General features: G+C 40.2%; 8 protein-coding genes across 17 annotated transcripts in view; 3 read left to right on the top strand and 5 right to left on the bottom strand.

Moving 5' to 3' along the window:
- reps1 (RALBP1 associated Eps domain containing 1) overlaps nt 1-3,208 on the top strand; it is a 12,580-nt gene extending 9,372 nt beyond the window's left edge. For 3 of the 4 annotated variants that reach the window (XM_035524158.2, XM_035524159.2, XM_035524157.2), the window contains 5 exons: nt 1-39; nt 676-765; nt 1,019-1,167; nt 1,272-1,377; nt 1,680-3,208. The exon at nt 1-39 is cut by the window's left edge and continues 135 nt beyond it. In XM_035524158.2, the coding sequence (XP_035380051.1) occupies nt 1-39; nt 676-765; nt 1,019-1,167; nt 1,272-1,377; nt 1,680-1,748 (453 nt within the window). In that variant the 3' untranslated portion in view covers nt 1,749-3,208. Of the gene's footprint in view, nt 40-675; nt 845-1,018; nt 1,168-1,271; nt 1,378-1,679 lie in introns of those variants that run through there. The other variant, XR_014124556.1, reaches the window with a different exon arrangement.
- Nucleotides 3,209-3,678: 470 nt separating this feature from the next.
- clu (clusterin) lies at nt 3,679-9,102 on the bottom strand. The gene is made up of 9 exons (XM_026998321.3): nt 8,945-9,102; nt 7,327-7,456; nt 6,304-6,452; nt 6,019-6,189; nt 5,374-5,746; nt 5,061-5,201; nt 4,643-4,869; nt 4,061-4,236; nt 3,679-3,952 (listed from the first exon to the last, which is right to left on the bottom strand). Exons 2-9 carry the CDS (start codon nt 7,412-7,414, stop codon nt 3,949-3,951), a joined length of 1,329 nt encoding a protein of 442 aa, XP_026854122.2. The 5' UTR covers nt 7,415-7,456; nt 8,945-9,102; the 3' UTR covers nt 3,679-3,948.
- Nucleotides 9,103-17,293: 8,191 nt separating this feature from the next.
- On the top strand, nt 17,294-27,561 carry scara3 (scavenger receptor class A, member 3). 3 transcript variants are annotated; one of them, XM_081718299.1, is made up of 8 exons: nt 17,294-17,630; nt 17,737-18,316; nt 21,898-21,933; nt 22,258-22,302; nt 22,841-22,960; nt 24,421-24,501; nt 24,799-25,842; nt 25,944-27,561. In XM_081718299.1, exons 4-8 carry the CDS (start codon nt 22,287-22,289, stop codon nt 26,372-26,374), a joined length of 1,692 nt encoding a protein of 563 aa, XP_081574425.1. In that variant the 5' UTR covers nt 17,294-17,630; nt 17,737-18,316; nt 21,898-21,933; nt 22,258-22,286; the 3' UTR covers nt 26,375-27,561. The 3 variants fall into 3 exon arrangements, with proteins under 3 accessions (XP_081574425.1, XP_026855562.2, XP_081574426.1); XM_026999761.3 differs by lacking the exon at nt 17,737-18,316; XM_081718300.1 differs by lacking the exons at nt 17,737-18,316; nt 24,421-24,501.
- Nucleotides 27,562-37,636: 10,075 nt separating this feature from the next.
- Nucleotides 37,637-41,366, bottom strand: ccdc25 (coiled-coil domain containing 25). Its single transcript, XM_026998094.3, has 9 exons — nt 41,157-41,366; nt 40,368-40,415; nt 40,243-40,282; nt 39,751-39,802; nt 39,589-39,664; nt 39,398-39,501; nt 39,027-39,229; nt 38,822-38,867; nt 37,637-38,686 (listed from the first exon to the last, which is right to left on the bottom strand). Exons 1-9 carry the CDS (start codon nt 41,206-41,208, stop codon nt 38,657-38,659), a joined length of 651 nt encoding a protein of 216 aa, XP_026853895.2. The 5' UTR covers nt 41,209-41,366; the 3' UTR covers nt 37,637-38,656.
- A 2,171-nt stretch (nt 41,367-43,537) lies between these two features.
- esco2 (establishment of sister chromatid cohesion N-acetyltransferase 2) lies at nt 43,538-49,561 on the top strand. The gene is made up of 11 exons (XM_026999357.3): nt 43,538-43,675; nt 44,297-44,360; nt 44,443-45,352; nt 45,435-45,519; nt 47,140-47,176; nt 47,319-47,463; nt 47,552-47,683; nt 47,779-47,868; nt 47,978-48,121; nt 48,363-48,547; nt 48,929-49,561. The coding sequence occupies exons 2-11, from the start codon at nt 44,308-44,310 to the stop codon at nt 49,059-49,061; spliced, it is 1,914 nt and encodes a 637-aa protein (XP_026855158.2). The 5' UTR covers nt 43,538-43,675; nt 44,297-44,307; the 3' UTR covers nt 49,062-49,561.
- A 94-nt stretch (nt 49,562-49,655) lies between these two features.
- pbk (PDZ binding kinase) lies at nt 49,656-52,323 on the bottom strand. The gene is made up of 7 exons (XM_026999417.3): nt 51,963-52,323; nt 51,490-51,583; nt 51,238-51,371; nt 50,947-51,116; nt 50,635-50,764; nt 50,372-50,545; nt 49,656-50,151 (listed from the first exon to the last, which is right to left on the bottom strand). The coding sequence occupies exons 1-7, from the start codon at nt 52,030-52,032 to the stop codon at nt 49,916-49,918; spliced, it is 1,008 nt and encodes a 335-aa protein (XP_026855218.1). The 5' UTR covers nt 52,033-52,323; the 3' UTR covers nt 49,656-49,915.
- Nucleotides 52,324-58,024: 5,701 nt separating this feature from the next.
- On the bottom strand, nt 58,025-60,700 carry slc35d3 (solute carrier family 35 member D3). The gene is made up of 2 exons (XM_026998225.3): nt 59,790-60,700; nt 58,025-59,335 (listed from the first exon to the last, which is right to left on the bottom strand). The coding sequence occupies exons 1-2, from the start codon at nt 60,223-60,225 to the stop codon at nt 58,521-58,523; spliced, it is 1,251 nt and encodes a 416-aa protein (XP_026854026.2). The 5' UTR covers nt 60,226-60,700; the 3' UTR covers nt 58,025-58,520.
- Nucleotides 60,701-61,228: 528 nt separating this feature from the next.
- The window catches only part of pex7 (peroxisomal biogenesis factor 7), a 21,188-nt gene continuing 13,273 nt past the window's right edge, over nt 61,229-69,143 (bottom strand). For 2 of the 5 annotated variants that reach the window (XM_035524594.1, XM_035524598.1), the window contains exons 9-11: nt 66,321-66,420; nt 62,471-62,575; nt 61,229-61,744 (exon numbers count right to left, since the gene is read on the bottom strand). In XM_035524594.1, coding sequence (XP_035380487.1) covers nt 62,495-62,575; nt 66,321-66,420 — 181 coding nt within the window. In that variant the 3' untranslated portion in view covers nt 61,229-61,744; nt 62,471-62,494. Of the gene's footprint in view, nt 61,745-62,464; nt 62,576-66,320; nt 66,421-69,143 lie in introns of all 5 variants that reach the window. The other 3 variants (XM_035524595.1, XM_035524597.1, XM_035524596.1) reach the window with 3 other exon arrangements.

Here is a 69,143-nt window from a genome sequence, read left to right as displayed (position 1 = left end):
CCGGTAGACGATGGAGACACACAGCAGGATGGCGGGCAGGTGGGCCCAACATTCTTCTACCGGAGAAAACCATTTAAAAAATAAATAAATAAATGAAAACTTAAGGGAAGGTTTCCTGGACAAGTATCAAGCCTTCCTTGGAATTAATTACGTTGTCAATGGTGAATCACGTTTGGAATCTATCTAGGCTTGGATTTAATCCAGATTGAGGAAACAAGCTTTACATTTTTATACCTGTGGGGTTGTAAACCTAAATCTGAATTCCAGTACATCACATGAATTATAACAAATTTTAGGAATGAACAGGTTACACTCTGTTGACACAGACCAAATGTGGTTTTGGTTTGGTACTAACTAGGTACAAACTAGATTTCATTAGAGCCATATGTCCATGTGATGTCATTGTAAAATATAATGAAACTCCACATTTTGGCTCACAAGAGAAAGCCTGGTGTGTGTGTGTGTGTGTGTGTGTGTGTGTGTGTGTGTGTGTGTGTGTGTGTGTGTGTGTGTGTGTGTGTGTGTGTGTGTGTGTGTGTGTGTGTGTGTGTGTGTGTGTGTGTGTGTGTGTGTGTGTGTGTGTGTGTGTGTTGGTTGGGGGGTACCAGCCAGAGGATGGGAGAGAGCCGCCTTGCTATTTGCAGTGCCTCAAGCGGCCCCTTGTGTTCTGTGCAGGTGGAGAAAGGTGTGGACGCTGCCGGGGCTGTCAGAGCGACGAAGAATGACACACAGGCTGAGGAGCGCACTCCAGCCACTGTGAACTCTGTACGCTCTCTCTCCCTCCACACCTGCTACACACTCAGTGTAGGGCTGCAGCTAACTCTAACTCACGTTTCTTCTCTGTGTAAGATGAACCTTACAAATAAAATGTATTTCTCACCATATGTTTCAGCAATGAGACCAGTAATTCTGGACGCTCTTGTACGAGTCCACACCCACATGCATGGCCAAGCCAGCGTCTTGATTAAGCAGTGCTAACGCTTTGCAATGACCAGGCGACCACTGTGTTTCCATGCAGGCCAAAGGCTCCACTCCTCTCGCCCCGCCTCCCAAACCTGTCCGGCGGAGGCTCAAGTCGGAGGATGAACTCCGACCCGACGTGGAGGACCACCCGCAGAAATCTAGCGTTGTCCCCGGTGTCCTAGCAACCCAGGCCTCTATTCCGCGGTACGTGTGCCCACAGAGTATGCTCTCACTGCTTCACACCTCTGGATTTTATGACCGTGGCGGTGTCCCATGCACTGACATGTTCTCGGTTTCATTCAAAACAGGTCTATTGGGAAAGATAAAAAGGCTATTCAGGCTTCCATCAGAAGGAACAAAGAGACAAACACCGTTCTGGCCAGACTCAATAGTGAATTACAGCAGCAGTTGAAGGTGTGTAAAGACAGGTTTTTAAACCAGTTCTCCACACCCTGAGCTCCCAGCACACCTACATCAGCTACATAAGCCTCAGCAGGCCTCGGTTACCTGACCCTGGTGTGCTTCGCCCTAGAACGTGACAGAAATGTGGAGCCTCTGGAGTTCCACTAGGACTGAATTGAACGTTTAAAGACATCCTTGAGTGTAGACACTTTTTAGCTCCCTCTTTTTGAAGTAATCTCAAGAATCAGTGACTTGTAGAACAGAATCTTGCAAATAATAATTAACTCCCTTTTTTTTCCCCCTTTCTTTTTCAGGACTTGCTAGAAGAGAGAATATCCTTGGAAGTTCAGCTGGAACAGCTGAGACCGTTTTCCCATCTTTAAGGTGTAAAGAAAGCTGTGATGGGAATGGTCCAGTAGATCCTGTGGGAGGACACACATTTCAGCCCCTTCTCCCCTGCTCCTCCAGCTGCAATCCCCATTTTGCGTGAAGGAGGAGTCTGCTGCCACCGTCTCCTCCTCTTCGAACTCCTCCTCGCTGCTCTCACACATCCCATCCTGGTCTTAGAGTGGGATGTGCTGAGAGACGGGGGATAGGGATGTAGTACGTTTTGGCACTTTTGAAGAAACCGAGTGTTTGCCGTTATTAATGTCAGTCCTCTTGTCTTGTGCAGAATGGAGTTGGCTGGTGCCCACTGCTGAATGTGGGAAGTAGGGGGTGCTGTTTAAGACCCCCTGCTCACAGTGATGTTTCTGGGGGCACAGTGGTACCCCAGCATGCTCTGATAATCGTGTTAGCCAATGGGCCAGATGATCAGAGGAGGGGACTGACTTTGGGAAGATTATGCTCCGTTTCAGAAGTACGTTCATGAATGATTGTGCTAGGCACGCAATCATAGTTCTTGTAACCTCCCTAATCTGCTAGTGGAGGTCACGTCTATGCGTGTGTGTGCGCGCGCGTGTGTGTTTGTGTGTGTGTGCGCACGCACGTGCGCGTGTGAGCAACGGTTACAAATATAAGGCATAATGCAACAAAGACTGCTCTATTTTCTTCTTTTAACATCTGTGGTATAACAAAATGATTTTTTTTAAAACCTTGTACAGTCATTGACCTAGTGTAACAACAGATATTTTATTAGTGGGCCTCCACCCGACTCCCTCATAAGGACGCTGCCTATAGTGTACCTCACATGTCTGAACAGTCTGAATGCTTCATGCTTCAGGATCCTGCTTCCCTGTGATGTCACCTATAAATGTGAGACCTGAGATGGAATGACTGCTATTGTCTCCTTGCCATTCTTTTGTCTGTCCTTTTACTCCGTAACACAATTTTTGCATGTTGTTTGTGTTCATAGTTTATATAAAACTGCTCTTACAATTGAACCACTTAATTTGTGTCCATTATCTCAACTAGTATGACTTTTACGTTGTTATGCTGATTTAAATTCTTGTTTGGTTTTTACTTGGTCGGTTGGTCGGTCATTTGGTGTCTTTTCCGTTTTCTCATAATTCCATTTCTACCCACCTGTCTTTGAAGCCTTATTCTAGTCATTCAGGTTTTCACACCAGTGCTCCCCCAAACTGTGGAATCAAGGTGAGCCTTCCTTTCCTGCTGTTCAGGTCGATGTACTGTATAAGGGGTTGTTGTATATTGTATGATATACATCTTTTGATCTCGTATGTAAATTTGCATTAATTGCTGACTAACAGCAACTATTCTATTTAATTGCTTATATTATGGCTGTGGGATCATAGATGTTTAACTGCATGGATGTATCTCTGCAGAATGAACTAGCAGCTGTGTGATTTTTACACAAAATAAAGATGGCACAATATTTTAATAACTTATCCTTTATTGTCCATTTGCATTGGAAGATTTTTGTTGATAGGAGGTCCAGAGTTGCTGTAGGTAAATACAACATTAAATATTTAAAGGGAGCATCTTTTCACAGAGCCTTTTGTGAAGTACTCCTGCAGTTTACCTTTGTTACCAGCTGAATGCGAGATTGCAGTTTGAGGTGTGTATTATAACATCGACATGTCTCGTTAAGAGTTGTGCCTGCTGCCGCGGCCCAGTGTAATTTCGCTGTGAAGTGGCAAGAGTCTGCACTCTACAGGCAAAGACGGGGGCAGTAGAGCCCTTCTCATCTCTGATTCTCTGATTTGCCAGAGGAAAATGACTGGGTACAATGGCAGGCTGTTTTCCAAATTCCACTACAGCGTGTTTGACTTGACAATCATGTTCGTCTGAAGACCAAGGTTATGATCTGCTTATCCAATGAAACAATTTATATGGAAAAGAAGAGTAACTGGACTCCTTTACATGTTTTATTAACATTTTTGTAAGTGTACAGCTGGCTATTTCTAGAAGCACATTTATTTTCATACAATCTCCTGAGGGTCTTTTTTTGATGGTTAGAAGAGGATCATACAGCAGAAATAATGCTAGAGGATATCCAGCTAAATATGTAGAACGGCTTTCGGTATTTCGAGTGATTAATGCTTAGTACATTTTTCAGTGACTTGTGAAGCCGTTTCTGTCAGTTCCTTGACAGAATGTCCAGCCTGGACTCTTGCTCTTCACTTAACTAAAAGGAGGGGAAAAGAAAGCTGTTAAATGATTTGACATAACCCCAAAAAAAGAATGAATGCAGTGTTTTTGTGCATCTCTCTGCAGAAATTTCTAGAATACCCACACAATCATCTGTTTGTAGTGGTCCAGAGCCTCCTTTGCCACCATCTCTGAGAACTTGGGGTCATTCCATGGGATGTCCCCTGGCACAATGAAACTCATTTCTGGCTCATCAAACAGTTTGACTGATACGTTGGTGTCACCTTGCTTCTCTGGGTCCTCCGAAGTTCTAGATTTGACCTTTTTTATTAAACCAAAAAGTGTTTAGATTACTTCATTAGCTTGACTTTCTCTCTTACGCTTGTTCAGTTAAGTCACTAATTAAAACATTCCAAGACAGTCAGCATGTCAAAGGCATTTAGCTCTCACTGTTTTTCTTGTTTTACTCAGTTATCCAATGATGTTTTATGTTTTTCAGTGACATCTGTGTCAACTGTTTTAAAAAGTGTGGAAAAAAATGAGTGAATGTAATGAGAAAATGTTCACACTTTTGCTAGAGAAGCCTTTGCTGTGTGCTAAGAAAATGACAGATTAAATGGAACCTCATTTCAATTTGGTGTTTTAACTTTCAAGAAAAATTGACTCTAGGTTTTCCTTAAACAGGAATTGTTGGATTTAAATAAGCTTACGTTCAAATAAGGCTTACCACTTTGATCTTAAAGATACCATCCTCACTCTTGGTGTGATTGGCCAATGAGGACACCCAGCCAAACTGCTTGTTGAATGAGTCCAGCAGCTCAGATGTTTTCAACATCTCCTCCTCAAAGCTCTTCAGGAGCTTATTGTACTCCTGGGTAAATCTTTCCGCCAGGGCTAGAGCCTTTTCCAGTTCCTCCTTCAGAGGGCCTTCCAGTGGCTTCTTTCCAGAACAATCTATAGAAAAGAACCAGTATTGGCCAATCTGAAGCTTGACTATCAATATCTAATACATGGAATTAAAAGACAAGCATTACTAAATATAAACTACTGTGATTTACATTTTTTGAAAGTGTCTCATCAGTACAAGAATAACTCAAACGTCTCAGTATGTTCATTTTTTGTAATGACTTTGACCCCAAGCTCACCAATGTGCTGGATCTCCTTGCATTTCTCACATTCCTCTCGAAGTTTTATGCAGCCTGCAGAGTTGCGGCGGATCTCCCTGCAGGTCATTTTATCATCCCCAAATGGCTTAGTTATGACAACATCTTCGTTCTCGCTGCCCTCTGTCAAATAAGGACAAACGGGCAAGATCTGTGCTCTCATAACGCGGGCAAATGCAATTACATCTATCGGTAGAAACGGCCATTTTGCACACCACACAAACTCAGACCACACATCACATCCCTGCTATCATGTCACATGCACTGGAACATTAGAAAAGCTTGACTGGATTACCTTTAGCAGGAAATTCTATGTCACTTCCCATATAGGTTCCAAATGATCCAAATATGTTGCGAGCCATCTCCATCATGGGATGGAACATGCTTCTGAAGCCATGGAACTCTGAGTCATGGAGTGGGGACCTGTAGAATTGGGTGGGCCTACTGAAGATGCTGGGTGAGTGGTAGGGGTGGAGTGAGTGCATGTGGTCAAACACCCTCATGCTGTCCAGGAAGATGTTGTCCACTCCGTCTGCCACTTCACCATAGCGTCTCTCCAGGTCTTGGAAGCGCTGGCTCTGCTGTTGGTCCTCCTTCTCCAGAGTCTCAATGTTCTGACCATTGATCCAGATGGAAAAAGGGGACACCCGGTTCAAAAATTCCTCTAGCTGAAAGAAGGACAGAGAAAGATGAAATATATGGTTGCTTCTGAGTTGACGCTTCACTGGATTTCCTTTGTGAGGGCACCACATGTTTAGACATACAATTGCTTTCCCTCAAGACATTTAGACGTACTATCATTTTCCCTCAAGACAAATAATTAAGTGAATTATAGCTTAAATCTTTTTAAAAATCCTAATAGAGGACAAGATAGATGTCATGGAGGACTGTTAGACTCGCATGCTGACTGCATCACTGTGGTCAGCCCATGTCATCTCACCTGTCTGCCCACCAAACCTGAGCCACTGGTGCAGGTGCGGGAATAGTATTTAACGCAGGTGTTCTTCAAACACGGCTTACACTCCTCCCACAGAGCCTGCATGGTGTCGTTACACACGCTCTGCTCCTCATTCAGCTTCTCCTCCATGTCCTGCGCGGTCTTAAGAGCATCCTATAGTGCATGACAAGCTACAGATCTAGTACACCATCTTGCATAACTCTGGATATAATAACATATTACAGAACGAAAATGATTTCTGGCCATGGTGTGTATCTCCTCTCTAACCTCTTTCTGCTTCTTTGTTTTCTCCAAGGAAGAGATAAACTTCTTGTGATCTTCCTCAGACTTCTCCATCATCGTCTTCATCTCCTTCACCCCATTAATGGCAGTCTCAATCTCCTGATCCACGTACTTCTCACCGTACTGGGAGATCTCTGCAGACATGCGAGAACAGCTGCCATCAACTCTAGCTGACTTCTACAGAAAATGACAGTGCTAAAAATGTTTTATTGGAGTTTAAGAGCTGGCATTCCTATTCTTCACATGGAGTATTGTGGGTGGGGTATGGCACCAGACTACTGACAGAGGGCTTAACGGAGACGCACAGAGGTAGGTCAGGAGAATATGTGAATTCAGCCGCCGTCATGAATATAACTGACAGAAATGAGCAATGGGTCTTTGTTGGAGCCAAACTACATCCAGCTCTGTAGCCTTGTCTTCCACCACTGTTAGCATCACTCATCCATCTAATGTTGAAGCTAAAGCTTACACTGCTGATCAGAGAGTGCAGCACAAAACATGTAATTGTTTTTCCCAATGCAAACAGTTGTCAGTGGATGATTTTACATCCTTTCACTATCTCTGTGCAGTTCTGAAAGTGGTGCCAAAAATATTACTAGTAATTGTCTACAGTAATTGTCTACAGGCATCCTAAGTATAATGCAAATGTTATGATGCATGTACAGCTAAGTTTTATTTTTTAATTCTACTGAGTTGGACCCATTATATAATTGCTTATGATTTTAATATACGTATTAACAATCCCAAGGACAATTATGCCAAGGGATCTCTGATTTTCTATTTCTTTTAGTTGCTAGTTTATTTAGATCTATTTGAAAATTATTGTTTAAAATCAATTTTATTCATTTTATCATTTCAAATGAAATCAACAATTTTACTTATGTATGTAGCAATTCTCTTATTTGAAACACTTCGAATTGCTTCTGTCCATGAAAAGTGCTGTATAAATAATTTTGCCCTGCCTTGTATGTGAAGAACCACCATGGTCAGCTGGTGCATTGTACTTACGTTGGAGTTCCTCCTTGGAGGGCGGGAGGAGACACTCAACAGAGACGTAGAGCAGAGAGAGGCCCAGAACTGACCAGCACGCCCTCATCGTCCGTCACTCTAGCAGTTCAGCTGTCCGATTCAGTAAACTCTGAATCCAGAGAAAAGAGATGGCGTAAACTATGGAGTAAATCTGTGGTGGGGGTCATCAGAGTTAATGATTTTCTTCATGTATTGCATTGGGTCATGGTGAAAGTGACTAAACAGTGACTTTTATTTTATGAATGCATGAGCTAACCTGGGCAGCTATTATCATTATGTAACAGCATGTGGTTCTTCTTACTTTGCCATTTGGGCAAGTCATCATTGCACAGACACTGGAACCCTAGCTCCTTTGTGTTCATATGGCTATTAATAGAGGACAAAATGCAATATCTTTGCTTTTTGGTAATTCTGATAAGACAGTGGGGTACTGCTTTCATCTGTACCAGGCCTCGGCCTGGTGCCAACCCTTACGCATGCAGCAACGTCTGACTGTAATGCTTGGAAAATGCCTGCGCGCTAAGTTAATTCAGGAAAAATGTAAAACTTTGAAGCATGCAGTCTGATTATATAAGAGGCATGCAGCCCTCTGTATTCCTTACAGAAATGTGAACAGTACAGGCTGGTGGCTGGGGACAGCACGATGGTGCAGGCCCCCAGCAGCTCGGGGAGCTGCTCCCCCCAAGCCCTCTACAGATATTATTGTTTTCTCAATGTGATTAGAAAAATATATATATTGCACACCTAACACGGGATTAATTTGTGGGCCGGACAACAGGCTATTTGGGTTCAGCAAAGGCAAACTGCTGTCGTTATTGTGAGAAATGTATCCATGCAATAATTTAGCCTCTACTGACACCCTGTGGGGATTATATTCTGTTATTTCCTTTTATCGCACCAGTGATTCAAAGTTTTTGGTTTGATGGGCCTAAGGACAAACAGAAAAAGTATATGTTCGATGCGGGATTTTTATTTATTTTTTTAATAAATCTGTCCTGCAGGTAGCCCGCTTTAATACCGGAGGGTTTTGCGCGTTATTATGAAGATGACGTTCTGCTGCAGTGAGAGCGCGCTATGACAGCAGCTGACCCGGTTTATTCCCCCGTTACCTCAGCCACCGTCGTTTGGGCCAGGGCATCAAATTCGCTTCTCTATCCAAAAATCAATAGCGTTTATCTCAGGCGAAAAACGATTCAGTTCGGCAATTTAACGACTCTGGCAAACTATTCGTGAAAAAGCCTCAAGGAGGGTTAGTTAGTGAACTCCCGTTTTTCATAATATCCAAATATCATTTTATGCTGGGTCATGCTGTGCAGAATCGGGAAAACGGTTTATTTTGGTTTTCGGTCATGAATATTTGTAGCCTGTGTTTTAATGCATGATTTCATTAGGCATGACATGACAAAACAGTGCTTTTTTAAATGCGTAAACGAACACATATATTTCATCTATATACATCATACGTTGCAATGTTAAAAACGGTAAAACAAATAGTTGCGCATGCTGCGCAAACGCATCACTATAAGCCTATCAGACAAGCGGAGCGCACAACATTCATCGTTCTATTCCCCTGCCTGTGAAAATAGCACGCACTTACCCAGTCGGGGAAACGCGTCCCTTCTCCACAGCCGATGCGCAGCTGGAACTAGCGTCCTCCGCTATGCACGGTAGTCTATTTATACCGTTCGGCGCGGGGATGTTGATGGCGTGATTCACATGACTAGAACGCTGTTGTTTTGGACTTTTCCAGAAGTTATTATTACAGGCAGAGCTTTGGCACACATGACCAGTAGTGGGCAATGTTGTACTAGCCATGTCATCTAAGCGCTGCCTGCAGCATGTCTGAACTCAAGGTTTACGGAAAAACAGTAAGGCATTTACAGGCAGGGACAAAATGTGTATCCTTTATTAATGCATCCTAAATTATTGTCCACATTACAAAGTGGTGAATCATCAGAGTCACGGGAACTGAATACACAAGCCTAAAGAACCTACACAAATTTAATCTGGATTACTGATTGTCTAATAGAGTCATATAATCAATTTAAAACGCCCAGAACAGTCGTGGGTATTTATGTTTCTGCAAACAATTGCTAAAATGTAAATGCAAATGTAATTCTGCAGGTTATGAAAGGCAGACTTTACAGCCATGCATCCAGATGTATCAATGCCCAAGTGGGATTTGTGACGCACACTCATTATGTAAGTTTTTTTTTTTTTTTTACTTTAAAGTGGCCAAAACTCCTGAAGAACTGGGCTAAGACCTGAAGAGATGTCACACATCCTGCTAAAGTGGGACTATTTCAAGGGTTTGTCCTGCTGACAGTACAGGGGCGGATGCCTCTTTACCTGATAAGCAAAAAAAAATGCATCCTTGACTTTTTTTGCCAAACATAAACCTGTGATGAGTCTCAGTCCACAAAGGCAGCAGTGTAAACAGTATTTTTCTGTTATGTCAAATAATGACAAAATATGACATGCTGTAGACGTCACTGTTGCATGTTGATCTAGACAATATGAGTGCTGTTTTTGCAAGAAGGCAAGTAGTAGTTTATGAGGTTGCATAGTTCGTGTAATTACTTGCCATGTCTAAATCCTTAGTAGAGGTGTTTGTCAAGTCTCTCTGGCCCAGAGGAACCAAAAGGTTAGGAGAGCACAGCTGCAGAATGAGTCAGATCTGATTAAAAGCTGTTGTTGAGCACTGTGACTCAAATGGATGTAAGCAGACATGTCTTAACAAGATATTTCTCCCATTTTTTTCATTTGCTCTCATGGAAGAGTAAAAAACTGACTGGAACTCTGTAAATTTCTGCCTCGAGCCATCTTTAAATGTGCCCTGCACATTAGTGACTTCATGGTTTAAACAACATAGACAACATGCCAATATTGCACATATAAGTGTGCTCCCCAAGGGATTTTTAGTATTTTGTTAATATATTGTTTAGATTCAATGACATCATGTATTTTTATTAACTAGTTTCATAAGTACCAATGTACCATTGTGTGTTTGTTTCATTTGTGCTACTCCCTTGCAAAAGACCTTGTAAACCTTAGTAGCAGGCTCTGTATTCTAACCTCTGCACCCTAATGTTATTTATCACTCTTACTTGTGAAAGGTCCCAAGCAATGTTAAACACCCAACTTAGTTCAGATGAGAAAATGAAGCATAGTAATAAGAATGATATATGAAGACCTGCTGCATTTGGTTAAACACCCCATGATGACAAGGGATATGATGTCTTCATTAAATTTGGGTCTTGTGCTGAAAATCTTAAGTCACACTCTTGCCACTCAGTTGTGGCATTAATAAATTAATAAACCTTTATGGCAAATAAAAGGCATTGATTCCAAGTTAATGAATCAACATTAAACTAGGTGCACGATTCTGTGTCAGGGCATATGGAAATCTTTTTGGCCAATTTGAAAACCCAAGTATATTGGATGTAAATCACTGTCTGTGCTCAAAAAGCAAGTGAATTAGCTGAAAGGGCTTCATTTGGAAACCTCAAGAAAAACAGTTTCAGGGCATGTTAAGAGTCAGAAGAAGCATGTCTACTGTAAAACACTATGCAGCCAGTAGCCTTGGACGTGTACTGCTGCTGTCCTCTGGGTGGCAGTGACTTGCTTTAATCAGAATGAAATGTGGCTGCAGATAGTTGCTGTATGTTAAGCAACTGAGAGAGAACGAGTTTATACTGTCTTGGAATGGTTTAAGTACTGCACAAATGGTAAAGAAGGAGATTAGATAGATAGATAGATAGATAGATAGATAGATAGATAGATAGATAGATAGATAGATAGATAGATAGATAGATAGATAGATAGATGATAGATAGATAGATAGATAGATAGATAGATAGATAGATAGATAGATAGATAGATAGATAGATAGATAGATAGATAGATAGATAGATAGATAGATTTTTATATTCTCATCTACAGCAAAGTCATGCCCTTACAGTTGCATACCTGGAATAGCTTGGGGTCAAAGGGTAATGGCAGTGCTTGCTGAGCACGGTACCTTCCCCAGATGCCCATAAGTGGCTGTTTAGTAGCTCTGACCGCTGTGCCTCCTTCAGACATGAGAAAATAACAGAGCGGATGCTCTTGGTGACAAATCATCTATAATAATGTTACTGCACATGTTTGGGGGACAAACAGCCCATAGCTTGATTTAATGTTGTCACTGTAAAGTAATTCAATGTCTTAGCATCGAAGCTGATTTCAGATTGAAATACCTTTTAAGGACCATACACTTCTATGCAATTTACATTACATGACAGTAATTTTCTGTGAACACATAACAGGGGGGAAAACATCATCATCTCTAACACAACACCCAATAACTCACTACCTAAGTACCATCTGAATCAAGTAGTAAGTAAATTATGTGTTCAATTGCTTTATAAAAGCACATTAACCCAACCACTCTATTTGCAACATGTGTGGTTTTGGCAGCCACATCTGAGCTGGTGGTATTGAAGTCATTAGATTCTTATGCAAATCACTGGACTGCTCCAACTGCTCACAGCTTTCCTATACCATATGCAAGACAGCCTGCTAGTGAAAGTAACAGAAGTTTGTTGATTTGAACTCATCTTTTCTCACCTCCTATTGAGGCAGGGAGGAACATAACCTCCCAATCTACCAGCATATGTACATGCCTCTCACTTGTTAAGTATGCTTGGTATATGATTGTCTGTTTTTATTTTTGGGGGTTTCTTGCCTATTTATGTAAATGGGTTTTTTTGTGAAAGTTTGAAATGTAATGCAAGCATTACTTGGGCCTAAGTGTAATGCATTTTCAGGATATGTAAGAACACATGTCACTCTTTCTGAAATCTGCTATATACCTTGTATAGGCTCTGGAAGGTGTTAGTAAATAATTCAAACAGTCTTCAGAACTTCCATATGAATAAATATGTAAATGTGTTGTTGACTCCAAAGGTTCCTTTTTACTTAGGAAATTTGATTATGAACATGTGTGATGTCCATGTCTACATTGCCACAAACAACAGGTTAAAAATAGTGACCCCGGAATGAAGGCCAGATGGGAGCCTGCCATTGTAATATTCCTCATAACACTTTTATAATCACTTTCTTGGTTGATTTTTTAATGTACCACCAAAAAACCTCTGGGAATGGTGTTGGTACAGCAGCCTTCTACACAATGTAATTATTTACATATTAAAGAACCCTTTTTAGCAGGTGTGGTCCGGATCCAGATTTGGTTAACTCAATATTATAATCATGTTATATTCATGTTTAACTAATTTTTACACTATAATTAAATTTTTTAATGTAAGTGTAGGATACCTCCGTGCTTTTTTAAACTGAATCGAATTCTGGAGTGAATCAAGTACAGTTTGTTCTCAGAACTCTTTCGAAACTAGCTGAAGAACATCTTGTAATGGATATCAAATGTGTGTGTTTTATATATATATATATATATATATATATATATATATATATATATATATATATATATATATATATATATATATACTATTATTCCTCACTGGCTCTAATGATTGGTTAAAAGCATAGCTATTTATGTAAATCTATAACATGCAGAGTTCTTTCCTGTCACATCATTTCAGGCATGCCTTCCTGTTTTTGTTTATGGCTTTGCTTGGCTCTGTGAGAAAAGGAGCGGGTGGAAATGTTTTTGCCAGAGGGGAAAAAAGCTCCTCTGTAACAGAGCCTGCCATGACCATGGAAGATCGTTCAACAGAACTTCACCTGCTCTCCTAAATTGGCCCTTTCTTAGAAATAGTTTATAACCACATTGAACTACCTGTGTCACAGGCAAACTTTCTCAATGGAGTTACACGTTATATGCTTTCAAAGTTTTAGTTTGGAATTACTTTATCAGTGATTCGGCATAGATCTGTACACAATGTGCAGGGAATAATCACAGCCAGATACAGAAGAGCAGACTTTTCTGGGATTTCACCCGTTTCCCCTATTCCTGATCCCAAATGGGCTCTGTAATATTTTGCATCTAATTAAATTGTTGACAAACATATGCTCCACAGGTCTGCAGATCCCTAGTTGACTAGACAGCTAAAATATTGCTGGTGGTAGTGAGCAATTGTGTGTGAAATATTTCAGTTTTTTAGCAGTGAACTTTTTAGCAGTGAACTTAAATCAAAAGTGGACTGAGAACAAAGGTAACCTGACTTTTCTTGCTGAGTCAGATAACGTTAGATAACACTACAAACTATCTATTTAGCCAATGCTTATTTCTAAAACAAATGTGTTTTACAGAAAAAAAATCAGATTAATTCACATTGCTTAGGCGTTGTTATGAATTGGTGACTTTTTTCATTATCCATTACTCATGAGTGACTGATAAAATGTTGGCTATTAATTAATTCATTTGGTGACTTGCACATGCTCAGTACATTCAACGTACGCCTTGCTTTGCTTAGTTCAGCAAACTCTATCTATCTATTACAGAATAAGTGTTGGGGAACAACAGTTACCTTGTCTGTTCTCAGCAATTAATGAATTAAAACATTTATAAATGTCTGTGCCTTTTTATTGTGTAAATATAGGCCTAGTGTCATTAACTGCGAAGAAACCAAAGGATGAGTCATATTCCGTATATATATATATATATATATATATATATATATATATATATGTATGTACAGCAATGTTTGCTAGGATACCTTTGTTCTTAGTCCACTTATGATCTAGCTAGTTAGCTATCCAATAAGATAGCTCCTGTAATGCTTGACAGTATTTACGATCACTTGTTTTCAGAGGGTAATTAAACAGTAAGAACGGGAGAAGGGCACATACCTTGTTTGTTCTGTGTATTTACAGAGTACAAACGGAAACTTCATAATCCAGTCCATTCCCTTTTGTTTCTCTGTATTTACAGAGTAAGAATGGGAGAACGTCAACTTGTGGTTCTGTGTAATTAAAACATTATGTAAAAACATATTGTGTAATTAAAGACATATTGTGTAATTAAATAAAAAATTATGTATACGGGAGTTCAGGTGTGATTGTAACACTTTTTGCTTCAGCACCTCTAACTCACAGAATTGTGTGTGTGTGTGTGGGGGGGGGGGGAGAGAGACAGGCCATAACTCCATAACTCAAACCACTGTCTATGTTTGACTCAGGAATTTGTGTGAATGTGTGTGTAAAGTTGTCTACTAGAACTTCTTTAATGGCACAAATGCTTAATAAACTCTCTACAATGTATCCATATAAAGAACATGTTGGTCTAATAAACAAAGTCAATGTACTGTATGTTTGTGTATATGTGTATATACTCTTAATCAGAGTCACAATGGTTACAAATGAATAGTGGTAATCCAGGAGTGCAGGCTTTGTTGGGCCAGAGACTGCAGAGGGCACATTTTACCCACTCAGTATTAACCAGGTAGGTTGGAGGAGTGGAGGCATTTGCCAGGTTTTTTTCGAAGGGCATTTAAACAGATGCTTTAAAAAAACACTGGCAGGCAGACCTTTGTCAGTCTTTCTTATCCATTGCATTCTGTAAAATAGTTCAAATCAAGAAACTGTTCCTAGTTGTATGCATGGGGATGGTTGTAACATTTTTTTAAAGATGTGTTACAACCCACCCCACCCCTGTCAGATATTGTTTAGCCAGCTATACAAGCATAGTGGTTTGAAATTAGCAAGGGGAAAATGCAACACATTTTGCATGAGAAACTACAAGTTAATTTAATTTAAATCATATTATTTTATCTGCACTAGTATAAGTACTAAACAAAATATTGTCTTGGTGGTATTTTTTTCTCCTCTAAACAATATGCATATGCCTATTTCCAGCCTTAGTAACCAACATGTGGGCTTAGGGAAGAAGTTGATAAACAATAAAATGATCATATGTCCCCTATCTTATCCCTAATTGGTGGGATTGCTGGTCTTGTAACTCTTCCCATGTTACAACCATACACGGTCTACCCTGCTACATTTCTGTATGAAAGCTTTTCATCCTTGTATGACAATACGAGCCTTCCATGGCTGTGCGTTTGAGAGAGGGAAGTTCATCCTGCCCTCTATGGCCTGCTGCAGTGCAGGAACAACACGTTTGCTAGGATCTATTGTTCACAAATATACACTCATTTCTTCATGCGTTCTTACATAAAACGATACAATGAAGTAGAAGACATAAGCATCAGGAATCCCTGGAGTGTGGGTGATGCCTGCCGAACACATGCATAAAAAAGTATTGTAAAAATTGGCACAAGCAGCAGGCTGTAAACTCCCAACTGGAATAGTCTTGTTCCTCGTTGTTTTGTTTTCTTCAATCGTACCTACGTTTAGGTGTCAGTAAGAACCGATAGCTGTTACACCATAAATTATGGGAAATTACACGGTAAATGGCAGGAAATTTGGCTGTGAGATGCAGGCTATTACTAAAGGCATTTGGTACAGCAGATCATGCTTGCTGATAAGGCATAGGTAATCACTAGATATAAGATAATAATCATTTACATGCATAATAACACGGTTTTATTCATATATTTAACATGAACCTGATACATTGTTTGCCATTTGTCCACTAGCTGTTGAAGTGATATAACACAACCCATAAACTCAGGTATCAGGCATACCTTCTTTGGTATTACTGCTGGCATTTACAACATTGTTTGCCATTGAAGTGGTATTGGAGGTAATATTCTGACTTTTTGAAAGGACCAAGAGAATATACCACTAATGTTAATGAGGTTGCAAAGCAAATTGCAAAATAAAATTTAATGCAGATGATACTGCATTATTGTTTGGCTTCCTCTGTGAATCAAATTATGCAAAACAGAATAGTAATCCCTGCATAATCTGAAATCCTTGCATCATCTGAAGATAGTGCACACTGAAGACAAAATCATGTTGTTTTTCACATCTTGCAAATGGGGAGAGTTTAATTCGAAACACGTGACCTTATTTCAAAATAATAAAAATGTGTGTATTTGGATGGATGACAAACTGTTAAAACATTGAGAACAAAAAGGGATTTTCATTTAGAAAGAGATTATGTTTTTCTTGATATTAAAAAGGAAAAGGGAATTTTTTCCAAGTAACATTTTGGATTATCCTGGATTATGGCGACAGTCTATATGAATGCAGCTTCCTTCAGCGTTGAAATGAGTTGATTTCATAGATCACTATTTTGTATTACATTAGTGGTGACATACTCCAGTTCTATTACTGAGAGCTCTGTCACTGCTGTTTTTGCTTTACTGTAGCTGTTGCGCCCCTACATTATCTCTTCTTATAAGTGTGTGTGTGTGTGTGTGTGTGTGTGTGTGTGTGTGTGTGTGTGTGTGTGTGTGTTAAAGTTGCTCTCTATTAGTGAATCCATAGTTGTTGCACCATTTCAGAAATTCTTGTTTTTTAAAGACTTCATATACAAAGGATCATAGGCTCAACAAGGCTTGTTTGGCTTTTACTTCTGTGAAATGTGAACATCACATGCACATCATATAACCACAAATTATATAATCCACAGTGTTATGAGCCAAACGTGATCTTGGTTGTCTGCCAACTTCAACTAGAGTCTGTGTCTAATTTCCATCATGGAATGTGATAAACGTTTTCACATACTGATGTGTATTATGTGACTGATCATTCATATTTCTACTGCACAAACGTGGATAGTGACCTGTGGAATGCTGAGGAGACGCCAGATGGCCTGTGTCATGGATCGGAGTGACAGGAATTTCCACAAATGTGCCATTGGCAAATCTGCAGAAGATCAAGGTGTCCGTCCCTGCCTATCTAGACATTTGTTAGCAATGAAGCCAGGAAGTAGGACTGGCGGGAAGAAACATATGCGCTCTCTCTCTCTCCTCTCCCTCCTCTCCAACTCTCCCTCCCTTTTCTTCTGTTCTCCTCCCACAGAGAAACACACACTCCCTCTGCCCTTTATGTTTCTCCACACCACACATGGTTACTGGCTACTTCTGGTCTTCAAGGGAAGAAGTAGTGTGTTCCAGAGGGTCTTCTCCATATAAACTGCCTGTAACCTGTAGTGTGGCTGTTTATTTTCCAGTGATCTTTAACTTTGGCTGACTCCGTGAGCTATTTTTCGATTATGCTGAAGTGCTCCGAGCACATCCTCTTCATATAAACAAACCTTCAGGTTACAAGAATGCTGAAGTATAAAGCCGGATTTTAATCCAACAGACTGCTGCAGTATTATTAGACAGATGACAAAGGACGTGTGAAGTGAGACCTCAACACAGCCCGTTCTTTACCATCCCTGCCAAAGCATCTTTAGACGGACAGGATGAAAGGTAAAGAAAGGTTCAATTTGGTTGAAATGTACTTTTATTATATGTGATGTTGTGTCACAGCCACATCCATTACTTCAAACTCTTAAAAGTCTGCTCATACTCACAGAACCTGCAGACAGCTTGCTTTAAAGACCACACCTATCAGCGTCCAGGGAAAACCAGGTTTTGTTGATCTTGGATGTGAGATGTTCTTTCCTTGCCTTTAAGAGAGGTTTTACCATTGAACTTCACCATTTTCCACACATTCACACATTTGCTTTTGCATTCAAAAAAGGTTCTCACATTAATGCAACTCATAGGGTAATATTCGAGATTCCCTTAACATTATTTAAATGGTAAAATGGCCTATGGATTTTTCATAAGAAACTAAACTAACCAAGTGATTCCTTTTGCAGTAATAGGCAGCATATGGGCAAAAGCTTTGCTAAGATGTTTAGGCATTTATTTGAAATTTTGCGGGCAGGAGGTCTGTTTTCCTTTCTTTTCTATTTTTTTCCCAAGGCCATAATCCACAGGGTGCCAGCAGAGGTGTGCGCATGTTTGTCATGCACTCAGCTCAGACTGGGAAACAGGTGTGGCAGTTCTTCTCCAGACGTCTGGTGCGCAGTCTGCGCGGCCGGTCCGTGCACGGCTGGAGTCTGGCTGCAAAGTGGGGTTACCCTAGGGAGAATGCTTCATTAAAAGAGGTGATTTGTTTGAGCTTGACAGGACTGACCTGAGAACTGTGTCTGGGCCATGTGCAGTGTGTTTTCCACAGTGAGTGTGTGTGCATGTAGACGCGCCTGGGTGCATGCACGTATGCTTGCATGCGTGTGTGCATATGTGCGTGTTTAATTGGGAAGAATGACCTCTGAAAGTTTGCATAGTTTGATGGAACCATAAGCAGTCCATTTTATGATTACTTCATATGCGAGTACTAACATACAGCATGTATTTCTTTGAGAAAAGAAAGGCAAATGCTATCCGCTTGTGTTTTAAGACTTATAATTCATCCCCAGACCACAACACACTAACGCTTCATTACTTTAAATGAGGCCTTCTAGATGAGCTTGATGCATTAACTTGTTTTGCCATTTCATTATTTTGAATGCGACCTCGCATTCCTCTTTAAGTCTGGAAGAGTTGTTTGTCAATGTAGGACTGCACTCGTCTTTTGTTGGTTGTGGTCAGGCATCATTGTGCGGTTCTGGAATTTGTGTAAAATGTTTACGTCTGCCACCATAAGATGGACAAAGAACTATCCAATTCGGTGAGTAACATTTGCTGGTTTGGCGATGTTATACCCATTTAAAGATGCAGGAGACAAACAAACAAAAGCCTTGTAATTCACAAGACACATATTTACACTTTATCACATATATGTATGGATGACAGGCCTAGCAGATTATCTGATCTTTGTTAGATTTGGACACATTTGAGGGGAAACTCTGAGAGCCAGATCCAGAGCATGAGAAAAGGGTCAACCACAAACCTCTGACACCCTCAAGGTTTGTGGATCCCCACGTCCTTGCTGGTTTTATGTTCCTGTTCTGTGTTACCCAAAGTTCAAAATAACATTGTGTGTACTTTTAGGTTGTACTGTATTCAAATATTAGCTTTCTGTCAAAATATTATACATATATACTTTTATTTATTGAAATCAAGAACATTTCACAGATGTGAATTGGGACATGGACCTCATGATCACAGCTTTTAAAGAGCTCCAGATTTAATAGTGAGGACTTGCTTTGATTACACGCACTGACAGATTACCATTGTTCATTATGGTCCTTCGACATTGAACTAATCCAGAAAATGTGAACTGAAACAAATAAGGCAAACAACATTGGAACTTTGGAACATTTTTGTTTTTTGTTTTGTTTTTTCACTTTTTTTTATACATTTGTCTGTTTTGTTTTTACACCTTTTTAAATTTATTTCTATTGAGTTTCCAGCTGAGACCTGGCAGAATGAAGTCAATTAAGAATATATGTAGGCACACAGTTACCAGAGCCTAGTCAGAACAAAACCCTTTGATCACCACCAGGTTTTGAGGTCTTTTTTCTTTTGAAAGAAACTCATATACCTGTAGTTACTGTAATGAGATTAATGTGGGTGTAGTGTGCCATCTCAGTTGTGCACTCAGCACTGTTCTAAGGTAAGCTGAAGAAAGCATGGATGAAAATTAACACCTCTTATGTGCTTACTGGGCAGAGCACAGTCCCTTATGTTTTTTTTTCCGAAAGTGGGCCGTGCTCCATAAAATATCTGGCTGAGTAGACAAATGACCTTCCCTGCTTCCCTCTACCCTCACCTGAGAATTCAACCATCAAGTTTATGAGGTTTTGGTTCTACATACCAGCTTGTGTATTGTGCCTTTGTCTATGAACTCTACTGGTGGTGTACTGTGTACTCTACTGGTAGTGTACAGATCCTTTTGCATCCTTTACAGTTGTCCTTTGTTTGGTCACAAGGGCCAATTTCATCATTCATTAGAGGTCAAGGGTTATGTTTTATTGACTAGAGCTAGACAAATGTTGCTTTTTCAATCACGACATCTGTAATATTGTGAATGTAGCTACATTCCATGTTTCTGTAGTCACCGAATTAGTCTCTCTGATCTGGGCCATGTTTTACATAAGACACCAGAACTTGGGTATAAGAGAAGTAACGCTGCTCTTGTAAGATGAGTGAGCGGTGCTCTGAGAGAATATTAAATGCATCTTCAGTGAAGTGTTCAAGTCTTCATGGCCTCCATAATTGAATTCATAAAGAAAGCATTATAACAGTGAGGAAACGCATCAATGCCAAACCCAAACTTCAAGTGAACTCTGTAATGATCCTCAGAGGCAGCTTACTTCAGGAATAAACAGTTTACCTTCATCAGATTACAGCTTTCTACCATAGACTATCCTTCAGTATGACAGGCTGTTCCCTAATGCATAAACTTATGTTTCAGTGCCTCAGACATGTTTCTGCCCAGAGTGCAGAGAGTTTAATGTTTTCAATTTCGTTTTCGTTACTTTGGTAAATTCACCTAATGCTTTTCTGACTTTAGCAAAACCTTGGAAAATTTTCCATGTTTTGCACTTCACTAGGGACCCTTTCCATCAAACTAAACATCCTTCTCCCTTTGGTAAGTGTAGAGCTTTTAAAGTCTGTTTCTATGCCTGACCTTGGCGGTAAGCGTCCTGGCTGACATGAGAGGTTTGTTCTTGCGGACAGATGGCGGCTGCCCAGACCAGAGGCTCCCCTGCCTGTTCCTCCCCGTGGCTACTCGTGCCAACAGCACTGCCGGGCCGTCTCAGGTCTGGGCAGGTCCGCACCCAGGCACCTGTGTAGCCGCACCAGTGTGGAGAAAAACTGCAGTCATTTCCTGCACTTCAAGCACTCTGGCACCAGTAGGCCTTACTATAGCACAGCCGCAGCTGTTCTGCCAACCATGCCTCTCTGGTCCCCAGTACACAAACATCAAGTCTGGAAAATAGTTCCATCAGCTGAATTTAATATAAGCAGAAGGTGACTTAGTCTGCTAGACTAAATGGATGTTCTCCGTAGCTATGTTGTTGGAGATTACTGAACTCATTTGGGGTCTTTACTATGGACATTAGCAAAAAAAATTTCTAGTTTGTCTATGCACTGTGAAATGTGATGTATTTATATCACATGAATGAACAGGCATTTAAAACAGTAATATTGAAATGCCATAGGAATTAATTAGTGTTTGTGATAGCAATATATTTTATAATATAATGGGATTACTGTGAAGTATTTCAATCAATGCCTTGAGCCAACTCACTCAGTGCAGCGCAGTCCAGATTCTTTGCTGTTCTAGCTTGTAATGTGTTCATATAATAAACCTAAATGTGCTATTTCTCCTCATATGAGATTTTTTCATCTGACAACTCACTCAGGCTGTTCTAATGCTTGTTTATCCATCCCCCCCCCCACCCCCACCCCCATCCCCACCCCCACCCCCATCCCCATCCCCACCCCCAGTAGTGAGTTAAACTCCAAGAAACATACTCCCCTCTTTGATTTCTTGTAATTGTATTAGTGCAAGTGATATGCCAACTATGACCTCACGTTTTCAAATGACCTCGTTTCTAATGGCTTGTGTCATTGAGGGCAGAAATGGCAGGGAAGGGAAGGTCCTGCTTTTCAACGTGCACTTTGTGATTTATGGCTTCCGTGACTGAGTGTGGGTGTCGCTCCCCTGGATTGGTTTATGTGTCATACTATTGATTGTAATGAGTGAATACATCATCCATCTCCCCCTCTCTTGCAGAGAGCTATTGTGGCTACGAGAACCAGCTCTTCAAAGGTATGATCTTCCACATCCAGTTCTTTTACTTTTTGCTTTTTCCTTGCTTGTTTGGACTCCACTGGGCTATTAGTTAGACTTAATGCTGAAATAGATCCATCTGTCCTGCTTCGAAACATCTCATTAAAGGCGGGGTTTTGACCTGTTAATAATTCCGTGCTACAGGTCCACTGGGGAACAGGAATGGGGAAACATTTAATAAGTCACAAAGGGAAAATGAGTCTTCAGCACCAATAATGAGCATTCATTTCATATGATCACCTACAACACTGTACGTGCTTACAGATGTGACTCATTCATCCTGTGTGCACACTCTGTTCACAGAGGAGGAACTGCCTGGGGAGGAAGAGGAGATGCCTCCCTTCAGAGGTTTGAGACACGCGCTTCCTTTTAAGCCTGTTTCTGAGTCCACAGCATTATAAATGGTTGGCCCTGGAAAGACTTCCACTGATAACAGCATACAAATAATATTACTGCATGCACCCAGTGAGTGTACATGCTGTGTGCATGAGTCAACATATATTTGCAATTGTGCCAGGCCTGTTTCTTCTGCTCTATATATCTCTGAGCCTGTGAAATGCTGTTTGAACTCAATGTTGTGTGAACTTTAAAAAGGTACATTTGACTTAGAAAAGTTATTGGGCTTGTTAACTGCAAGCAGAACTGGAACTTAAAGCATGTCTTTTCCAAAGAGGCTTGGGTATTGGTAGAAATTCATTTGTTTTGGATTTATAAGTACACACTATGTACTTACTTTATTCTCAGAGTAATATTAATAATATAGAACAGATTTAGTGGTTTCTCGTATATTGGTATGGCCAATATCTTAACATGAGCATAGAGATTTCCTTGGGAAGAGGGCCCTGGAGAGTTTTTAGTGAGCGTGGGTTTGGGTCTGTGTCCACAGGAAGGAGCCGAGGCGGCTGTGTGAAGTGTCAGCAGGCCTGCTCCCTCCAGCTGGCTGTCAGAGTTCTCTATGGCTTCTTTGCCTTCATCATCATCACTGTGGCAGTCCTGGGCTCCCTAGGTGAGCTTACACCACCCTAAAACAGTTCAGCCAGGTCGTGACATAATGGGTTTCACTATGGATTTAGCAGTGTGTTTTCCATATGGTCACTGCATTTATGATGAAGGTGAAAAGAGCTTAGCAGATATGAATAAGAGTTAAAGAAAGCAGCCCTTCCTGCATCTGATAGTAACTCATGCCCTTTGGGGCCTCTGAGCAAGGGCTTATGCTGTCTACCATATACGGCATCCATGAAACAGTATGTATATAAATTTAATTCTTTCCAGATTCAGACTCAGAAGTAGACCAGCTTTGAGAAGAGATACACAGCTACAGTGATAAGTCTCATAAGCCCTAGCAGTCCACGTGGTTAGCGCCTTCCACTTTTAACATGCTTGACTTCATTGCATGCAACACCAATCACTGTGATGATTATAAAGCGTTGAGAGCCAAAGCTGAGCGAGTCCCTGTGCTGACGAGTCCAGGGTGCTAAACAATCACCTCTGATCACCCTGGGAAGCTGTCGCACCGGCTTACCTGTCTGTCACTGGAAAGCTTATGGATAGTTCTCTGTTGTTACTTGGATTTCAATATAATCACAGGATTATTGAACAATAAATGCATGCTTACCGATGAACAGATAATAATGCTGGGGCTGCAGCCAGAATCAAAATAAACTCCTAGACTGCTCATCTGACTGTAGTGCCAGCTTTGTGGTGGCACAGATTTTTACTAGCAGGATGGGAAACTGCCTCATATTATATCAGCTTGCAAAACAGCTCCACTGTGATCAAGCAAGCAGAGAACAGAAGGCCAGATTGAGAAATTCCAAAAATATGATTTACTGTCAACGATAGATAAAATCCAAGGTCACGGGACAGAAGCATCTATCCCATGGCACATACATCTGTTGCATAATTCATGCTGCCCTAGACTACGGTAAAACATCAGGTTTCCAATTACATTCAAATAAAGAACATTTTCATTAAGAATATCCAAAAGCAAGATGCATAATTAATAAACCTTGCATTATTGTAACTATAGTAACATTTTAATGGGCACCAGAGACATACTTACTGTAGACAGTCATTATGAATCATTGTAAATCTGATAAGGTTCCCTTCAGCACTTTATAGAGGTAAAAGGTTGCAGGTATAAATGCGATTATATTGCAAATAAACTTAAGCAGAGATCTGTAATGGGCTTTATTACTCCCAAAATACTTGGCTTGGTTTGGGTTTCCATGAAAGAGAAGTCATGAAACATAAGCCAGACCAACCCTGTTCTCTTGGAAAAAGAGATCACATCTTTATTTACCATTCTACTATTCTACTGATAAAAAAAGAGAATGTTTAAGAGAATGAACAATCCTGCTAATAATAAAACTCAGTTTGTATTAAAGCTTTGTCTGCAATACTTTTTGAACATGATTTCTTAATCACTGAAATATTTGAATAATCAAATTACATTTTTGACTATAGTTTTTAGGAAAGTTGACAGCTTATCCGAAGAGGAATTGTTATTTCATAAAAATATTACCAAAGTCCAGGAGAGTGTACAAGGTAAGCCTGCAATACTTTACAAGAATGAAAATGTTAGTTCTCAGGGGAAACATCTCCCCCTGACGTATCAGGTCTTTTGGGGCGGAACAAGATTGTTTTTCTAATCCCATGATTTACCTCCCAGAATGGGTCTTCTCCTCAGAGACTAATAACTTGAGAATAATTGTCTGTTAGCGATATCTTGTGGAACAGCTGCCAAAGCATAGACTACACAGTGTGTGGAGACTCAGCTGTTCCAAGCTTACTGATGCTTCATCTGTTCAATGCCTTTAGGATTTTGCTTTTTTTTTTGTGCAGATCTCAGCATTGCAAGCAACTGCACAGAATGCTATCATTTGGCACACTTCCGTGATGAGATCACCAGACTCAAAAGGGAATTTGAGGACATCCAGAAGATGGTCCTGAGCCAAGAGCAGTTACTGGACCAGACCTCACAATCTCAGAAGACTCTATCACAGTCTAATAGCAGGATGATGAGAGACGTCCAGGCTTATGGGATTTCCATTAAACAAATAAACCAGTCTCTTGAGCAGTATCTAGATCAGGTAAATGGCTGGCAGGCTGTCATCAATGAGACTGATCAGGGCATGAAGTCCCTAATCCAGGATCAGTACGATCTGAAAGGTTCAATGCAGCAAGTGAACACGACCGTGGCTCTTAGCGCTATGTGGATAGATGCACTTCGGAGGAAGGCAGAAGAAGACACATTAGTGCTGCAGAAAATGTCATCAGATTGGCAAAACTACAGCAGAACACTAAGCACACTTAAGTCCAACTCCAGTGCCGCCACCCAGACCATGCGAACCATCCAGAATGGCATCGTCACCACACATCAGAGGATCAGCATGAGCTCGGACATGGTGCATGATCTTACCCTGCAAGTCATCAACCTTCAGATGCAGCTAGACAATGTTTCCTCTTTCATTGATGAGCATGAGGAGAACATGCACGACCACCAATACCATTCCAAATACTATGAAAACAGAACCAAGGAAAGGTTTGTGTCATTGGATGCGAGAATGAGTTCCATCGAGCTGGAGATAGACACCATCGCCTCCAGCATCAATGCGACAGTCAGTCATGTTCAGAGCATGTACAAATACATCAACATGGAGAGTTCGTCTTGCCAGTCCAAGCTAGGCAGCCATACTGAAAACTTGCAAAATCTGAACAACACTGTATTGTTTCTGCTAAACCTCGCCGATTCCCTAAGAGTGCAGCACATGCTGCTGAGTGTACGGCTTGACATTGATGTGCGCAACCTCTCCATGGTGATGGAGGAACTGAAGCTGGTGGACACCAGGCATTCCCAGCTGATCCAAAACTTCACAATATTAAAAGGTAGTGGGTTCTATCCTTAAATTAGTGGTCCACATCGTACAGTGGGGTAAACTAAACCTGTATTTGACTGAGTTCTGTGATTTTTTTTTGTTGCCTTGCAGGTGCGCCCGGTCCACCAGGTGCAAAGGGGAACAGAGGTGAAGCAGGAGCCACAGGACCTGCAGGGCTTACAGGAATCAAAGGAGACAGGGGACGTCCAGGTATTCCTGGACCTGTAGGGCCTAAGGGCATTATGGGACCTAAAGGAGCTCAAGGAGAACCTGGACCTTCCGGAGGCAGAGGAAGCCAAGGACTAAAAGGAGCCAAAGGGTCTTTAGGACAACCAGGGCCTCGTGGTGAAAAGGGACAGAAGGGTGACATGGGAGTTGCAGGCAAGGATGGGTTACCTGGCCCTAAAGGACCTCCAGGAATCCAAGGACAATCAGGACTCCCTGGTCTGCATGGGATTGCTGGACCTAGAGGAAAGCCTGGTCCTGTGGGTCCACCTGGCCCGCATGGACCTCCTGGACCTCCAGGGAATTACACTTGGTGATGAAACACCATTTATACCCCTTTGTTATTGAAATCATTCAAATCCTTAAACTCATGGCTGTTGCCTCATTAACAACCTTGCTGGAAATTTTCAATAATATCCACTAAGCATGGACAGTGGGAGTTAACTTTGAACTCGTCAAGAAAGTTTGATTTGGGGGACACACTAGAGCTTAGGTGACTGAAAACTGAACAGTACCTGAACCATCACCAGTCAAGGAACTTAATCTCAAAATAGCCCTCATGAATCCAACTGACAGATAATAATAGCAACTCACTTTATGCTGAACCTATATTCTTCAGACTTTAATCTGCATACATTCACCCAACACCATGCAGGCCATGCTGTGACACATGGTCAGATCATTGTGTTTCAGAATTAAGAGGAACTGCCAATTATTTGTTTTTTATAATGAATGAACCCATCTCATGATGACAAATTTGAAGGCACTTTAATGTTTGTCTTTCTTTCTTGTCCTTCTATCCATTGTTGTATATTTTCCATAGTCTATCCAGAGCAGGAACTCTGAACAAGATATAAGAACATCATTTTGTGAAATTGTATGAATCCTGGATATTTTCAGTGACAAGTATTCTAGAAAAAAAAATATGCATTACAGCACACACATTAAGAAAAGCACAAGGGAATGGAAATATGTAGTTGGCTTTGCATGTCATAGTTGCAGCATCTACTGAACATAACTATTGTTGGCTCTTAGTCATTGAATAGTGCATCCTTAGTATACCGTACATTGTAGAATATAAATGTTATTATGTTTATACATCTGGTTTTCCCATGTACATACCTGTTAATCATTTTTATAGAATTCATGAGGAAAAACGTCCAGTGTTATCGAATATTATATTCTTTTGTGCAACATTGGCCAAATGTTTTGTTATAAGAATTTTAATTGAGGAAAAAATATATTTTCATACTATATTTGAAAAAACAGCAAGAGTATTTAGCACCACAATTGACACACAGTGGTCCTCTGTGCTATTTCAAGTGTAATGTGATACTGATCAAAGTCTGCTTTTGACTTAGCAAAAAGCTAAGGACCTGATAGTTTGTTGAGCTCAGTTGCATCTGTTAAATCTCACTGAAATAATTTTAAAGCCGTACTCATAGCTCATAGCTCTCTTCCAAAACTCATCAAATCAAATACTATTAAAAGCAAACAACCAAAATGATTAAATTAGGATAATGTTTACTCTCTTACAACTGAAGCCAAAAATGTTCTGCCTCCCCCTTCAACAAGAGCATGTACTTTACTTTATACAAATTCAGCACGTCCATACTCAGAGCCATATGATGGCACCAAACTTGCAGACACATGCTGAGAAGCCGACCCCAAGTTAAGCCGCAACAGTAAGAAAAGGAGACATTCTTTCTGCTTTTAATGTAAATCAAACGATGTGGCGTGAGGCCCCCTGTACAGCAGATTAACAATTCATTTTCATATTGAACAGATCTGTTCTTTCCATGACTGCCCAATGGCCTGTGAAAGTTAGTGGACTTTTCTTTCATGTGTTGGTAGCTCAGGTGTAGAGCAAATCCCCTGCCTCCAGATCCTCATATCTTCTGGAACTAATACTATGTGTAAACATATATCAGCATTACAACAGCAGTCCAAAAGGTCTATAGTCTAAAGCATCTGTCCATAATGTGCACTATAACTCAAAAATGATCCTTTTTACCAATCTGCAGCTATAGTTGCAGTCTTGAAAAGCCAACTCAATAGATTTAACTTTTTTACTGCAGTTTGGCCTATTTTATTAAGGTACTAGTCAGTGAGTCTTTTTCTAATTCTCACATGTGCATTTACTGTAGTTGTGATCCAAGACAAATTTCAGCAATGAGAGCTCTGCCTGAGTAACTGTCAGAAATTGGGTCTGTATGGATTTTCTACCATTCACAGAAAACGCTTCATCTGTCATGGAGTTTGGCGTGTAAACTGAGGATGTTAAGAAAACCTTAAAACCAATTCCCACAATTGCTCTTTCAAGGACACAAGCTTTAATACCTTCAGGAAAGTTGCCATCACGGTTTTTTCAACCAGCCAGAACAAATGTGGGAATAGCTTCACTACAATGTGTGATGATATATATATATTTTTGGTCAACCCTCAGATTTAGTGACTTGTAAAGGAACTTGGTCGTAATTATGTGCTGGCTGTGAAAACAGCATGCGGATTGTTTCAGCCATTTATGAGCTCATGGCCAGTGCTTTCTCTCACCCTCTGTCTCTGCACACAGGAAAAAAACAAACAAAAGAAAACAAAACTGTGCAGTAGCTCTGCAACTGGCAGTCTGGCCATCAGGCCACAGAGGACCATGTCATGATGTTTGGCCCTACAACAGCGACCCCCTCAGGACACTCCATGGAGTGCTTCAGGAGAGCTTCACAGCAGCTTCAGGGATAGACCAGCATGTCAATCACATGATTCAGATTTACTCAAGAACAGTTACATAATGAACCCATTGCTTATGTCCCATGACCTGTTCTGTCAATCAAAGGTGACAAATGGAACCATAGCTTTGGATCAGTGGAAATAACACCAAGACAAAATTGACCACTGGTAGCTTAATATCAATTTTCATAATAGGAAGCTACAAGCCAAATGAAGCCACAGTAGCTAACATACTGTTAATTATGGATTACTTTAGCTTGTTTTTATATCTTGTGAGTTTAAATCTTGTTCAGTGGTAAGTATTGAGTCTCTTACTGCATATAACAGGAGGAGTGTGGAAGTCAGGAGAAACAAAGCCTAGCTGTCGACCATAAACTTCGCTCACAAACCTGCAACCTGTATGGGAGACCAAGCAGTGTGTATACAGTAATGGATGCCATTTTCTGACACATGGTTCCTTGTCATTTGGGAAATGTGTTGTAGGTAAGGTTTGCTTAGATCCGAAACAAGAAAACAAAAAAGAAATCACCACATTTTCACTCTCTTGAAAACATAGAACCTGCCAGAACAAACTGCACCAGATGTTAAGCTAGGCACTAGATCCAGTGTTTATTCTTGTTTCCCCTCTCCAGGTGGAACACATTTTGTACATATATTTGAAAATAAAAGTATTTACCCTTCTATTTCCTCCTGCCACAATGTACAATTTTAAAATCCATCTGTCATAATGTATACATTATATTCCAGCCAAAAGAATGAAGAAGACAAGTGTACTAAGTGAACATATACTTATTTAGAGTATGCTGAGTAAAAGGACAAGCAGGTTTACCAAAATCTGCTAAGCAGGCAATGTGATGGTCATCAACTTATTAAGGCTTACTAACTGCTGCAGTAGTCACTTCGCCTGTGTGTGCTGACAGTTGAGTATTGTTGCATCTTATTTATATATATATATAGGGAGAAAAAATGAAAACACATGTATAGTTATTGACGATAATGAGTCGAGAAATTGGACTCAAGAACAGATGATAGCAGTAAAACAGGGTTTAAACAGGGTCAAGATGTAGACACTGAAAAAAAATGAGAGGAAGGATAACTAGGAAGGTATTCAGGGTTAGTGTGTGTGTGTGTGTGTGTGTGTGTGTGTGTTTGTGTTTTATCTGCCAATCCCCTGTCACTGTTCTTAAACACTCTGCACCTAATTTTCCTTCCTGGGGCAGTTTCTCCATCTCTAAATTATGGTTTAATATTTTTTTAATTTCACTTTACATGCTGTGGTTGGCACATGTTTCTTTCTTTCACCATAACTTGGATGTCTCACCTTGGACTTCAAGAGTTATACATTTTCTTTCTCTACTTCACAGATGTACCACACACACACACACACACACACACACACATACACATAAACCAGAGCATGTTTATTAATCACAACCAGAAGAGCGCTGGCCATGCAGTTGGGATCTTGTGGTATTTTGATGGTCATATCTCCACAGAATTGATAAGTTCTCACCTTGAAGGAAAGTGGGACATCTATGTCTCCCAACAGACCAATTTCTCTTCACCATCAGCATCTCAAAGCTACCTTTTACAGAACATTCATTTTCATATGTACAGCCTCCATTTATGTGCCAGTGGCAGGTAAAAGTTCTGCTAGTAACATCCTCTCACAGTTATTACATTAGCTTCTTTTGATTCTAACTCTAAATGATTAGCTCTTCGAAGAAGGGTTCTTGATTAAACTCAGTTTTTAGGCATTTTGAATTCAGGTAGAAATTATGACACCTTTTTCCATTCTGAACTATGACGGTGCCTAAGAATCCAACAGCACAGTACAGCTGTCCAAACAGGCAACTCCTAAAAATGTCTTCAGGTGCCCACGCAATTATTAGCATGGCTATATTCTGCTGCACTAGCAGTCACTCCCCCTTTTCCTGTTGGGTCCGGTTTAAGGGCGGTGACACCTCGGGCACCCTGTGCTTGCTAGAGTGCCCAGCTGACTGCAAGGTCAGAATCCAGACTCTGACAACACCTTCAGACATTGTAAAACATGTTCAGCACAGCACTCAATTCTGAGGTAGTGCTCAGGGACCTGTAATAATGTGTGAGACCAGGCCCTCGCAAGCTAAGAAGGCAAGCTAATAGTAAATTGCTGAACTTGAACCTTTAGTGTTGTGTAGCATTTGCAAGATGGAAATATTTATCATGGTAAGAAAGTTTGGCTTGTTCTGTTTGATGACTATACCATTCTTATGTCATGCATGTGATTATATGACTCTATGACTCTAACCAGACGATTAAATAAACTAATACACAGCATAAATTGGTGACAGAACCATACTTGTGATGGCATTTCTCACCCACACAAACGTCAGCGCTCTAGACAAGTTCCATAAGTACTATTTATGTGGTTGTCTACATATCTGCATGATCTTTAAAAACAAAATGATCACTAACAACAAATGGCTTATCAAAAATAGCCAATAATTGACATATTCTAGAGCATTGAATGGTCTACAAAGCTGAAAATTCCATTTAGTTGTATTACTGTATCACATGTCGTGTATGCAGAGTTTTCCCAAAACCATGTATGAATCATGTTCTGAGTATAAGTAGATAAATTCTATTTCCCTGTTTACTGGGTTTCACTCTGTAGTTTTAGATGCAGTCAGAAGTAGCCCTTCAGTGATATACGGCATGTGGCTATTCTCATTGTTTGGGGTGAGACCCATCATAGTATGTTTTGTATCACACAAGTGGTGTAAGCATCATCTATAATTTTATGCTTCAGTTTTGGTCACATGACCCACAGCCATTTGGCAATTTGCTAACCGCACTGAAGTGGCTGCAGATATACTCTAGATCTCATTCAGGAACACAGGATGAGACTAGAAAGTTTCTCAGTATTGTTTCCATCCCAAGATTTCACATCTTAAAGACCTTGGTTAACTGAACAAAGGCCGCCTTAATCATGTTTTGTCAGATAAGTCTAAGATTTCCTTTTGCCCAATAATTATATGGCTATCAATTATCTGTATGCAAATATATGCAAAATAAGAACATAGATAGATAGATAGATAGATAGATAGATAGATAGATAGATAGATAGATAGATAGATAGATAGATAGATAGATAGATAGATAGATAGATAGATAGATAGATAGATAGATAGATAAAGTCCACAGTGAACTTCTGTCAAAGCAACAGAAGATCCAGTGTCAGTGCATGGACAGCATGCACTGTAAACATACGCTGAGACGTGAGCCACCAGAAAATATTGCTGCTGTTGAGTTCATTTCTTATAAACCCACCCGCTGCAACACAAGAGACTGAGTGGAGACAGCAGAGGCGTTTTAATGGGCAGGAGCCCCTTAGCCAAACCCTCCCAGTGCAATTAGAGAAGAATGGAAGTATGGGACCAAACACAGGGGCCTGGCTGGTTAAGCCTTTCTGCTGAGTTCATTATCTGCGGTTGCCTTTGCAGAATTGGAGCAGTTGCAGGACATGACTGGCAACCCTAGCTAACAGGGTCCAGATGTTGCGGCAGCACTGTAGAAGAGGGGTGAGGTGGCGTTACTACAGCTGCAGGTGGTGAAAATGTTATATTATAACTATTGTTTTAAAGCTGATGGTTTTGAAAACACCACGAAGCCCATGAGAGCAGGATGAGATAGCAAAGGACTGGCAAGACCCTGTGGGGAGCAAGACCCTGTGGGAAATGTAAAGAGCAAGGCAGGAACGCAAGCTGTAGCAAAGACAGATGAATCAATTTGGTTTTGCTAAAATTACCTCCAAAAATAACTTTTGATAATTGGACATTATGATTTCCATGTAGTACATATAGCAGGTGGAAAAGTCGCCTTACTGGGTGTGGGTTTCATGAGCTCAGATTGGAGAGGATTGAGGTATTGCTTTTACTTTGCACCTGACCCTTGCTTGTTCTGGCCTAAAAGGCACCAAATATAACAAAATCCAACTGAATATGTGAAAGGAACACTAAAAAACCAAAGCCATATTTTTACAGTCAGTATTAAAAGAGCATATGGTGAGTAGCATAGGAGTCTTAAATGTTGCTGATGGCACATTTTGATGTGAATGCCAAACTATGGATGAACTCAATCTAATGTGTTTTAAACACTTAAATTATTTATTTATTTATTTATTTTTAAATATACCCGAATGCATTGATGCAGCCAAATGTTCTTCAAACTGCCTGAAAACAATATTCCAGTAAAGACATAAAGTCCTAAAGTGAAATAAGGGAACAAAAATGCGAATGAAAAGGAGACTGGCCCGCACTCAGAACTGAACATTTGTGATCAAGCCCACTATTAAATGCATGATACTGCAAGTTTGTTTTGATTCACAACCATATGATATGTGCAGGATGAATGAATGATGCAGATTTATACTTTACACTCCCCAATATATTAGGTCAGTAAAAGGAAACTGGTAGGAATGTACTGCATTACATATCTGCATATTTTCTATAAGAAATAAGGGCAAGTTCTCTTAGGAATCCTTCCTAACATCTGTTCAGTTTTCATCATTTCAAAAAGGCTCCAGGTTTTCAAGAGATGTTGGAAAGTTACACATTGAGTTGAAAAACAGATGTTTGAAATATTGTGAATTAGCACAATCTGTATATATGAGTCTTTAGATCACTCTCCGCAAATATAGTGTTCCTCTCCAATATGAACACCTTACAAGAATAAACAAATATCATCAAAGACATATGGCATGCTATTACACGCTTCATACAGTTATTCCACTTGAATTTTGTTTGCATAGACCTTTCACCCAGACATAAAGCATTATGACACCTTAATAAAGATCCCACAGTCCATATTCACATGTGCTGTTGTTACTCAACAATGGCTAAACACGTAGAACCATGATTAAATGGCCTTATTTGACAATGGAAAAAAATAAACCTATAAAAAATAAAAATAAATCTTATTTTGTATGTTGGGAATTCCCTCCACACTATGGAGAATTCACTGACCTCTTTATGACAATCCCACAACCACAGAGTCATTTCTGGGGCTAGGTCTCTTATTGGCCAACCCAAATAGTGCCTGTAGTTTAATTTAGTGGAACATCTCATTTAATTTACATCACCCTGAGAGACTTGAATGTTTGACTCACATTTAGTATTTAGAGGTCTCAGGGCCTCAGTATGTACAATACAGGGCTCAAGTATTCCAGTGTGCTCTCACCAAATAAAGAAGCTCTCTCCATCTGACAAACATGTAAGGAGCTATACTTATCTCACCTGGATAAGTCAATAGAATCCAATGAATTTAAAAAAAAAGAGGTATGATGTTTACTCCAGCCCCACAGAGATCCAGAGTCACATGGCCTAAAAGTATCATGACTCAAATGTACAGTGAGATTAGTGTGTGTTTTTGGATGGTAGGAATGCAGCATATCACAGGAATTAATATGCTGTCTCTGGTGCGATCCACGTTTTGCTCTGTGTGAACCACATGGTGGGATCCACATGTTTTCCCCTGCGTGAACCGCATGGTGCGATCCACGTTTTTTTCCCCAGTTCTCAACCCATGGCTGACCTATTTCACGCATATTTGCGAGACAAAGGCTCAGCTAAAAAAGATTTTTTTCGCCCTGCTTCAAACGACTGAACAACTGACTGAATGATGTTATTTTCTATTCTTTCATAACATGAAAAGCATAAATTATCCACATAAAGCATTAGCTTCCTTGGTGTTTTATGCAAAGAGTATTTCACACAAACAATGGGATTCACTGTGAAGGTGGAAAACACGACTTCAGAAGCAGAATGATAAACAGTCCTTCAGTGAATATCCCATGGCCCTGCAGAAAGCTCTTTGTACATCAGTGCTGAAGGAATTTGTGCTGTCAGCTGGCAGAGTGGAGAGCTTCGCTGTTGATCCACTATAATCGCTGTATCGTGGGCCTTTGGAGTGATTCAGCAGTGTTACGAATGCTGACAGTAAATGCAGTGTGAAGTCTTCCTGTAACAGTGCAATTAGGCATTGTGAAATCCATCACTCAATACCAGTGCTTTTCAACTCTACTCTTGGGGATCTCCTGCCATATGCAATTTTAGGTTTGCCCTACTTTCTACACAACTGATCCAGCTCTTCAGCTGACTAGCAAGCCCCTTCACAAGCTGGATCAGATGCATTGGGGCAGAGAAATCCTGAAACTGTGCAGTGCATACTGGAGAGACTGGAGTTGACATGCTGTCCCAGAGAACCTCAAACATAGATTTTTAAGATGTTTGTGGATAGTCCAACTGCTCATTTCTTTGTTTGGGGAGCTATCTCCCAATTTCACCCCTTTAAAGCAGGAACCTACCATTGGCTCCATGTGTGCGCCATATTTCCTTATGTTGCAGGAGGTCCTCTCGAACGCTGCTCTCCCCTGCTTCGGTTTCATGACTTTATTTGTTTTGTTAGAGCCTCCAACCAGAGTGAGAAAGAGAGAGAGAGAGAGAGAGAGAGAGAGAGAGAGAGAGAGAGAGAGAGAGAGAGAGAGAGAGAGAGAGAGAGAGAGAGAGAGAGAGAGAGAGAGAGAGAGAGAGAGAGAGAGAGAGAGAGACAGACCACAGTCCAGAGACCTGTCCTTCTTGCTTATGTGGCACTCTGCATTCCCTGCCACCCTGCCAGTGTTGGTGTTCCTTTTCATTTAGTTCCTGAATATGTGTGTGGTCCACACAGAGAATGCAGGCTGAAACATATGTTACAGTCAGCTCTAAGGTGAGGCACAGTGGACAAAGCTTGTGGCGTGTGTTGGGGTGTGCTGCCACAACTAAAGAGACCTTGCTTGTCTTTTTTCTAAACAAGAAGTTAATGGACCAGTAAGGTGTGGTTGGGCCACAGTGTGGAATCCCTGCCCCATTGTGAAGCAGCAGACATGACTGCTCCTAATAGCATGTGCTATACAGATTGGCTTAGGGGGAGCTTGGAGATAATTCAGAAACCAGATACTTCAATTGATATCCCTTAGACAAAGAGGCAGTTATTCAGTTATCAGTTACCTTGGAAAAAATTGATTTAATAGGAAAAAACAAAATTAGCCAGAAAAGCTAATGTTGCTCCTTTTTAAAATGATCCAGTGTATAATTCTGGAATATTATAACAATCAACATCAACCTTCCAGTGAACCGATGTGAACTACAAATCCTGCTGCCTGAACTACTGGTTAGGAGAGAGCAGTAGGTTTGGAGTGAGCTCTTAGGTCTTAGGACCAAGATGCCTGGGTCATATCATGGGTTTGGCAGTGACTGTATCTTTCCCATAAACACGAGCAATCCACCCAGGACAGGACATCTGAGGTGGCAGAATGATGATCATAGTTTCCAGATTGGCCTTGAGCACTGCCAGACACCTCCTCCTTCAGAACAACTCCTGTCCTTTGTGTCAAGCACCACAACAAATGCCTCAGAATTCCAGCTCTTTCAACTCTAATTACACTCTAAATTAGACTAAACCTTAGAAACTTCAAAACAGTACTCATATTTAATAATTGTTAATGCACAATTGTTGTTGTTATGAAAGGACAAACAAAAACCTTTCAAGTGTGTAACATGATCTCTGTGAACTGAGCATAAAGACACAGTATCCACACACAGGAGACAGCAGAGTGGTCAGCATATTATAGGTCAAATGAATGACAGAATTGGAGATAAGGCCAAATCCAGACAGGGTCCTTGCTTATTTTGAATTGGCTATCGTTGCGGACCAGTCTTTCCATTTAACCTTGAAGTAACATTTTACCCTACCTACAAGTCAAATATGACTAGACAGTAACTATCTATCACAGGCTTCATGAAATACAATAAGGGTCAAAGAAAGCTGTAGTGCGCAAAGATTTCAGATCTGTTCAGAACAACGGTGACACCTGGTGGTTTGCAGAGAATTCTGAGCATTAGTCAAGAGAACCTAGAACTAGAAGTTTCAACGATTCCTTCTCTGCCCCTCACTGAGTGGCTGGAAATAAAATACTTCACAAGGATAGCAGTACTGTAAATGTTTTCAAAACCAAAGTCAGATACAATACAAGAGGCAATTTCCTTTTATGTGCAAACATTATAAAAAGCCTGAATATGATTCTAATTCATTTGAAGTTACATAAAAGTTCAGATTTGATCACCCACTTTGACATTTTTGCACTCCACTTTTGTCTTAAAGTTTCGCAGTTGAGAGCGTGTTCCGTTAGGATTTTGTATGTTCATCTTAAACATTCGTCCTGAAAGTCCATGGTTTACCGCCTTCCCTTACCTAGGAAGCGTCAAGGTCACTTTAAATCGAGCACCACATTTTATGAATCTGGCACAGAGTCTTTGCACTGCTGTGAATGTCAATTCAAAAATAATGCCTGTCAGGTCAAATTTGCTGTTCGTTTTCCAGATTTCACCTGACTTTACTGGCTGACATATCAATTTTAGAATCCCCGTCTTAAAAACGAGAACGCTTGACGTCGTCTGGCGACGAAGTAAAAGACAGAGTCAGAGCCTGAGCTAAGACAAGAATCAGCAGTGACTTGGCTTTTTAGACGTGCCAACAGTATTGATATTGGACAGAATTAAACATAATGTGTAGTTGGCCTCTTGCTGAACAAGCAAGTTTAGTCTTACTTTGATTAACCCCAACATAGACATACTTATCTAGGCCGGTTTCTAGTTTCAAAACACATAATGCAGGTTATGGTATTTCTTTTGGGTAGCTTGCTAAAGTTCCAGTCTACCTCCGACTGAGCTGTCAAATCGACCAGTGTTGAGGATTTGTCCTACCTAGTTGAAATGTCCTACCAAAAGTATGGCGCATGGTACCTTATGTAGCGAAATAGCATGTGCACAAAATAAAGTAGCCATTCTTATCTATTTTAATTGCCAGGTACATTTGTATATATCACCCTAAAGCAAATAACACAATGTATTACACGAGCCAGGCATAAAGCCGATTTAAAACTATAAATACAATAATTTTGATTTATACATCAAAAAAACATACATGCAAAATGTTCTTCCACGTGTGAATTTACGTTTCCATCACAGAGGGCCAAATTCCCCAAATTACAGTGTGTCTTTAATGCTGCAGTTAGTAATTTTCAGTTAAAAACACTTCAGCTAAACTACCCTTCCATCCTCACTGAGAGAATTCTCCTATTGCTGCAGCTAATGAAACTGGACCTCCACTCCCAAACAAACATGGATGTATGGTTCAAGATTTATTTCGCATCAATTTTTGAAATAAAAAAATCTTTAGCAAATCAACAGGGGTGAACATATGTTATTTCACATATTGAAACCAAAAAGTTCTTGCATTCGCATCTTGCTTTCATACCCAACAAGAAATCCAATAATACAGGCTAGGCCAAGGGCACAAACCCTTTCAAGCCATACGAAGACAGTCCAATCTAAAAACCTGAAAATGGTGTCATTCCAGGATCATTTCAAGGAATAGAATTACTACTGACGCATACAGATTACATTCCTGCAATGCTCAGAAACCTTTCACAAAGTTTTGTGGAAGGGACGTTCAGAATGACCAGCATACAATAATCAACAGACATGTGAAGAAAAGCGCCTTCATTTATGAACAGCCACCATCTATGAAGAGCTTCCATCTATGGTCAACAGATGCACCCTGATATGCAATTCAAATGATATTACTCTTTGTCAGTTTACTTTTTAGGAAGCCAAGATGCTCCTGTCAGAGGGCATTATGGCACAAGTATGATTTTAAAAGTACAATGAGCGAGTTCCTTTATTCCAACCAATAGGAGTGCACATTATAGCATTCTTCGGAGCATATGCACTGTGCAAGACTGGGTAACTGTGGGAAAATGTTGACCATCATTGGCAGGTCCCTTTCAGCAGTTACATGAAGTCATCTGAATCATAACCATCCTGTGAAAAGGTCAGCCAAATACAATAGCACATTGGTTACAGTGAAGAGCTGTTTTATGTTTTGGCATTAAATATAGGCATACATAAATATGCCATATATTAGAATGGTAATGGTGCAGAAAAAGAAGGTACTACCTCATTTGTGGTCATGTTGTCACTCTTCATGAGTGATGAGTAATTCCTATAACACAAACAATTGTTTTAGCTGCACATGTAATTATAATGACATGACCTGAACAAACAAGTAAAATTTTATATTGAGAGAGATCACTGAAATCTCATATGGGTTTAGCATTCCCATCCTTGAACAGGTTAAATTCAAACTTAGGTTTCACAATACCTTAATTCCTCAAGCTCTTTTTTCCTCTTCATTTCTTCTTTTTCCTTTTTTTTCATTTCCTGTATCTGAGCCTTTTTGTCATTCCTCTCTTCTCTGTCTCGTGATTCTTTCTCAGCTGCAAGATCAGGATATCGCTCTTCTTTTGTCTTTTCCAATCGATTGATAATTTCGTTTATTTTCTTTTCTACTGTCACAGTTTTAACCTGTCAATGAAATACCAGGCATAACAAATAATTATGGTAATGTTAAAACTTCAATGAGCCATGATCCCTTTAAAAATGCTAAACATTAACACAAAACATAAACCACATTAAATGTAAATACTCTTTACTATTTCTACTGTAGTTGTATTTTTTAAGTTCTAAATATACCTCTTTCTGGCGATGAAAGCCTATCTGGCCGACGTCCATATCCCCCGTTTTCTTGAGGTTGCCCCATGGTGTGTAAACAACATTTATGTTGTTCATTTTGCACCCTGTCAGTGCCAGTGCAATTATCCATTAAATGAAGCCACAATATGTTCAAACACAGCTTGGTGTTCACACTCTCCAATAAGCATTACCTTGAATGCTATTATTCTTAACTAGCTGGGCACAGTCGATCAAGACCTCTTTTGGTATGTCATCTATCGTCTTACCCTATATGCATGCAAAAGAAAAAGCCTTGTTAAAATGCTTAGGTCACTGGAACAAGAAGTAAAAATGTGATATATCAGAATGCCTACCTTGGGCATTCTGAGGTATACATGGGCAGAGGAAAGTTTATCCACATGAAACCTAAAGAGAAAGATTTGTAAGAAACTTGATTATTGCAACTATTGAGCTAAGTCTTGTGCTCATTCATGTTGTTAGTGTGTCACATAACTACAGTGATAAGTACATTCAATGAGTGCAAACCCATGGATTAGACATCTAGAAGTATGGTACTCAGTGTTGGCCCTTAAAATACAAATCTAGCTGCTGATTTTGTAATTACTAGTAGTTATTTGCTATTGGAGAGCTAGTCAAATCACAGTTCTTGAGGTCCAGGTCCTACAAATCTTCCACCCAGCCAGTCCCTTGGGGTTAAGGCACTGACAAAATGACCAGCAACTTTTATTAACTATTTGAATAAGTAAATCAGCATTAATGTTCAGTTTACATGTGATTACAAAATTCAAGACTAGATTTGGATTAAAGGGCTAGAGGTAGGTACCATGGTTTCAGACTTTCCTTACCAAATGTCCTCAGGCCACCCGTATTTTATGAGATCCTCATCTGTTAAGAAAAGGTAAAACCAATATCAGCTATGACTGTTGTAGGATGTTAACAGGAAACTACATGTGAGTGATAGAGCACTTACTTTCATATTTGTCTTTGCCCATGTAGATGGTATAGGGTGGAGAGATGACTGCAAAACAAGATGAAAACATCCATCAACCTAAAAAACGCAACAAAAACTATGCCTGCTACTTAAATTACAACATAACAGTTACAGTGGCCAACAGACTACAAACACTAATAGTTAACATGTTCACCTAAAGACACATTTACAATGGTCATCTTATGACATTAAAAATGATAATAGCTAGATAGGTTGGTATATTTTGCTGCCGAACGATGCCCAAGCAGAGCAGTGTGTCACGCACTGGTGTAGCAGTTTTGCCCACGGGAATTTAAAACTTTAGTAGACAAACTACTTTTTAAAACACTATTCGCAACTTTATTTGCGTACTTATGAGAATTTTAAAATGCTTGTAGATTACGTTTTCCAGACCTTGCAGACCTGTGTTAGAATCGTAGCTAGCTAGCTAGCTGGCTGGCAGGCTGAAGTAGCTAACGCTAGCTAACTAGCAAGCAAGTTAGCCAAGCAGACCTAGCATTAGGTTTAACATCTAGTCCGAATACATATTTAGCTAACTAGCTAGCTAAAACAACAGTGCCTGTCATTAAACATAGCTAGCTAGCGTCCAGACTGTAAACGACAGGGTAAGGAAGATAACCTTAGATATAGATTTTCAAGACATTTAGCAAGTTGGCTAGCTATAAAGAGTATGTCGCGGAATACATTAAAATATTCTTACTGCGCCTCTACCTAGCTAGCTGCTAATGTTAACGTTGGTTCTTCAGTTTGAAATGCAACATTGCTTACCGGCGCTTGTGAAGTAGAAAACCATATTTTCCGACTCTGGGAAAATACACATAAATTTTAAGAAAACAGATTTGATTACAAAAAATCAATTTTAGCGGTACGCATTGACCATCCTATTACTTTGTTAGTGAACGTGCTAGGTCTCATAGGTTATGAAACGGCTCTTTCGTGAACTCATTCACTAGTGATCTGATAGGAAACAAGCTGGAACGACTTTTCCGACCCAACGTCAAACATGCGTCATAAAACCGCGCCGGTTTGTTCTTTCTGTCGCATAAACAAATCAAGCACTCACGTCCATGTTTACTGTTCGCAAGTATTGTAGATATTGGAAGATTCAAGCTATAATATAAATGTTTAAACATCGAGTGAAATGATTAAAACTGAATTGTGTGTGTGTTATCTTTCCATTGTGGGCATTGGAATTGTTCGCAATCAACGTTTTCTTCGCGATCTTAACCTAGCCAAGTCACCTACCTGTTAACCTATCTATCGAGGATAACTGGTTTCTTCTCAGAAAACGATGTTTCCCTTGGTTATTTTGATGCTTAATGTTCAAGTGCTGCTTCTCAAATACAAACGGAAACGATCTTTAACACGAATGAGATGTGTTTTGTTGACACATTGACACTGGCTGGTAAATACATGATGCTTAGATATCGAAACGTTTGTCTAACGTTAGCAGTAGATCTTAATCCTGCTCATCGGGACCCACTGCCATAACGCGATTTCAGATAATTTATAATTTCAACATGAATGCAGCTAATCCAGCTCATTAACAGCTTGATCAATTACTGTTGACATAACAGAACAAACTATATTTATATTTTAGATACCTCAAGTGCATGCACTAACTATATACTGCACAATACTGCTTTTCTGTGCTGCTCTTCACTGAATGAAGGCCAACCAGAGATTAAGATATCTTGCGGAATTGTAAGAGCACAGTAATTCTAAAATGCCATACTCAGTATCATTTTCATTTTTACACCATCATTATCACTTCAGATGGAACCCAAAACACGATACTGCATCCTTAATGACATAGTCACATCTTAGAATGCATTTGGATGAAGAAAGTGAGCTAAAAACTGATTGATGTCTACACAGACCATCCCTGCCCAACTTCTTTATTATGATGCACACACAACATGATTATGGATTAGGTCAAGTCCTTGAGGTGCTGTCATATTAAGTTGTATCAAGGAGATGCACACCTGTCCATTACATAGTCCACTGATGTACAAAGAAGTTGCTCAGAATTATAAACCATATAATTCTACCCAACCATACTGAATTTGAGACCACTAGACATGGATTTGCAGTTTGTAGGGTTTCAGGCCTTCTCTGGAGTAGTGGGCAGCATTGATGGGTGCCAAATTAGAATAAAACCACCTCCTGCAGATTCACAATGCTACCTTAAAAGAAAGCTTTTCCATTCAATTCAACTTCAGGCTGTCTATGATCACCAGGGAAGATTAATACATTTCTTTGCCCCGGCTCCGTCCATGATGTTAGTGTCCTGAAGAAAAGCGCCATCTTTATACAGCAGCTGTATCCAGTGCAAGGCCTTTGTATTCTTGTGGACAGTGGCTACCCATGGACTTCTAGGCCTGTTGCAAACATTACCCCTATAAAGAACCTGTATTTAGAACGAGATTTAATTACTGCCATACCAAAGCTCGTTCTGTCATCAAGAGATAATTTGGCATCCTGAAAACAAGATGGCACTCTTCTTTAAAGCACTGGAGGTGAAGCCTACATAATTGCTTCTGGTACTATTTTGCACAAAATCTGTATATCTAATAGAGATATAATCGGGTCAGACAAAGATGCTTTAAAACCCACCGACAATGATAGTTTTGGAGGACCACAACTACTACTATGTGTAAAAAAGAAATGGCATTTTAGTCTTGCATATATTCTATGCAAGACTATATAGTTCTATATAGAACGATACATACTGCAGTGCTTTATTTCTTGAGCACTGCTTCGTTTATTGTGGCTCTCATTACATTAACTTTCTGTAGCCGTTACTTTCGGGCTCACCTAAAATTGCGGTGCCGAACCAGTCAATATTTCTACTATATTGGCAATACTAATGAATACAGCACTAGCGTCTGCCATAGAACACCACTATGCATTAGGGTACCTTCTGTCATAATCAGTGAACATCATTTGTTCATTCACGGTGCACTATGGGTACAAAGAATGTGAGAACTACAAAATGGCTGTCATTCCAGAGAACTTTTGTATGTTAGAGACGTATTACGAATGTTGTATTCAGGGTACAATTTCGGACATACTGGCCAAAGTAACGCAGGAAGTGAACAAATATCAGTCGACGTAATGAAACGTCATTTCCGCGACCCCCAGGCGCCTCTGAAAAAGTTGCATTTGGCGCGCAGTTCAAAACAAAGTGATAAGACACGAGTAAGAGGAGCTGGAACAGGTCCGGGATTCTTAATAGTTCTCGTCGCCCAAAAAGAGCTAACGAAATTATACAGAGGGTTATTCGGGTGGGTGCTTTACTTTTAGTAAGAATTATTTCTGTGTTTTGTTGTCGTCACGTCTGAATAATGTTTGATTAACATTCGCGCGCCTAACTGCCAAGACCAGTGCTAGTCAGCTAGTTAGCGCTCTGGTAATAATAATTTCCTAGCCATGTAGTTCGCTACCTAACTTATTCATAGCTCAACAGTTCCGTTTATTTTCGTGTATATATATATAGAATCTCAATCAATCTGTTTTTCCATACCTAACTGAGGAAATGATCAGTGTGTACATGGAAAATAAAAAGTACATAAATAAATGGCTAACTGAGCTGACGTAGCTGTCTAGGTTAGCTAAGTTAGTTACTTGTCCAGCTAGATGTAACCACTAAGAAGTTAAAAATCGTTATATATTTTAGCTAGTTAATTTGACATAGAATAACCAATCTCTGTAATTCACACTTTTATCTAACTAGCTAGCATACCTAGCTAGATGTTTGCGTTACCGCCTCGACCAGTTTTTCGAAAGATAATCAATGAAGTTGGTTGGCTAGCTAACTAGAAAGTTTTTTCCAAGAACAAGCTGGCTGTAAAGCGGTACCTAGCTATATTGCATGCCCAGGTAGCTAATTTTCTCTCTCATTTCAGATCATATAAGGATGTCAAATTCTAGAATAAAGAAAAGGAAGCACTCTTCCTCTGATTGTGGAAGGTATGTAGAAGTAAGTAGTGCGTTATTGTGCATTCGTTAATGTATTTTACATTTCCAATCATGGTGTAACATTTCCTCCCAGTAACCCGGCTAAGAAGAAAGCGATGAGACAGGAGAATTATACAAGAAGAACATCACCTCGACAAAAGGAGAATTTTCAGTCCCCATTTAAATCACCTGAAAAGACCCGTGCCCCATCTCTGTCTCCCAGTACACCCAAAAAGATTCCAAGGACCTCTGCACTGGAATCCCCTCCTCCTAAAAAAGCCTCACCTTTCAAAGCCACAGTGGTTGCAGGATCATTTTACAACAAACAGAAGCAACTTTATCTCACACCCCTAGAAAGAAAGCTGTTGAAAGAAACCAAATCTCTTCCATTAAAACCCAGCAGTGATCAGCCCAGTCTTTCTCTTACTGCAAAGAGGCCCATCAAATCTAAGAAGCCTAAAAGTAAGCTTAATGCAAGTGGCAAGAACACTGCCTTAAAAGGCTACTTTTCATCCAAGACACAGAGGAGCAGTTCTTCCAGAACCCAAGTGGATCCCTCCTTAAAGATGGTTGGCACACAACAGCATTCCTCTTTTATGTGTGGCAGTTTAAAGTTCAAAAGCAAGCCCAGGATCATTGTGGGTGCTGCCTTCTTTGGCACTGGAAAAAAGCCCACTTCAATGTACAAAACACGTATACAGAAAACGAAACCCAAACAACCTACAAGCATGCAAAAGCCTACCACCCAAAAAGCAGAGACAGAAACACCTGTGAAGATGAAGGATCGTTCTCCAGTGCGACATGCTGTCTTCAAGAACAAATCAAGACCAATTCCTCATTTGCCACCTCGAGTTGAAGACCATCATGCTGTTGAGTGCACTGAACAGATGCCATTAAACCCTACTTCTCTCTCTGAAACCAATGGCATTGCAAAAGAATTGAGAGTAATTGTAAGGAAATTGGTGACTCCTGTCAAATCTTGTAGCTCCAGTACTGGTAACCAGGTAAGTTTGGTACATTTTATCATTTATTTTAGTTACTTTTCAAAATTAATGTTTTGTTTTAATATCTCAAATAATTCTGCAGGGCTTGTCCAAAAGTTCTGCTTCCAATACACTGTGCAACCTGAGTGAAATTAGCTCCTCAAGCCAGGACAGCTATCCAGACAATGGTAAATAGCTGAACTATTTAATACACACACACACACAGTTATGTGCAAAATAATAGCAGTCTAACATCACTAATGTATTTAATTACTGATTTTGGCAGAAAAGATAATACAACATGGGGGGGAAAATTCATGACTAGGTGTAGCCGAGTAATGGGCAACCAACCAAATCAAGAGTCATGACATGCACTCTGCTAATTGGGTGTACTTGACGCATTTAATGAAAGGGGCTTGTTCAAATTAATAGCAGTGTCGAGTTCAATTAGTGAGGTCATTCATTCTATAAAGAGACAGATGTCAATTATGGCCCTTATTTAAAGAAGGAGGGCAGCAAATGTACCTGCTGGTTTTAACCAGTGAGTAAAATGGGTTGTTCCAGACATTGTACAGAAGGAGAAATAACTGAACAAGAAGTTGATTGGAGATGGGAAAGCATAAAGTGCAGAAAATAATCGGCTACTCAGCTAAAATGATCTCAAATGCTTTAAAATGGCAAACAAAACCCGAAACACATGGTAAGAAAAGAAATACTACCATCCACATACATCATAGAATAACAAGAATGGCAAAGAAGCATCTAATGATCAGCTCCAGGGAAATCAAAGAAGATCCTCAGTTACCTGTGAGTACTGCAACAATCAAAAGATGCCTACGTGAAGCCAATCTATCTGCACGAAACCCTCGTAAAGTACCATTGCTGAAAAAAAGACATGTTAAAGGTTACATTTTGCCAAAGAACACATTGACTGGCCTAAAGAGAAGTGGCACAACATTGTTCCTATTGTGTCTAAAGGCTGCCCATAAACACTGAATTCAAGCCACAGTACACTGTGAAGACTGTAAAACATGGAGGTGCAAGCGTAATGGTTTGGGGAGGTTTCTCATACTTTGGAGTCAGACTCATTTATCGCATACCAGGTACCATGGACCAGTTTGAATATACCAAAAATACTGGAAGAGGTCATGTTGCCATATGCTGAAGAAGAAATGCCCTTGGAATGGGTGTTTAAGCAGGACCCCAAACACACCAGCAAGCAGGCAACATCCTGGTTCCGGACCAACAACATTGATGTTATAAAGTGGCCAGCCCAATCCCCGGACCTCAGTCCAATCGAGAATTTGAAGTGACATCAAAAATGCTGTTTTTGATGTAAAACCCAAGAATGCAGAAGAACTGGAATGTAGTCCAGTCAGCTTGGGCTGGAATATCTTCGTAGATGTTAGATGTTAGTTGACTCTATGCCACACAGATGTTAAGCAGTTATCAGAAATAAAGGTTATACAACTAAATATTAGTTCAGTGATCAACAGAAAAGCTAAATCTATAAACTTTCAGTTTATACTCTAAATATTTAAGTTTGCAAATGAAAATGAAGACACTGCTATTTTGAACAGCCCATTATTCATTTTTCTTCGTTTTCAGTTTAAAAATTTATATTCATGTTTTCATTTGGAATTGAATGTGCAGTGCTCTTAGTGCCTTTCTGTATATGGACATAAATGTTATTATGAGGATTGAGCTTTCTCAGTTGTTTTAAACACTTATTTTGCACATAACTGTGTGTACGTAATGCATAATTATTTTATTTATTTCCACACACCCCTCCTTTTTGTATTTTTCAGAGAATTCAGATGTGTACCCCATCTTTGGGACCAAAAGGTAAAATGTACATTTTTTGGACATGGTCTGAACCTAATACTAGACAACTGAATTTCTCTACACTTGACTGATCCTGAGCAGTCCAGCATTAAAAAAGATGAAACGACTACACAAATGTATTTATTTATTTTTACTGTTTAAGGTTACAGAAGAAAGGTAGCCTTCCTTCACTGGTGCACTGCAGCACGCCATCTTCCCTCAGAGACACCCCAGCGTTCTTGGCCAAAGAGAGGAGTGCCCACAGGCGGAAGGAGTTGAAGAAACAGCATGAGGATCAGCTCATTATTGTGAGTAACACAGTCTGTAAAGTACATGAATCCGACTCTGTCCTCTGTGGTTGCTGTACAGACTGATAGGCTATCGCTTTTTGCACAGGATGCTGGGCAGAAGCAGTTCGGTGCCACTACGTGCAGCTCCTGTGGTATGCTGTACAGCGCAGACAGCCCCGACGACAACTTCCAGCACACACAATTTCACCAGCGCTTCTTGGACACCATCAAGTTTGTGGTGAGGAACTGTGTTCGGGTGACCTTCCCACTGTTGCTCCCACTTCGTATGCGTTTTATTTCTGAATTTTTCCCTCATCACTCCACTCTATGCAGGGCTGGAAGAAGGAGAGAGTTGTAGCAGAATTCTGGGATGGGAAAATCATCCTTGTTCTTCCTGAGGATCCTAAGTATGCAATTAAAAAGGTTTGTCATGGTCATTCCTCATTATTTCATATTTCTGTATTGAAGGTCACTTTTTCTGTGGGTTGGGTTAATTTTGCATTGGTACGTGACCATTGATATGCTGTTTCAGGCTGAAGATGTGAGGCACATTGCAGATAGTGAGCTGGGCTTCCAGCAGGTCTCTCTCAGTAGCCCCAGCGCTGCCAAAACCTATTTGTTCATCAACAGTGACAAGATGGTGGTTGGCTGCCTGGTGGCTGAGTCCATAAGACAGGTGGGCATGTTCCTCTAAGTCTTTTAAAGTTAATAAATTACATGTAAGATGCTGGGTTTTCATGGATTGATGCCTGCTTTGTATGAAAAGTGAGTTCAATATGTGAGAATTTTCATAGATTTTGAAATCAGTTCCTGTGGAGAATACTACTGTTCTGTGTCTTAAGTAGCTATCTTTTATTAGTTTTGGTTGTTTCTAAACCAAGTCACTAAAAGGCTGGTTACTTTTTATTTTTGACCAGGCTTTCAGAGTTCTGGAACAGCCTGTGAAACCAAAGGATATGACTAAGGAAGACTTCATGGAGCACCACCGTGCCTGGTGCTGCTCCACTGAGCCCAAGAAGGCCATCTGTGGAGTGAGTCGCATCTGGGTCTTCAGCCTGATGAGAAGGAAGGGCATCGCTACACGCCTTCTAGACACAGTGAGGTGTGTGCTCACTAATGTTGAGTTTGGACAGCCTGTGTGTGAGGTTTTTCACTTCTATTTGTCCTTAGGAACATCCCTCTTCAGCTTGTCATGTATGTTTGATATGAGAAGTGTGTGTGTGTGTGTGTGTGTGTGTTTTTAAACATGGGACAAAATCTTTAACCAGTGTTAGAGGTTTATAGTGCCCATGTATGGGTAGAGAGGTGCTGTGTGCTTGCTTGTTTATTTTGCAAGGTTGTGGACCTTGCAAGATGGTCTTGTCTTGTTTTCCACCTAAATGAAAAATCCTGGAAAAAATCCCCCCCCCCTTTACATTTGTTTGTTTTAGTTAAAGAATCAGCAGGAAAGCACCCTTCTGTAACTGGTTTTGTTTTTATATAGGAATTCATTCATGTATGGAAGCCACCTGACCAAAGAAGAAATCGCTTTCTCTGACCCCACCCCAGATGGAAAGCTGTTTGCAACAAAGTATTGTGGAACACCAACATTTTTGGTGTACAACTTCATTGGCTAAGTTTTGGAGTTTCATACAAGTGATTTTAATGTATGTTAGCATTTTCAGATGCTTTTTAGACAGAGCAGCAACTTGCTACTTTTTCAAAAATGATTATGTTCAGTATTTTAGGTTGGTTTTCTTGGTGCATATTAAGTCTAGTCAGTCTACAACAAAAGTAAGTCTAGGGATGTGGCAAGTCTTTCCCCTGAGTTTGTGGGCAAAGATTTAATAAGTGTTAATTTTCTTACAAATTAGTTGGAAGAAAACCTGCTGCTGTAAAAATTACCCTGGCTGTAATTACTCCATACATTTATTAACTGATTTTTGAATGTTTAATATTTAGTTTAATCTGCTTGCATGTTAATGACTGTTTGTGTTTGTTTGTTTAATCTGAACTCTTTCCTGACTGGAACAAATGCTTTAAAGGCAGTGTTTATGCATTGTATATATTTAAAATATTTTTGTGCTTTGAGTCCTTGTTCCTATCCAGTCACAGTGGGTATTGCAAACTAAAGCAAATAAATTCCTTTCTAAGAAACTATTTGAATTTCATCTTAAGTTTGTTTTGGACTAAGTTAATGCAGAGGAAATCTTAATTGAAAATAAGAGAACTTAATGGGTTAAGATTTAATCAAATATTGAGTCAGACAAATCAAGATAGTGCAAGTTGTGATAACTAGTGGAAATGTTACTGTCCAGTTTGGCACAATGAATGATGTTACTACTGTAGCAGTTAATTTAAATGCAACAATACACACAAGTTGACAAAAAAAAGCAAAAGCAAATAAAGAAATCACAATACAAAAATACAGACTACACGGGGGGGGGAAAGAGTCCACAATTACTGCTGCTCCTGCTTCAGCAATTAAACATTAATCTATCTCTATAGCTCCACTGCTTTTGTCATCGAGCTGGCTGTTGAACTCCAGAACTTGAACAATGTGTGCAGCTGAAGGTCTTTTAGTAGGATCCTCTTCTGTGCAGAGACAGAAAAGCTCCACCATCCTCTGGTAGGCACCGCCAAGTGTGGACGTGTCTAGTGGAGGCCGGGTGCCCAGTCTTTCAAAATATGCATCTTCGTCAAAGTCATCCTCATCAAAAGAATCATCTTGGGAAGAAAAGACCAGATATCAGTCAATAATCTTAGATTATTTTATAGAATGCAGAAACCAATTAATAACTGATCAATTCATTTTCTGGTCCTTTACTATGCCAGTACATATTAGCATTTTCCTTACTCTTACGCCCACACTCAAGTCAAGAACCCTGCATGTGTTTAGTAATTGCAAATAAATGGGGTATTATAGACAATGAAATGTTTATTTTACCATTATCAGTCTCACTGTCCAGCATCTCCAGGTGGGGAACAGACAAAGTCATCATCTCCCATAGAGTGAGTCCATATGCAAAGATATCGGCTTTGTCCGTAATAATCCCTTCCTCCAGGGCCTCTTTGGGGTTCCATGGCTCTGTTCCAATGTAGTGAGCCTTTGGATCAGTCACTAAAGAGGTGGGGGGGGGATTACAGACTGTACTTAGAAGATAATCAAGAGATTCAAAATACTGCAAGTAACCAGAACCCTTTGCTTACCCTGCATATTCTCATCCAGCTGAAGACACACGCCAATGTCACATATTTTGATGGTTTCAAAGTCTCCCTTAATGACTATGTTACATGACTTCATGTCTCCATGTAAAAGCCTTTTCTCGCTGTGCAGGTACTGAGAAGACAGCAATAGTATTCACTATTAGCTGCAGTTACTTTTCTTCCTGTTTTATGTATTGCTAAAATATGACAAATATGCAAATATTTTTAAATGAATGATGCAAACATAAATTGAGCACTTGGAGGAAACCAATAAAACAAAAAGCAAGACAGGGAGGGGAGATGAAACTACTGTACCTGTAAGCCACGGGCTACGTGAAGGGCCACTTTCTCAATGATGACAGCTGGGAATGCCTGTAATCCCTCCGCTCTCCTCTTCTCAATCTGGTCATTGAGGGACTGCTCTCCACCATACTCCATAGCCAAGCATTTAGAGCCATCCTTGGCTGTGGTAAAGGCTCTGAAGCCTGTTGTTCAGAAGGCACAACCTTTTTTGTACCTTTTTAAATTTTTTTAACAGTTTAAACTTCATGGACAGTTGGGTACTGCCTAAATTAAATGGCAACAGTAAGCCAAAAGTATAATTACCAACAATGTTGGGATGCTGTAGATCTTTTAAAACCTTCGCCTCTTCAGACAGTCGCTTCTCATAGACGTTCGTCTTTGCACACTTATTGTTGATTTTCTTTATGGCCCAAGGCGAATGAATCTGTTTTCCACTTCTGAAAGTGAATTTTATATAGTCAGAGGCTACATATGGTTAACCTGGCTAAGTAATAAACAAGAGCATAGGATTGATTCATATAAAAAGACCTGGCAGATCTTGACATTGTACTGTACCTATTCATGAGATACACGTTCACTCCAGTTCCACACCCGAGCTTCTTCATAAACGGAGAGGCAGGGATAGTGACTGGAGTAACACAGGCACTAACTGCAAAGAAAAGGCGTTTCATTAGGGTTCATTCAAAGCAAAACGGATAAAATAAAGATAAATTACCTTTGGAATCATCCTGTCAATTTTAATATCTAACGCATAACCTAACACGTTATGTTTTCAAACACAAGCTGGACTAGTTAAGCACTTTTGGTAAAGCTCACCGAATTGAATTACATCAAAATGTTTTGGATCGAAACGTGAACCACCGCGACATGGTAGTGATTGGATCGCCATTAAAACACGATACAACTGTAATGTTTTTGTCGATCGGCCAGATTTGGTCCCAAGCCACACAGATGACTCGCTATCTTTAAAAATAAAGAATAGTGCTAATATTGTTCACAGTTCTCAACTCAAGGTGACGATAACCTACTTGGACTCTTCGTTTTAGCTGGTTTGCACGGAGTTTTGAAAACGTCCGGTATTTTTCTGCTGCTCTCCATCTGGTCGTCTAAAAATGAAACGATGGTAAGACGAAGGAAGCTGTTGCTGGCGAATGCGTTGTTGTTGTTGTTGGCCCGTATTTGAGAAAGGTTAAAAACCTATTTGATAAATATATTCACTTAGCAGATTCAATTTTTTACAATCACACAAACTGTGATTTTTAATTTAGCTAATTTAGTCGGAGTAAATAAACAACTACCTATCTTAGCTGTTAGCTAGCTACAAACCTATGTTCTACCACCGCTCACGCAACCTTTTTAAAAATGCGTCTTTCAAAATTGCCGGTTGGACTAGCCTTGCGGAGCTACGGCAACCCCAACGCGACAAATTTCATATAAAGAGTTTCGAAACATTGACGTGCAGTGTGTCACAAATTCGTGTCCTTCAATGAAAATTTGTTCTTGAAATTTGCAGATTTGTCCTTTTTCGTACACAAAAGAGAAATTTAAGATATAGGTTCTGGCATTTACAAGTTTTACAATAAAAAAAGAGAGGTAGAATTCTTTGTACACTTTAATTTTGTGTACTTTTTCTGCATTTCAAACAGCATTTGCAATACATTGATATTCGTCAATATAGGCAAATTTCAAACCACTGTCTGAAGAGTACCCACTGGCCGAGGGTAACGCTTTTGTTAAGAGCAGTCTACCAGTGTCCACTAGGTGGGGGTTTATCATAACAGGAACTCTGCCTGCTTGGGAAGTTTTTTTTATACACTGCCTGGCCAAAAAAAAAAAGAAAAAAAAAAAAAAAAAAAGTCACACTAATATTTCGTTGGACCACCTTTAGCTTTGATTACGGTACGCATTCGCTGTGGCATCGTTGCCACAAGCTTCTGCAATGTCACAACATTTACTTCTGTCCAGAGTTGCATTAATTTCCCCCCCCGCGCCGATCTTGTATTGATTATGGGAGATTTGGACCACTGCGCAAAGTCTACTCCAGCACATCCCAAAGACTCTCAATGGGGTTCAGATCTGGACTTTGGTGGCCAATCCATGTGTGAAAATGTTGGATTATGCCTGTGCCATCAGGGAAGAAAAAAAATCCATTAATGAAATAACATGGTTGTTCAGTATATTCAGGTAGTCAGATGACCTCATTCTTTGGGCACATAATATTGCTGAACCTAGACCTGACCAACTGCAGCAACCCCAGATCATAGCACTGCCCCCACAGGCTTGTACGGTAGGCACTAGACATGATGAGCGCATCACTTCAGCCGCCTCTCTTCTTACCCTGATGCACCCATCACTCTCGAACAGGGTAAATTTGGACTCATCAGACCACATGACCTTCTTCCATTGCTCCAGAGTCCAATCTTTATGCTCCCTAGCAAATTGAAACCGTTTTTGCCGGTTAGCCTCACTGACAAGTGGTTTTCTTAAGACTACACAGCTGTTTAGTTCCAATCCCTTGAGTTCCCTTCACATTGTGCATGTGGAAATGCTCTTACTTTCACTATTAAACATATCCCTGCATTCTACTTTTGTTTTTCTATGACTTGATTTCACCACACATTTAAGTGATCGCTGATCACGATCACTCAAGATTTTTTTCCGACCACATTCCTTCCTCGAAGATGATGTTTCCCCACTGTCCTTCCACTGTTGGACAGTTCTTAACCAGATTTTAGTAGTTTCAGCAATCTCCTTAGATGTTTTCTCTGCTTGATGCATGCCAATAATTTGACCCTTCTGAAACAGAGCAACATCTTTTCCATGACCACAGGATGGTCAACATGGTTGTTTAACAAATGAGAAGCTACTCACTGCATCAGTTAGGGTTAATTAACTTGTTGCCATCTGAAACATAATCACCCATGCAGCAATTATCCAATGGGAGGCTCTTACCTATTTGCTTAGTTAAATCCAGATGGTGACTTTTTTTTTTTATCCAGGCAGTGTATATAAAGTATAGGCTATGGCAGTGCTCAAAATGGCCTACTATCCACTGCAAACTGCTTTAGGGCCCAATCAGTGGCATGACAAACTGAAGAAAGAAAAAAAGGTGACAACCGGGGCTTATAGCTTCTTCTGTTTCTGCTCCATTGTTCAGCAGTTTCTCTTGTAAATTGTCAACAGCAGCATGATGGGAAATATTCTCAAAAGGAATCTAGTTACAGTCTTGCACCGCAGTCTTTGCAAAATCATAATCTGTGACTAAAAACTCTAATGACAAATTGTCTTTAGATGTGAGAGGTTATCAGATTTGTCTTTTAAAAGTATTTCATGAGCTACATCTCTGATCTGTAATTTATTAACACAAATTCCTACATCTAAGGAAATAAGGTAGTGGATGGTCTTTGTATAAGGACCACAGTTGTTCAGCACTGTGTCCTATTCTATGGTAGGAAATGCAGATTTTCTCAAGATTATGAAGCCATGGTTTGCTTCACGCATTCTGAGCTGAGAAAACATCTGACTGACACTGTAATACTGCTGCAATGTCATGTGTTTTGATCCAGTTTTCCATACCAGCCACCAAGTTTACAAACCTGTCAAAAGTGCTGTCTGATAGATGTGATGTGCTGCCACACATGAGAGCATGTTGAACACTGTTCAAAAGCAAATTAAAATTGCATTATTGTATGTTGTGTCATCTATACCAGAAAATTCATGAAACAACTGAAACTTATTTTCTGCATATGATTCAAATGCTTTCATGTTATTCTGTTGCCAGTCTGGAATATTCTACCATCTAGCAGGGCTACAACCACACAGATCAAGGAGGCTTTGTGTAAGTCTATCTAAGACCGTACTGGCTGGCTCATTTTAGCACAGGGACTACAGGAGTGCTCCCGTACTCAAAGCTCCTGGCAGTTTAAGTTCCAATTCCTTCAAAACTGAAGTGATTACACTATGCCAGATATTTCTTATCTAAAGCTGAAACGCTTGCATCCTAAAGAAGACACAATTGCATCATGGCTGAACTGGTCCTTTCACAAGAAACTCTTATGTCTGCACATAACTGACAGTTGGCTCTTCACCACTTGGGTGACTAACCACATGAATTGTTGGGATGGACCTGCTTTGCTTTTGTGCAGTGCTAACTGTGGTCCTGCCATCACACTGTCCATCTCTCTTAATACTACTATTAATGTATCGGGCGTTTCCCACAGGAGCGCACACATTTCTTACCCTCAGCACTGCTTGACACTGACATTACATGATCAGGTTGACTATTGGATGGATATTGGTTGGATATTAGGTTGCACTTTTTAGTTAATACTAAAGGAGCAGCCTGTAGCTGGTCTAACTTTGACTGAAACTCCTGCATCGTCCATTCGGTTGTCTGTGCAATAGCTGCTGCTAATGCTTGACCGCTTCTATCAGCCCTCTGTCTATTTGGTCCTGTATCACTATTCTGAGTTGTAGCACAAGCACTGATGTGCTGGCGTGCGCTGACCCAACCACTCTGGTGGACTGTGGCATTTCACCCATAAGATGCTGTGCAGCACTGTTATCATTAGCCAGAGGAGCTGGTGGGCGCGGTGCTGCACCTCCCCACTGAGGAGTCTAGTGTTGGCAATGGCCATTAGCATCCTCCCCATCTACGTCCTCTAGTACTGATATAGTATTATTTTGAGGATCTAAATCTTGTCGGTGAATAGGCACAGGAAGTCCGAGATTATTACAGGATTTATCTGAAGTTGGACTGCTGTACATGTCTTTAGCTTTGCTCAGGGTTTTTTTTGGGAGATGGTGCTGAAGTTTACTCTCAATGTCATTCATATCACTGTGAAAAGAGCCAATGTAATATGTACACATTGCTAGCTTCTAGGTCTAATCTCTTGAGGTGCATACAACATAGGATTTTCTTTACATTGGTAGCCCAGGCCTTCATGAAGGTCTCCTCATCTACACTAGTATGTCCCTGAGCCATTGTGTGTAGGCTAATAATCTTTCTTATCTTTATGCCTGTTGGTACACCTGTTTTTCTATGGGTATTCTGACCCGTTCTACAAATTTCTCTAAATGGTGCACCTGTGTTTTCCTTGATGCTAAAAGGTGAGGTAAGTTTCTCTTACTTCAGAAGAGACCAAGCTCAAAATTGCAGCCTTCTTTGGAGTTTAGCAAGTACCGCAGACACCAATGTGTGTGCAAAGGGTCATTGACTAGTCTTGTTGATAGGTACCAAGTATTGTGAATGTGACTAGTCTTGTGAATGTATACCAAAATCTGTAGGAAGAGTTATACTGGTGTATAATCATATCACAAAGGGTGACCAATTTCTGTAGGTTGAAAAGCATTCATGATAATGCAGGCTTGCAAAGCATGGCCATAAACTTGATGACTGTTCTGGCAAAGGAAATCTGACTACCAATGCAGATAAATATACAATGGGAAAAGAAATCAGTGACCTAAATTCCTTATTTTATGCTCAGACCTGACCAGACATTTCAGAATTTGCCTTACCCATTCACAACTCTGAAAATGACACTGCACTTTTAAAAGATGAGTCAATCATACAGCCTTTAAATGAAATATGATTTTTATATAACTTTTTCCGGACCGGTGCTGTGTAGTCAGGCGTTAAACGGATGACAAACCAAGGATGAGGATGTATCATGTTGTCTGTCACTAAACTCAGCGATGTATTCCTGACCAGGCCAGAGACATATCAAGGCATGAGGCAGCTCAAAGACTGCGGAAGTGCCACTACAGGATTACAAATTAGATCCCTAGATTACATACCAATTACTAAATGAATGAAAGCATGATAGAAATCTTTATAAGGTAGAAAACACTTGTCTTATTTTTTCTTTTTCTGCTTTCATATTTGAAATTTTGAAACAGGACTTATACGGAGTAAGTTGTGCATTTAATTGCGATGTTGAATAATGGTATTACTGCATAATTTCAACAAAAAACTGGGATTAAATTAGAGAAGAATGAGAATGAGAGAATTACAGAAGAAAGTTGAAGCTTGAAATGAAGGATGTGGTGACAGCTACCCTGTCAGATAAGGCAATTGCACATTTGTAATGTGAAAATAAGCACACTGTTACTGCAAAGATAATGGGGAAGGTGGAAGCTCTGAAGGAGGTGAATTGTCTGTATTGGTGTTCACTCATCCAGGTGAAAAGTCACATTCAGGGAGGAAATAATGCAGGGCTTCAAAGCAAAGATGCCATTAATAGAGACAGGTTGATTTCACTCTGGTTTTCAGTGAGATTTAAATCATATAATTGCTATATGAAATTTGACTGATGAATGTACCCCTATGTAACATCAGCTCCTACTGAGGTAAATACACATTTTATTTTTATTTATATAGTGCACCATACTCCTCTCTACAGGATGGAAGTTATATTGATAGTTATATTCTTTTCTCTCTTGACCTCTAAAATGGACATTTTTGCCCTCTTCAGGCTTTTTCCTTAGCCTGTTATAAGGTTGAGGATTTGTTGTTCCCCGTTTCCCAAATTAAAGCCATTTACAGGGACCTGGGATGGGTTTTCGTATAGCTAAAATGCGGACTAGGTCTGTGTTTAGTGCTTGTGTCTCACTGCCCACAGGCACACCAGATAGGCAAATGTACTGTGTGCGCTCATATAAAAGCGAGGATTAAAGAGAGGCTTGAAAGCATTGACATTCAGATAAACACACATTTAATCATGAAGACATGCCTTTGCACAGAACATTTTACATTTCTACAGAGAGAGGTTTGTCATTTTGGAAAGGCTTGCAGTGCTCATGGTCCCAGACAGACGTAATTTTCTAGTGTTTGTTGGCTGGAACCCCTCAGCTGTGCAAACTGAGGTAATACATGCAGTAATGATACTGACTTCAAAATAAAGCATAACTTAATGTCTTTTTCGCCCCAGGGTGGATCTTTTAAAGTGCATCGTTTCCCTGTTATGTAAACCGTATCACTATCATCTATTGGCAAATAAAAAGTATTTATCAGTGACAGGGCAACCCAGGATAGTTTATCAGTATCTTATGCCAAGAGCATACAATTAAAGCTGACATGAGCCACTCCAGCTTCTCCATTGAAAATGTTTTATTACTTTGCACAACTTTACATTCAAATGACAATGAATTTTTTGATATCACATTTTAAACAGGAAAAATCTTGAAATAGACACTACATGCAACAGAATCGTAAAAATAAAAAGGAATTCAGATCCAATGCAAGTCCAATACATCACCTGATTTATATCTGCTTTACATATGGACCATATGTATTACATGAAATCAGAATTAATAAATTGTTGTTTTCTAAATTATATATATTTTTTCATTAGTCTGGATCAGTTAGTTGCCACATAAGATTCTGGAAACAAATTGATGAATCAGCACATCTTTAAAGAAAGCCAGTTTTCAGCCAATATACAAACAAACTAACATTTTTAAAAAAATACTTTCATTAAAACCACTTTTAAAAAAGCGAGCAAAAGGCAAACATTTCTCTTGTTCATACTGTCAGTCTATGACAATACTTTAACCTGGCATGCACCTCTTACACAGGAGACCCCTCATCAAGGACTCTGTACCTCCATGTTGTCAAGTAAAGTGTCTTTTCTGAGGAACTTTAAGGTGCGAATTGATCTCCACACACCAACATAATTCTCACTTAAAGACTGCTTCTTAGGTTCACTGTCTGATGGAAATGCTGATCTTTCTAATTCTATAGACTCTGCAACTTTGGTCTCATGCTCAGGCTCAAGGCCATTGGCATGAAGCACACCGGTAAGGTTGCCATTGGGAATACTGTTCAGGTCTCCATCAGGTTTGGAAGGTGGCTCCACATATGACTCTCCTGGTGGTCCAACATCCTTGGCTGCTTCATCCATATTCTGGTAGTTGAGCTTGATCTTTGTCTCATAGTACTTTACTATGCAGTAGGTAATGGAGCCAATAGTGTTGACAACCACCCCTGCCACAAACAGTTTGGTGGGTTCGACATCACTAAAGGCCAACATGCCTACAGTAATGGTAGCGATGCTTTTCACAACCCCCACAAAGCTTGTGGTCACTGCTGAATTGATATAGGTGCAGTGCAGCGTGGTGAAGTTCATAGCACAGCCAATGAAAATGCAAGAGCAGAAGATACCAGTGATGAAGGGATTCTTCCAGCCCTCATATGTCCACATGTCAATGGCGTCCATGCTCACAAAGGAGCAAATTAGCAGGATAGGGGAGGCCACTACAGCGATGGTGTATTGAGCTGTTAGGGGCCCGTATTCACTATCAGCACCAGTCTTCTGGATGAGCACAAGGTAGGAGGCATGGATAATTACAGCTAAAACACCAGTCACGTAGCCAAAGGGGTCACCTGTGAGGTCTCCTGCACCTGTGGACATAAAATGTAGAATATCAAAACAAAATGAATAAATAAAAGACATATACTAAATGTGACAAATAGCTGCACAACATTGTGTTGCGTCTATACTGCAATATAGCTTAAACTTCATATTTCATATTAACATAATATAGACTAATATAACTTAATGTGTTGAATACAGGAGCCATTTAAATCTACATCTTTGTGTGCAGGTATATTGAAAGACCTTCAGCTGGAAAAAGTTAACTCTAACCTCAAGCTGATTTAATTTATTAAAGCTTCTGTTATTTAGGTAGCCCATACGGTGAATCTGGTAGCTATGGACGTAGCTATTTTGTGTCAAAGAAAACTGACACATATAAATAAAATTAAAATCCAAGTGCAAAACAAATGCTAGGTTTTGCAGATGCCAAGACTATTAAACACACTAGTAGATTTTTACAGCTGACAAGAATATTTTTACCTGCTAAAGCTGCGCCTCCCGTTGTGATGAGAACTGCCACCACAACCCCAACAGACGGAATTCCATTCCTCAAAACACAAACCCCGATTCCCAGCGTAACCAGAGGCAGACATCGTTTAAAAACAACATACATAGGCAAACTCAGTCCTCTTAATGACCATAGGGTGAGCGTAGATTGTAATGTCGATAAAATGCATACACTCGCGAAAACTTTGGCCAAGTGAAAGCTAAAAGGGGGTATATCTACTTTACCCAGTCTTCTCAAAACCTCCAGTGTAATCGCCGCAGTGCCACTGGTCAGGCACTGAATCAAGGTGAGGTATGTGAAATGATAAGTCGTTATTAGAAATTTCAGGAGAATATTCAGTGATCCCGAGAAAATCCCGTGAGCGATAGCCACTGAAATGCCCAGCAGTCGTCCCTTGCAAACTTCCATGGTTTCTCTAAATTTATTTCACGCGTAACAAATCCGACTAAAATTCTGTTAATATCCGTGAAGGATGCCACTGGATTTTCTGTCCCCTTCGGTGGGGAAACGTCTCTTTATGTCCAAGTTACCGAAAAAAAAAAATCACTTCTTAAGACCTCACTACTGAAGGTCCGATAGAAAACACGAAATGCTGTACACGGAAAGCCACTCTTGACACATCCAAATGTAAATGTCCTTGGTATCAATAACAATGAAACAACTGGATGGATGAATGAAGACGGGGATTTCCTGCCGTTCCGTTTATATCACATTCTGAACCCAAACGGAACTATGAAGAACATTCCCCGGCAAACCCTCCCCTGCGTAATGGGGACGCTGAAGTCTGCGCTGGAGTTACTCAAATGAATGCGACATTGGCCGCTGCTCCAATAGTATCTATGACTGTACTCTATAAGCTGATTGCATGGGACTCCATTGCAGCCAATCCTCTTAATGTGATGGGTCCGTCCCCCCCCCCCCCCCCCCCCAAAGCAGCTTTTAGTCTATATCTTAAAAAACAGACTTGTATCAGCTTATCTGAAACTGATGCTTGGGCTTATTAAATGTTTTGATCAATTCCATTTTCGATGTTTTTGATTTAGCAGTGTATTAGCCCAGTAAAAGGTAATAAATAAAGCATGGTCTAAAAGTATTTACACACACACACAGTGGTGAAGTGCAAAATTCTGGGGCCCCACTGCAAGAAGCAGGGCAAAAGCCCTGTATTTATTATTATTATTATTATTATTATTATTATTATTATTAGTATTAATTAATAATATTTTTACGATCTCTTCCTAATAGTGTGTGTCCTTTTGTGCAACTCTTCTATGCCAGTGTATGTATACACATTTACACAAAAAAGATTTTTCACACATCTCTCTCTCTCTTTTTGCACACTATATGCATTCTGCTGTAAAAAAATCAGATATTCATGAACATCATGCAACAAATCACAATTAACAAAATATTCAAGTTGAAAATCTTTACTGATATGAAATGTGTACTTTGTTGAGAAAATGATAGCAACTGACAATGGAAACCAAAATCATTAACCCATTGAGGGCTGGATTCAACATCACACCGAAAATCGAAGTAAACACTGAAAACACAGGCTGATGCACTTTTTGGGAATTTCATCACAGCAACTCAATTTGACTCAGTAGTGTGTTTGGCCCCCACATGCCTGTATGCACCCCTGACAGTGTCTGGGCTCATGAGGAGATGCTGGACAACGTCCTGGGGGATCAGGGCATCAGTGAACTCCTGGACAGTCTGTGGAGCTGCTTGGCAGTGTTGGATGCACTGATACATAATGTCCCAGAGGAGCTCTGTTTCTTTTCGTAAAGCTCAGGCAGTGCCCTTCCTGTTCTTCCTTGCACTGTCTGTTGCCACCTGCAAAACCAGGCCCTTTTTGGTGGTCGTAGTGAACCTGTTGTCACTTTCATTTTCACCAATCAAGTGACACTGACTCAATACTTTCTCACTGGACAGATGGAAATTTTTATATATATATATAAATGTGTGTGTGTGTGTGTGTGTGTGTGTGTGTGTGTGTGTATATATATATATATATATAAAAACACACACACACACACACACACACACACACACACACACACACACACACACACACACACACAGAGCAAGAGAGAGAGAGAATTTAAACTTTATATATTGGTTTTAATCACATTTCATTTAGGCTTTTTATAGTCTGTGTGGAGGAGGTAGCATATCTTTATTAAATTATCATAATACTGGATAAAGAATTGTGGAATCAGGATTTGCATTCAGAATGTGACAGAAGCCAAATGCACGCTTGCTGGTAGGAAAAGTACCCCCCTCCCGAGACATTCAAATCATTATATCCTAAGTTATGGAGTAGTAAACTAATTAACATTTTAGATAATTTGTTTTGAACTCCATGGTTATGCATTTAGTACCATGAAGGCACTCAGTTGTCATCCCATACACTTAAGATCAAACACCAACAGCAGTTTTTCTTAAGTCTTTCTCACTTGAAAAAGAGTTTTGGACACTGTGGTGGCGAACATTTTTGGGATTCACTAACTGGAAAGAAATTACATCGCTATGCAGATTCCGGTTGAGTTCTCATTGGGCCCGCCTTTAAAAACATCATTAGGAAGACTGCAGTGGGGTCTCGGTGAACTCTGGGTCGGTAATTGAAACAAATCCTCCCACCTACCCTTACCACAGTGAGGTAATTATCTTCTCTCTATGACGTGCCTGTCTGAAGAGCAGCCAAGCATGGAGGAGTGTAGATCTTTACCGTCTCATCCCAAGAACAGTCGACCACCTGTGGAAAAACCACCACCAGACCTCGTATTAGACTACTGAATTAATTATGATACATTTTGTATTAAAAGCTGCTTAGTGAGAAGAAACCCAGTGCTGGTCAATTAGATGCTTACATCACCGTGAAAACTTGTTAACCATCCTAAAGCCATGCATGATGAACTCTCGCAGGGACCGAGAGGGGAAATCTGACAAATTTTTCAGTTATATGGTTGTATTGGTGAATTTTTCTCTGATTAATCTATATTAAAAAAATAATTAAAAAATGATATGGGCAAAATAAACACAAGCTCAAATTAATTATATAGAAAATAAAACAAACAACAGAAAGAGCAAAAAAGTCTCGACAGGGCCAGTGAATTAATGAAAGAAATTATCCCAATAAGGTATTTCGGTTTATGAACCAAAATATTCTAAAAGGTGCACGAGTGCCGCAACATGATCGAAGAAGGGGAAACCAAACACTCAAAATGTCTGATCTTCTCGGTGATTCCTGGCCATGGGTGACGTATGGCGCAATTAGGGTTTAAATTTGAATTCTAGTTTAAACTTGGATGCACCCTGGCTAGATTGATGTCTTTGAAGTATATAGATGTTCATGTAAAGCTCATGCAGTAACTTGAAAATTAAATAAATGTTCACAGAGAGACTGAGGTAGATTTTTCTCAGACCAGCAATGCTGCAGAAGTAAGCATGGCTGTTTTATGGATTAAGGACCACAAAAATTAAATCTCAGCTTCCCTTTGCTTTAAAGGGCTCTGGGCTGTCATGCAGTAAACCAGGGAAAACCTTTGCTGGATGAAATGCACAATAATGTGTTTGTCTTAATATGCCGCATGTCGGATTACATCAGTGAACAAAGCCCAAAATTTGTTTAGGCCATTTCTTTTGAAGCAACATCAAAGAATCTGAATTTTCAATGGGAAGCTGCAGATGAACACTACTCATATATTCTGAGGACATCACACCACCATCTCAATACTTCTTTGTTTCATGTTCCCATTGCTGACAGCAACAAGAGCAACAAGTCATTAAGAAGACCGGAAAATAAATGCCTTTTTTTGTTCATGGAAATATGCATTTTTTAACCTTGATTGTACTGTTGTAGCTTCTGCTATAAAGGAGAGAGATGCTCACTGAATTAAAAAAATATCACCACTCACTGTATATTACTTTAATACTAAATGAAAAGAAAAAAAAAACCCCACACAATTAACCCTCCACTTGTACAAATCTCCGTTTCAACCAAATGCTCAAAATTTGTTCACATATGCAAATGAAATGTTGAAATGTCAGGGATACAGTGTAGCTACAGTGTAGAATTGGGTAGTCAGAGAAGTAGGGTAGTCAGTGCACTGAAGACAAAAGGGATATGGCTGACAGCACTTTCACTGCTGTTCTGTCTCCTTTGCCTGAGAAAGGAATGGTACTCATTATGCCCGAGTAAAAAAAAAAAAAAGAGCCACCAGTGAACACCGCTGCCAAGCCACTAGCCCATGACTCATCCACTGTAAGGTAAAGCGGCTTCCATTAATTACTTTACTACGCAAGGAAGACAGAGCACCATGGAGATGCCAGTAGCACAGAGGGAGGAGTGCGAGATGACGAGAGTAATGACCCGAGCCTGTGGGTGTGGACGGGTGGCCAGCAGGTGAGAGGGGGGCGGTGGGACATCCGGATTCCATTTGTGACTCCACATGGTTTGTTAGAGCAGGCTGAAAGCAAGACTACTGCAGGGAACACGGTGTTGTGTGGGATCCCTTTCAGGGAGCCCAGCTCCTGTTCTGTAGTCCCATTGTCTGCGTGCGATGTACCTACCTGCAGCTGGTGCTGACGCAAGGTGGGGGTGAGGGGTGGGGTTTGCTCCTCGTTAGGGGGGGCTGCTCGGATATTATTACAACGCGTGCCGCTACGCAGCTGTTGAGTGCAGTGCATAATCAGAGAAAAAAGCGATCCATCACAGAATAATATAAGAGAGCTAAACAGCCTGGTGTAACAGTTCAGTGGTGAGCTGGAGGGTGAAGTGTTGGGCGTGTGTGTTTGCGCGCATGCATTTGTGCATGTTTAAGTGTTAAGGGCCAACAAAGTTGGAGGAACCAATATTGCTGCCCTTGCTGGTTGCAAAGAATGTTAGAATGTGCATTCTGTACAAAATTGCAATAGTGTAATATCAGCAGGAACAAGAATATGGACGTAGGAGCGTGTTTGCGTGTGTGATCATACTAAGAGGCATAACTCCGTGGCATTGAAAGAGGGAGAAAGGAAGAGCATAGTAGCCAAGGACAGGTCTGTGTGCGCGTAGCCATTTCCACTACAGGGAAAGCCATTTCCACTACACCTTGTCTGTACTGAACAGCCCACATTATGCGTGGGCTGCCAACAGCCTAAACGTGGACCTAACAATAAGTAAGAAACCCTCACCCAAATACCTTCCAAGCCATCATGCATCTTCATCCTTTGGTTGTGTTCATTCTGCATCTACGCTGTGATGCTACAGAGAGCCAACAGCCAGCTTGCATAGGCTGCCACTAAATGAATTCATATTCCACTGAAATGGCCCCAGTTCTAATTGAGTGTTAACACATGCGTATCACTGATGTGGACCCAGTTTTGCAAAATAACAGCTCAGTTAGTGTTGCAAAAGGCTTTTGTTAGTCTCTTCAAGAAAATATATGCAATCAAATACTTAGAAGAGATTGCTCTTTATGCTCAAAGCCAGCTGGGTGTATACTTTCAAAACAAAGATTATGATGAGCGCATATTGGGAATATAAAACCTAATCATATTATATGAACATAACTGCCTTTTTGGCCAATGTTTTTTTTATCTTAGTGTTTTGTATTCTACAGACTTACAGCAGCAATGTTTAGTACTCAGTGCAATTCCAACATGTTCAAAATTCCACAATAAAGGTAAACAGCGGTAAATGTGCATGCAATTTGAAATTTATTGCCAGTCTGAAAACGGGTGATATCATGGAGACTGCGCTATTTTTGAAATGCGTACCCCGCCCCCCATGAGCAGCTCATTGAGCGGTCACACCCCCAAAGCTTCCTCTCAATCAGTGTGAGTGCTGGAGTAAGGCGGGGCCTTCTCCCCAGAGTCCGGCCCCCTATGCCCTGGCCCTGCCCCCTGTGGCCTAGACTGCTCTTTCTGCAGGATGCCATAGCTTGGGCTTGACACGCCTGCTGCCAGCCAGATACACTGAAGACTTATCAAGGGACTGGGCTGTGTGTTTGTGTGTGAACATGTGTGAGAGTGACCAACTTTTTCCAGGAACGCCAATCAGAATGTCACACTAAGTATAATCACTTGTCAGGCTTTGTTATTTCTAGGCGGGGAGATTCAGTGTGATGGAAACAGTGACGCAGGTCTGAAAAAACGATCCTTTGCTTTCAACAGCGAACTGAAAAAAAAAAGGTCGACTTGAGTAGTTCTGGCCAAGCATGGTGTGCAAGTAGTTAAAATGAAACCGAATTCAGTCATGGGTGAACTCGACCAGCAAATGATAGCGGACATCCAAATGACCAGCAATGACAACTATGCAGCACAAATTTGAGAAGGGGGGGGGGGGGGGGAAATAAATAAATAAATAAATAAAATAAATATATATATATATATATATATATTATTAACTGAGAATGAGATTATTGCTGTAAACCAACAGTTGCCACAGGTGTAGTTGTTTTCCCGAACACTCAGTCTGCTTCCACCAGGTTGCTCTGGGGACCAGTAGGGCACTTTACCTGGTTGGGGATGTGCAGGTTGAAATCCAGGCCGCACACGAACTCTGAGTGGTGTTCCACGGTGTCGAGCAGCGCCGGGCTCCTGGAGTAATCCCAGAACCTGCGGGTGCAGAGTGGCATGGGGCAATCATGCTAATTGAGCGGCTGTTTGTCCTCCTCCCTGACGGCGCAGCAGCTCAAAGCCCTGACGCAGCCCTGGCTTGCTCTGCTCAGCCTCATCCATTCTGCAAACCCAGTTAAATCACCTCCCTGAAAACGCTGCCCGGCCACAGGAAAACATTAGGCGAGCATTAATGCTGGCATTGGCCCGTCCAGCAGGATCAAAGCGTATTAGTTAAGCACGCCCTGTGACGGTGGTGGCCGCAAGAATGGCCGCCTGTTAAGAAAAGCTGCTGGTGTAAATTATGGGCTATATTGTGGATGCAGGTTTAGGCTTGAGAACAAAAAGTGGGGATGCATCAAGAGACTGTGCTTACAGATGACTATTCATTAGGCAAAAAAAAGTCAAACCACTATTATTCAATGCATAGATTTTGTGCTAAACAGTGAACCAATTGTGCAATTATATAAGGACTGGAAAAAAAACAGAATGCCTTCTTGACCCAGTGGTGTGGACAGCACAGAAGAACCAATATCCTTTCCTCATTAACCCTCCAGTAATGTGATGGAACATGTAATTCACGCTCTGCAACTAATCCTATATAAACAGTCTAGTTTCCATTAACCCCCTAGATAGCAACTGGAAGTACTGGCGGCTTATTATGATCAGAATAGGACACTTTATCTCTGGTAAACATGGTGGGCTCATGGTTTTGAAAGAGGCCAGGGCAGACTTGTGTAAGTAAACAGTGCGGTGTGTATGACAGCAGGTGCCTCTCACGCTCACATACACGTCATCCGTGTAAAATAATAGAGGCTGGCCAAACACACTCAATTCACTTCACAGCAGAAGAACAAAAGATTTTCACCCGTTCACGTACCCGGGTGAAAATCACTTCCGTTAATCACCTTTCAGCCGGGACTGGACAACGGGTTACAAAATGTAAAAATTGCCCAACCTCCCAGCAAAGTACAATGGCCAGCTTGCTTAAACACCAGCACCTTCCGTATTAAGCAGAAGAAATTTCCAGGAAAACAGAAAGCCGATTCATGATTCGCAAGTGGAGTTTGAGTGTAGAGGCAGTTACGGTGTTGGAGTGAAACTGTGGTCATATGACATGGCGAGAAGATTACAAAGTTCAAGTATATCCTTCTTCCTAAAGAAGGATATACTTTATCTTGGATTTTTCTTTCACTTCGGAAAGTTTTGGATAAAATCTTTGTAACCATTATCGCGCAAAAGTACACCTTCCTTTTTAGAGAACATAAACACATCCTACTCTGATAAACAGCTTATATATATATATATATATATAACTAAATAAATAAATAACTAAATAAATAAATAACTAAATAAATAAATAAAGCGTTGGATGTGGAAAGCCGAGGAAAGATACAGTAGTGTAATGTTATTTAAGACTTACAGTCTATACTTTGATTCAATCTTGTAGAACATAAGAGGTTACTGCACAACACTTTTACAAGTCTAGCTAGTGGGCATGGGAATTTGGAGAACTGAATTCCGATCCAGGTCCTAAAATACCCCTGCACTGATCCAGGTCCTAACATCACATCCTAAGGTGAATAATTTGTGAATTCATAGTAAGCATATTAATAGTAATTTAATGATAAAATATTAATATTTATTTATTACCGTGACAGCTAGCAGAGTAGCTTCAGTTACCTGTATTCCTATGCTGAGAGTCCCTCAACCTATTAGTTACAGCAGCAGTTTCCTTGGTTACAGGATCAGCTTCTTGAAGTGAGACATTATACCGTTTCATGAACAAACATGTCTGACAAGAAGTGAAAAATGTCATATGAAGCAAATCTTTATGTATTTGAACTGGGGGCTACTGATCAACTGTTGGGGCAACTGGATGCTAAATGCTCCAAGCAAGTTTTGGAGAATATGTTGAAAGTGTTTAAATGAAACATCACTACCTACAACATTCAGCTGAGCACAGAGCAGGTAAATAATTCCAGACAAATTATAAAATATTCAAGTGTTGTTTTCTTTGTCTGGCCTCACTATAAAATGGAACTAATAGTCCAACTGTTACATCCCTAGATTAACTGAATTGGAGTTCCTAAATGTCTTTTTTGACCTTGATTCTACGCCCCGTGAAAGTTTGTGGGAGGTTGTTTTGGTTCTGTCTGTGTCTGCAAAAAACCAAGCATTTGACAAAAGGAAAAAAACAAAAAAAAAAACAAAAAAAACAAACACATCTGTAAGACTATTTTACATGGATCTGAATGTTTAAAGAAAAGCAGAATGAAATATTCCTTTAAACTGGAATGAACTTTAACAAACATGTCTTGAGTATACAGTGCAGTGGTACTCCAGAAGCAGGACAGGGAATTACGGATCCACCAAGCACCTGGCACTTTTCTTACTGAGCAAGTTTTACTGCATTAACTTATGGAAACTGCTGTAACTTACTAAGTACGTTTTAGTGTGTAAAAGCACTTCCAATATATTAAAGTTCACAATGCAAGAAAACAACAACAACTTATTTTTAGTGAGCTTCCGTTGGCATGGATAGGGAGTCCATACACATTTACTTAAGTGCATATGAGGAAACACTAATGACAACAAACCTAACTAGTTAGGATCACAAAAAAAACAAACAAACAAAACAAAACGTACCTGTTATGTGGGCCCTGTGGCAATCACTACTGCGCCATGGCCAAATTATGCTACTTTAAAGGACCGTCATTGCA

Source organism: Electrophorus electricus, chromosome 7 (assembly GCF_041902795.1).
Source record: "Electrophorus electricus isolate QZ-2024a chromosome 7, ASM4190279v1, whole genome shotgun sequence".
NCBI lineage: Eukaryota > Metazoa > Chordata > Actinopteri > Gymnotiformes > Gymnotidae > Electrophorus > Electrophorus electricus.
Note: the sequence above shows the minus strand (reverse complement) of the source record. Positions and strands in the feature narration are given on the sequence as shown.

Coding starts and splice junctions, on each gene's coding strand:
- esco2 (XM_026999357.3), top strand. CDS start 44,308: ATGTCAAATTCTAGAATAAAGAAAAGGAAGCACTCTTCCTCTGATTGT. Junction 47,177..47,318: donor CCCATCTTTGGGACCAAAAG/GTAAAATGTACA, acceptor TTACTGTTTAAG/GTTACAGAAGAAAGGTAGCC. Junction 47,684..47,778: donor TGGACACCATCAAGTTTGTG/GTGAGGAACTGT, acceptor CACTCTATGCAG/GGCTGGAAGAAGGAGAGAGT.
- ccdc25 (XM_026998094.3), bottom strand. CDS start 41,208: ATGTGTATTTTCCCAGAGTCGGAAAATATGGTTTTCTACTTCACAAGC. Junction 39,665..39,750: donor TATACCTCAGAATGCCCAAG/GTAGGCATTCTG, acceptor GCATGCATATAG/GGTAAGACGATAGATGACAT. Junction 38,687..38,821: donor ACAACATGACCACAAATGAG/GTAGTACCTTCT, acceptor ACCTTTTCACAG/GATGGTTATGATTCAGATGA.
- scara3 (XM_026999761.3), top strand. Junction 21,934..22,257: donor CGAGAACCAGCTCTTCAAAG/GTATGATCTTCC, acceptor CTCTGTTCACAG/AGGAGGAACTGCCTGGGGAG. Junction 22,961..24,420: donor GGCAGTCCTGGGCTCCCTAG/GTGAGCTTACAC, acceptor TTTTGACTATAG/TTTTTAGGAAAGTTGACAGC.
- clu (XM_026998321.3), bottom strand. CDS start 7,414: ATGAGGGCGTGCTGGTCAGTTCTGGGCCTCTCTCTGCTCTACGTCTCT. Junction 6,190..6,303: donor AAACAAAGAAGCAGAAAGAG/GTTAGAGAGGAG, acceptor CATGCACTATAG/GATGCTCTTAAGACCGCGCA. Junction 5,747..6,018: donor CAGGTTTGGTGGGCAGACAG/GTGAGATGACAT, acceptor TCCTTCTTTCAG/CTAGAGGAATTTTTGAACCG.
- slc35d3 (XM_026998225.3), bottom strand. CDS start 60,225: ATGGAAGTTTGCAAGGGACGACTGCTGGGCATTTCAGTGGCTATCGCT. Junction 59,336..59,789: donor GGGAGGCGCAGCTTTAGCAG/GTAAAAATATTC, acceptor TTATGTCCACAG/GTGCAGGAGACCTCACAGGT.
- pbk (XM_026999417.3), bottom strand. CDS start 52,032: ATGGAGAGCAGCAGAAAAATACCGGACGTTTTCAAAACTCCGTGCAAA. Junction 51,372..51,489: donor AACGTGTATCTCATGAATAG/GTACAGTACAAT, acceptor ATTCACTTTCAG/AAGTGGAAAACAGATTCATT. Junction 50,765..50,946: donor ACGTAGCCCGTGGCTTACAG/GTACAGTAGTTT, acceptor CTGTCTTCTCAG/TACCTGCACAGCGAGAAAAG.